General features: G+C 39.6%; 1 protein-coding gene across 2 annotated transcripts; it reads right to left on the bottom strand.

Annotated features, from left to right (window-relative positions):
* Positions 1-41378: 41378 nt before the first annotated feature.
* On the bottom strand, positions 41379-67873 carry CBX3 (chromobox 3). 2 transcript variants are annotated; one of them, XM_053714162.1, is made up of 6 exons: positions 67739-67873; positions 66952-67020; positions 60473-60612; positions 50008-50170; positions 47009-47103; positions 41379-42241 (listed from the first exon to the last, which is right to left on the bottom strand). In XM_053714162.1, the coding sequence occupies exons 2-6, from the start codon at positions 66973-66975 to the stop codon at positions 42115-42117; spliced, it is 549 nt and encodes a 182-aa protein (XP_053570137.1). In that variant the 5' UTR covers positions 66976-67020; positions 67739-67873; the 3' UTR covers positions 41379-42114. The 2 variants fall into 2 exon arrangements, with proteins under 2 accessions (XP_053570137.1, XP_053570138.1); XM_053714163.1 differs by lacking the exon at positions 66952-67020.
* Positions 67874-72089: the final 4216 nt, after the last annotated feature.

The following is a 72089-nucleotide window of genomic DNA, read 5'->3' as shown; positions in this document are numbered from 1 at the left end:
AAGGTACATTTCGAATCTGGTTTTGAAGATAGACAGTATCTTAGGCGAGATGAAATAGAACTTCATTTTATATTATATTATCAGCGTATGAGCTCCACTTTCTAATGATGTTTTACCTAAAACCAAAATATCAGCCTGTGGAGGGTTAGCATAAATATCAGCCACTTTTGGGCCAAGATATATAGGGGGGTGGGGGATATTCAGCGGGTAAGCACCGCTATACGCATAGGGAAAGGGGTGGGGGGACGGAGCCATATATAAATGTAAGCAGAATATGGCGTCTGGTGTGGACTCATAAGTGCCCAATCGTAGAAACCATAGGTCTGGTAGCTGGGCTACTAAGAAGCCAAATGGTATAAGTTTGGGTAGGTTAGTCAACTTAGGGGTAGAATGTGGGGTAGAGTAAGTTCTTCACGCAAAATGGAGTAACTAAATAGGGGTCTGCAGAGCCATTTAGGGAGACCTAAGCATTACCAGCATAGACTATAAAGAGATGCATACATGTTACAATAATGTCAACTCACATAAGCATTCGGGAATGATCCAAAGAACAACAAAATAGGTGATATATGAGCTTATCCGAACACTGCGTATCCAACTTGCCCACTAGTAGAGGTGGAGCATGATAGAAAACATATATTTCAATATAACATATGAGAAGATAATAAACAGTTTGGTAAAAATGAGGTACATTTGAACATTCAAGAAACTCATTATATATGTAGTACATAACATAACTTGCAAGTAGGTAAGGCAATTTATAGGATGTCTTTAACAGTAGTAGATAATAGTACTAAATGTAGCAAGATAGCACTATGCACAAACTACTCTGAGTTAGACCTTAATAGAATTGGTTGTAATCGCACAAAGTGAGTGATATGTTAGGTCTATTATTATGAGACTGGTGAGATTCACTCAGAAAAGTCAACTAGTTGAGAAAAAGGACTTGACACATATACAACAATGCTCTGCTACACTATTTTCTAAACAGTTCAAGGCCTCAAGCATAAAAGTGATATAATATCGTACCACTGAGACCAGTTAATTAAGCATAAATAAAATGAGATGTAATAAACAATTAAATGAGGTATATGTCTGCGTCTGAGTTGTTGTTATGGGCTATGAATACATCCAGATATGACAACATAAACATATCTCTGCCTTTAAATATGCGAAGAGCTATTATTTAGTTTCGCTATAGGAGACTTTATGCAAATGGAATGGGACAAGTGCATATCTAATCTGAACTAAATTAGCTAAGATGAGAGCATAACTTAGGACTCCTATGAAGTAGTGTAAGTAACCCTATTTATAATTTTAATCTGGATAGTGGACAAAGGTTAAGAATTTAATAGATTACAACAGGACATAGTGCCACTATTTACATGAGCTAGGTTACATTCCACATAGGTAAGCTTAAGACTAATAGGTCCATGTTGGTATTGATCATGATATGCTAATATAGGTGTAAGGTATGGCATGTAACCACTCCCTCTGCTGATGAGTGCACACTTATATACATAAACAAACCACAGGTATCACATGGACATCACAAACAAGGCATTTCTATACTAGGAGTGTAGACATGAGAGAACAACAAGCTAAATATATCCAAATATGACGATATAAACTTATCTCTGCCTTTAAATATGCTAAGAGCTAATAATTAGTTTCATTATAGGAGACTTTATGCAGATGGAATGGGACATGTGCATAGTGAATCTGGCACAAATTAACTAAAATGATAGCATAATTTAGGATTAGTAGTGCAAGCAACCCTATTTACAGTTTTAATCTGGGTAGTGGGCAAAGGTTAAGAATTCAACAAATTTCAACAGAACCTAGTGTCACTATTTACATGAGCTAGGTTACACTCTGCATAGGTGAGCTTCAGACTTATAGGTCCATGTAGATATTGATCATGATATGCTAAAATAAGTGTGAAGTATGGCATGGGACTATTCCCTCTGCTAATGAGTGAACATTTATATACAAATACAGACCACATGCAGCGCAGAGATATCACAGACAAGGCATTTCTATGCTAGGAGTTTAAACATGAGGAAAGGACAAGCTTAAAAGCTAAAATATACAACTTTTTTTTTGAATAAAGTCAAGTGCTATAAAGGGCTTAATAGCCAGTGTCATTTAGAAAATAATACCTAAAGCTGTACTATGAAGTATAAAACATATCAAGGTCTCAATATCCCAGAACACTTATTTACATTTAAGTCTATACATACTAGCTATCAGGAGGACCATTCCACTAAGTAATTGAACTTTATAAAGTAATAATCTAATGCGTGTAGGAAATGCTAACTGTCTTATAGTGGATTCAACAAAGTAAACAATGTGACAGGGGGGGTTCACTTGTTATCAATGTGTGATGGTTGTTGGGAGCATAGAATAAAGGCTTGGAGTAGAAAACTTTAAACACAAATCAGTCTTTAAGAGTCCTGTATATGAGGGAAACAGAACAATCAGATTTCCCAATTCATCCTATACCGCATTTATTGCAAAGGCCTTGTGACTTCGGCTTGCGGATTGTATTCCGCAGTTTTGCAAATGAGAAGTTATGGCAAGAAGTGCTAGATCCCAATACCAACAGTTTAGTGAAGGAGCTGTTGTAGTAAGAAAAGCACCATGTTCGTTTTGATAGTCTCTTCACTGGGTGCATGGCAGACTGTAACTCCAGCTCCTTGTTCAACTCATTAGCGTTATGTATCTCCAGACCCGTATATTTGCGCATGTTGTCTCCCGACCTCGGTATGACAGCACTGTGACCAGACTGGAGACTCACCGCATCTTCTAGCGTAGTTTTCATCTGCTGAGAATGTAGAGTCCCAGGAGCATGGCATTCAGCTTGGGGTCCATACTGGGGCCTCACGGCAGGATCTCCAGCAGGCAGTATGTCGGGACCATAAACAGAAAAGGTATGCACATATATTGCCACCGGAGAACCAACAGCTGCCCTCAAGGTCTCCACGAGGTCCTCATGCTGGGCATCAAGGCGGTTGCACAGATCTCTCAGCAAATAGGTAGCTGCCTTCATGTTTAGGATCTGGAACGTAAGGTGCCGTATTTACTTTATAACCCCAGCCCAACAGAGGTGTCTTGCTATAATCCGCCGATGCGGATCATTTCAATTATAGCTCCAGCCGTGCTAACAGTCAATCGGTCCTCACTGCGTTGTTCACAGAAATTTCTTATCTGCCATCAAAGATGGCGGCTGTTCGCGGGCTTATCTCCCGATCTTTCCCAGTCAGGCTGTCACAGTGGGATAGCTTAAGGTGTCTCTGGAGCACACTACTCACAACCGGAGGCTGTAGGGACAAATGTCAAGGTGATAAACTATGCACCTAGGTTCCAGAGTGCCCAAGAAGCTTCTCATGAATTTGCGTACGTGGTTGCAGTTCCTCCGGTGGATATCAGACCAGTAAAGTATTTGTAGCCTCACTAAATTAGGGCATTATTGGTAAAGGTACAGGTGAACAGGATACCTAAAGGCATACTTGAGAGAAAATAGGACGTTTCAATAAGTTATATGGCTCAAAAAAGGGCTGTTTAGCCTAATTGTTTTAGGAGCTAAATTTTCAGCGTCTGATCAGTTCCCTTGCTGGCTCCGCCCCCCTTGGTTTTTTTTTTAGTGACAAAGTTCTAGTGTTGGTACTCAGACATGCACAGTTCTAGCCTGCTTCAGGGTGGGACAAGGACAGTTAGCAGCAAATAGCTCATGGAGAGTAAGGGTCAGGTTGAAGGCATAAAAAACAAAAGATATGGGTAGTGGATGGATAAAGCACCAGTCAGCTTGGCAGCCTTTTTATCCTTTAGTGCTAAAAATAATATAAAGGTATCAGCAAGTGTCTTGTGTATCAGAAGATAATTAACTCTCTCAACCTATAAAACACATTATTTAGAGAGCCAGCTGTGGGGTATGAAAGATAAGCAAGAAGAGGGCACCCATCATAACTTGATAAACTATAACAATGGTAATCTCCAAACATATAACTGTTAAACTGAACATTTCCATAACGTAATTGTGATGGGACCCTATGGAACAGTTAATATAGGTATAATCCCAAAGCTTCCATGAATATTGTAGTTTAATATATGCATTGTTACATTGAGCAGACCTCCTAGTCAGTATGAGGATAAATGTTCAGACTAAATATATGTTCCACATACACTGCAGGCCAGGAGCCGCAAACAGGGTTATCGGGAGCTCCAGACTAGCCTATGCCACTTCTGAGGTCACCAGGAACATACCGCACTTGGAGCTCGCGGCACCGTGACACCCACCAACTCACAGTGTCCTGCTTAGCCTCGATCACTCCTGCTCCAACATCGCTGAGCAAGGGGAAAGCCCCACAGACATGGTCGCGGACTGCAGATTTCACATGTCCCGCCGCTGCGGGTAAGTTTAGGAGCGAGGTCAGAGTATTTCCAAAGTTTCGGATCTCGTCAGGCAGCTTAGGATCAAAGTGTATAGCGAGGTATTCACCATCCTCCGCCCTGGAAAATGTGCGTGCCTCTCGAGTAGCTTGGTCTCTAGAATGGTGGTTGAACAATTCACCATGTTGGGTTGGGTCAAGCAGGCAGCACAAGGTCCCATCAGTTAGTATACCACTGGCAGTGCTCTGATCTAAAATTGTGTTGGGGCTAGTTAGGCTGAGGGTATCATGCTCAGGAGCGTTAGTTATACTGCAACATTCGAGGAGCGTTGCTTCCATTCTGGTGAAGTGCTCAGATAGGAGCTGCGCCACATCCTCCACCCAGAAGTTCAGGGCCTCTATCCCGGCCATGTTATTATAGAGCTTCTGTCATCCAGTGATAGCCACTTGAGCACTTGCAGGGACTCGTAGGATTAGTAGAGATCAAGGGATTCTCTTGTGGTGTGAGAGAATTTGGTCCCAAGGGTAGATAAGTAAGATTTAAGTCTTATTAGAGCCGGGAGCTCCATTCATGGACGTCTGGCTCCCTTGGAAGTTGGCTCCGCCCCCCCTGTGAATATATTTCTGTACTTTGTATATTGGTAGAATGAAACATGTTCGTCTAATGAATTTGAACATTCCTTTGTTTAATATCTACCCTTAACAATGTTTATGCATATATTGGTAAATGCCTTCACTTTGAATATTCCTACTTGGAGTCTCTTGATGATCATAAATTTAAATGTTTTCCCATTTTAAAGATGGAGGACTGTGTACCGGATATCCGGTCTAAGAATTTTGAATGACTTAAATTAAGTTTCTGGACATGCGCACACCATCCTTGATAAAGCTTATTGCGAAACGTACGTTGGATTTATTGTTCTCTGGCGCCTTCCTAAATACCTGCACACCAATAAGAAGAGCAACAGCTACTGGACTTTCTGGGGGAGGTTGTGTGGTTCAGTTTCTACACTCCTTACCGCGGTTTCTAGTAACCTGTTAAACTCATATTGAGCAATTACTATATTGTATTGCCTAAAACTTATTACATGAGGTGATGCAAGCAGGTCTGGTGACGCTATTTTATATATTGTATTTTAATAAATTCATTAATCTGAACAACCGGTACAAGAATCTGTTTACCCAACAGTATAAAAGTGGGTGTGCGCTTTTACCTGAGCTTGGTTATAGCTCCACCGCATGTGAGTAACCATTTGCACAGACACAAGTTTTGTATTGCAACAAAGTTACAGAATTACGCTATGTGGCATATTTCTTCTTCTTTTTTATGAGGATCAAAAGAGACCACACAGAAGACTGAAGAGTGCCAGGAAGAGTATACATATCCTTATACGAACTTTACCTATATTTATTAATTTCACGGTTTTACATATATTAATGGCACCATATATATAACACATTTTCTTGGGTTTTTCTTATCTTATTACATTTATTTCATAATAATGTCTGTAGCCAGAAGTGACTCATTTAATTCTATACATAGCGATGAATATGGTCCCATTACCATACCTATTACTAAAGGTCAGGTCCTTAAGAAAGATATCTTAAGTTACATTAAAGGGAAGTTTAATATTGCGGGTGAATTAAATGATTTTATGGATATGCTTGAAAGAGCTAAAAATATTACCGTTAATAATAATATGTGGAATGAAGAGAATTAATTCTTCCAAGAATTATTAATGATTAATCAATGCAAAACTCCCAAAAAGCGAGAGGAACTAATACTAAAATCTTGGCCCCTTTTAACCCCTTAACGACGCATGTCGTACAGGGTACGTCACACACAAACTGGTCTTTAAAGACCAGCGACGTACCCTGTACGTCGTTAAGGGTTTCAAGCGGCTGGAAGCGATCATGATCGCTTCCAGCCGCTTTCAAGGTATTACAGTGATGCCTCGATATTGAGGCATCACTGCAATACCATTTTTGGCACACCGATGCAGAGAGAGCCACTCTGTGGCCCTCTCTGCATCGGCCAGCGATGGTGCCGATCGTTGGTGGGTGGAGCCATTTCAGGGAGGCAGGTGGGTGGCGCATCGCTGGGGAACTTCCTTCTGGCCAGCAGATATGTCGGGTGCACGCAGGAGCGCGTGCGGGAGGCGAAAGGCGCGCGTGCGTGCGCACCCGTGATCTAGCAGAGGACCATTTAAAATTTCAATGTGCTGGGCAGTGGGAGAGAGGGTGGTTTGTGGCACAGGAGGAGGGGGGTTACTTTCCAAAAGCGCTCTGGGAGGGGGAGGGGGGAGGGCATGGAGGGGAGCAGCTACACTACAGAAAAAGCAAGTGTTTTTTTATAAAACAAATGACATTTTATTGCAAAGTGGGTATTGGCAGATAGCTGCCAGTACCCAAAATGGTGGGGAATAGTTAGTGGGGGGAGGGTTAGAGAGCTCTTTAGTGGGGATCAGGGAGTTTGGGGGCTAAGGGGGATCCTACGCAACAGAATATGATTTTTTTAAAAAATAAAATTAAATTAAAAAAAACCTTTTATTTTAGTACTGGCAGACTTTCTGCCAGTACTTAAGATGGCGGGGACAATTGTGGGGTGGGGGAGGGAAGAGAGCTGTTTGGGAGGGATCAGGGGGTGGGATGTGTCAGGTGGGAGGCTGATCTCTACATTAAAGCTAAAATTAACCCTGCAAGCTCCCTACAAGCTACCTAATTAACCCCGTCACTGCTGGGCATAATACAAGTGTGGTGCGCAGCGGCATTTAGCGGCCTTCTAATTACCAAAAAGTAATACCAAAGCCATATATGTCTGCTATTTCTGAACAAAGGGGATCCCAGAGAAGCATTTACAACCATGTGTGCCATAATTGCACAAGCTGTTTGTAAATAATTTCAGTGAGAAACCCAAAGTTAGTGAAAAAGTGAACGATTTTTTTTATTTGATCGCATTTGGCGGTGAAATGGTGGCATGAAATATAGCAAAATGGGCCTAGATCAATACTTTGGATTGTCTACTACACTACCCTAAAGCTAAAATTAACCCTAGAAGTTCCCTACATGCTCCCTAATTAACCCCTTCACTGCTGGGCATAATACATGTGTGGTGCGCAGTGGCATTTAGCGGCCTTCTAATTACAAAAAATCAACACCAAAGCCATATATGTCTGCTATCTCTGAACAAAGGGGATCCCAGAGAAATATTTAAAACCATTTGTGCCATAATTGCACAAATTGTTTGTAAATAATTTCAGTGAGAAACCTAAAGTTTGTGAAATAATTTGTGAAAAAGTGAACAATATTTTTTATTTGATCGCATTTGGCGGTGAAATGGTGGCATGAAATATACCAAAATTGGCCTAGATCAATACTTTGGGATGTCTTCTAAAAATATATATACATGTCAAGGGATATTCAGGGATTCCTAAAAGATATCAGTGTCCCAATGTAACTAGCGCTGATTTAAAAAAAAAAAAGTGGTTTGGAAATAGCAAAGTGCTACTTATATTTATGGCCCTATAACTTGCAAAAAAAGCAAAGAACATGTAAACATTGGGTATTTCTAAACTCAGGACAAAATTTAGAAACTATTTAGCATGGGTGTTTTTTGGTGGTTGTAGATGTGTAACAGATTTTGGGGGTCAAAGTTAGAAAAAGTGTGTTTTTTTCCATTTTTTCCTAATATTTTATATTTTTTTTATAGTAAATTATAAGATATGATGAAAATAATGATATCTTTAGAAATTCCATTTAATGGCGAGAAAAACGGTATATAATATGTGTGGCTACAGTAAATGAGTAAGAGGAAAATTACAGCTAAACACAAACACCGCAGAAATGTAAAAATAGCCCTGGTCCTTAAGGGAAAGAAATTGAAAAATGGCCTCGTCCTTAAGGGGTTAATATGCATTATTGACGAAATGTCATTTTGTGTCATAGACAAATGATTGCAAATACAGGAGCTAGAAAATAGTATTCGTTCCTCACGCAGACGCGAAGAGGATTTAAAAATAGCCAAAAATAAAATGGATGAATTTGCCCAAAACCTAACTGCCTTAGATAAGCATAATATAGACTTACTCGCACAGATACAAGATTTAAATAAACAGCTTGCGCATAGCCAGAGAGAATTAAGCGATTTAAAAAGGTCATATCGCCATAATGAAAACCCTTATATTAACAGTGAGAATAATACAGATAATGCTAACTCCTTTAGCGAACGCGTCAGGGACGAGGTACAAAAATATATGGAACAGTATAGACAAATGACCCCTAATGGGTCAGAAATAGATTTCCCAAATAGGCAGTCACCTCATGATATAAATCCAAAGGACTGCTGTAACGCAGCTGGTGCGGGGGAGGGAAACTCTAACAGAGACTCCCAAAGTCTGATAAGGTATATGATTCCCATAAAATAATCACCTTCGTACAACGTGCAGTACCTATATTCTCCAATAAGGGAACAACATCTGTAATTGATCATTTAGAAGCTTTTGAAAATGCGTTAGCTATAATGAATGTTACAAGTGAGAAATTGAAAATTGAATTTCTGCCTTGGGTATTTGACAGTAAACATCACAAATTCTTTGCTTCACTAAAGGATATGAATATTCATTCCTGGAATGGGATAAAACGACAATGCAGAAAAGAATTCGGGCAATATCGCACTAATACTGCCGCGAAAATAACGGTATATGGTTTAAAGTGTCGTAGGAATCAGAGTCCAATCGAATTCCTTTCTGTATTGAAAAATGCGTACAGTATGGCTGAAGATAATCCCAGATTTGATGGCTCAGAATTTGTAAATTTATCACCTGAAAGGGAGAGGAGAGATATACAAAATGTAATAATAAATATCAATGATACTAATAATGTTCTCTCCCCACAGACCGGAAACGGACAATTTAGCTGTGATGACAGGCAACCTCATCCGGGAAAAAGTAACAAACCTCTTCCTTTGCAGCACTCTCTTAACCTTGTTTCCACAGATGCAGTACGAAAGAATCCAGCCGACCCTGTCATAGAGGAAACAGGTAGGTATGAAGTTTCCTCTGCATCGAATGACACGGCGAATTCAGGTAACACGTAGCGAAGCCCAAAGATGTATGATAACGCCAACTTTACGTGTGAAATGGTAGAAAATGCAGGAAGGTATTATGTATTAGTTGAGCTGCAAGATTCAGTCTCCAACCCTATCATGGGATTAGTCGATACTGGATCTAAGGCAGCTATTTTATCCCACAGGTACTACACACAGCTAAATGAGCTAACATCCCACAAACCTAAAATAAGAGAATTTGACGGTTCTCTAATAGGTGTTGGGGGTGACTCCCTAAAAGTTTACGGTACTGCCTGGTTAAAATTTAAATTGGGGAAAAGGGTCATAAGACACCCTGTCATTATAGTGGATCTGCCAACTGATCGTTTAATTATTGGTAGTGATCTCCTGAAGCGATTAAGCACCATAATTGATTGCATAAATAATGTAATTTGGTCACAAGTTAAACGGCCTATCAATTATGAAAAATCTTGTATATCTCGCACCCGACATAGCTGTCACGTGGTGGAAGAGAAACCAGATGCTGTGGAGATTCATTTCAGGAATAACCCTGTACCTGAAATCACTATTCTACAATAGATGATCAGACTCCTTTTAGTGGCTCTGATGGTAATACTTTTAAAATATCGCCTGGGGAAGATAGCGAATATTTCCCTAGATGCGATGTATTAACATATCACTCCACAAAGGGGATCATAAAATCCTTAAAGGGGGGAGGCCACGCTCAATACCTCACAGGGATTGAGAGAGTTAAAGAGAGAACTATTATCCCTATACAAATACATGAACCTCGTAAACCTAAGTATGTTAAAATAAACTTAAAACAGGAAGCTAGCTATATAAGCGAAGGTTTATTAGCGCAAATAGCTGAACCTAAAGTGATTAAATATCTTTCTCCCCAAGACCACTGTGTCAACGGCCTGGATGACAGGTCTGAAAGCTATAACATCACAGCTAAGTGCTTATATCTATCTCTATTGTAATAAGTCAGTGAAAGCACCTGTTTTTAATTTTAAATACTCCCCATAATCAATATATACATTGGCAATTGATATCTTACATAGATATGCCACTACAAATAGATTTGATTAACTCTTGCCTCTGGAGCAGGTTAAAGGGGGAGCCTGAAGTATTTCAGGATGAAAATGCAGCCCTGAAATCAACCAGCATTGCCCATATGCTATGAATTATGCAGGTATCTAGTGATGTTATAATTCCTGCTGGGGCTGATAAATTTCTTTTACCCTTACAGGTAAAGAGAAGTCAGAAATTAAAAAACTTCTGAAACACTGATTTGCCTCTCCCATAGAATACATAATCTGGGTGTCACAGTAACCTACACTCCTATGGTGAATATTGGTAACTATTCCAATACATATTATTGTACATAACATGACCCCACAGGATATAACATTATCCAAGGGAAACTACCATAGGATATGCACTGGAATCAAGTTATTACACTTTTGGATTTCAGAATAATGTAATTGGGCTAATACCTGAAGGATACTTAACTGAAGAACAATTAATAGAACAATCCTTTGCATCTATGCCAGAGGGTCTATTATTATATTCAGCTCAATTTATCCCTTCAGCTCAGAGGAAGGCATCTGTAAAATTGAAGAAGCCTCTCTAGTGTTTGATCAGCCAATCAAACAGCAAGATTACCCCAATACCCAGAGTCATGGGAGCAATGTAAATTATAATCAAGGGGATCTCACCTCTAGATTGGAAGAAGCCTATGAAATAGGACAGCCTGAAATCTTTCCAGGATTTCAGCAAATATTCGAAGAGCAAATATCCTTAGCTAATGGCTGTTCCAGCAATGATGAACGCCAACTGCTGAGAGAACTCCTGATGAAGTACAAGGATATTTTTGCTAAGGATTCTTATGACTGTGGTACTACAGACTTGCACATTGCAAGGATACAAACAGATCCCGATGCACCCACCTGTATTTGTCAATACAATACAGACTTCCCTTAGCCTCATATGATTCTCTTGCAGAGATCATAATGAATTTGGAAGAAAGAGGTATTATCAGACAGGTGCACAGCTCTTATAATAATCCCTATTCTAGTTGTCCTTAAGCCCAATGGACAATGGCGTTTGTGTGCTGACTTAAGACAGCTAAACAAACGAGTATACATGTCTGGGCTGGCCTGTACCATACATTGACCAGTGCCTAGCACAATTGCAGGGATCCAAAATAATTCACTGCCATTGATGCGCACAGGGATACTGGACCATAAAGGTACATGAAGAGGACCAATATAAGCTAACGTTCTCTTCCAAAAGGTCCAATATGCATTCCAGAGACTTCCATTTGGATACATAAATTCTAGACATGAATTTGCTGTATTCATGCATAAGGCTATGTCTGATGCACTGGAAAGGGGGGACCTTATCTTATGTTGATGATGTTTTATCAAAAGCACAGACTTTGAAAAAACACGTGGCAGAGCTTAAACACGTCCTCAGCCAACTTAAAAGGGGCAGGTGTCAAATTATCCTACAAAAAGCTCAATGGTGCCACACTCGTGTAAACTTCTTGGGACATGAAGTTACCTCTGGAAGGATTAAATCCCCAGAAGAAAAAGGTGGAAGCTATTAGTGAATTCTAAAAACCCAAACTACACTTAAAGGAATTGAGATAATTCCTGGGTATGACAAATTATTCTCGCAAATTCATTGATAATTATGCGGAATTAGCTAAACCACTACTACTTCTTCTAAAGAAAGATGTGAAATGGCACTGGAGTGAGTCTCAAGAGACAGCCATCAGAGAGCTGAAGAGAAAACTCACTCAAGCAACTCCTGCTTAGCGTACCCTGAAGGTGGTAAACCTTTCTTCTTAGAGACAGGTTACACAGATATAAGCATGAGTGCTGTTTTATACCAAAAGCATGATAATTTGAACAAAGCCATTGCTTATGCGAGCAAAATCTATCCCCAGTAGAAATAAAATTTAACGATTGCGAAAAAGCCATCTTATCTACTGTATGGGCTCTACAAAATTTCCGCAGCTATATACAGGGAGAGAAAATTATTGTAGAAACGGCCCACCAGCCTTTGCTATATTTGCAAAGTGAGAGAATAAGAGATGGGAATTGTCTAATAGCCGCATAACAGCATGGACTCTTTCCTTACAAGGCTGGCCCTTAGAAATTCGCTACAAGCAGAATAAAAAGAATCCAGTCGCACAAGGGCTTGCTGAGCTCCACGACTGTACTGCTAGAGATCCTGGGGAGGAATTATCAGAAGATGATTTTCTAGAGGAACAATTGCTTTCCCCATATAAAATGTACAATGAGGACCATTGTCAAACATTACCTTGGGTGTATGTTGATGGTTGTTCTTACCATGCCACTATTGATAATGAGCGCAGATTAGTCGCTGGCATTGGTATAACTGGGGCAAATGGATTCCCAAATATATCTATAGGTTTCAACATTGGACCAAAATCCAGTCAAGTTGCAGAACTAACTGCCGTTTTCAAAACCATTGAAATGGCTATTGAACATGGTATTCATGAATTTGTGATCATAACTGACTCAAATTATGTGCGTGACAGTTTTGTTGAATACCTGCTAGCTTGGAAAAGAAATGGCATGCAGAAAAGCAATAACAAACCAGTCAAGCATGGCAAGTTGTTCTGCGAGATTGATAATCTGGTCGTATCCAATGATTTAACCATACACTGGAAAAAGACCAAGGGTCATTCCAGAGTTCTAGGTCCTGATAAGGAAGGCAATGATCTTGCGGATTCATTAGCCAAACAAGGAGCCATAACTGGACAACTCCTTAATATTGACCACTTAATGGGTGCAATTCAGGTAGAAGCCATCACCAGAAACCAGGCAAAACAACAGAGTGAGCTTAATTTGGTACAATGGAGGTCAGGACTCTCCTAGTGAGGACTTGATCCACTAGTCAAAAAGAAGACCCCATTGTAGGCACCTTCTATAAACACATAGAAGATCCTGAAAGCAACCCCATCTCAAAAGATGATTGTATTGGCAAAGAAGAATCTTAGAATCTTAATGAAATCCCGGATCACAATTTAAGTTACAGGATGGTTTGTTAATTAGAACCTCCAAAACTGGCATCCAGCAGTGGGTAGTACCCACCAAGTTCAGAGGTCTAATGCTTCAACACGCCCATGATGCTCCCACATCTGGTCATCGTGGTGCCAAACTCACGTATGAAATATTACGTGATTACGCTTTTTGGCCACACATGTTGAAAGATGTTCAAACCTACTGTCAAGGGTGTTTAATCTTCCCACAGTTCCAACCCACTGCACCAACGCATAGAGCGCCATTGCAGAAAAGGGGGATGGTAATGCCATGGTCAGATATACAAATTGATTTTATTGGTCCAGTAACAAGATCATCAAGAGGTAACAAATACATGTTAATCGTACATGCCTGTTCACTAAATGGTAGAGTGCATTAGTGCACCTAACAATAGCGCTGAAACATGCGCAGCATTGCTCATCAACCATGTGTTTTCCAGATTTGGTTTGCCCCAAAGAATCGAATCAGATCGGGGAACCCACTTCACTAGCGAAGTGATGACCAAAATGTGGAAAATACTAGGGGTTAAAAGAAAGCTCCATATTGCTTATAGAGCTGCCTCAAGTGGTGGTGTAGAGCGTTACAACCAGTCCATTATTAAAATCCTCAAAAAGTTTGTGAGTGAAACGGGTAAAGACTGGGATGTAAAACTACCTCTAGTCTTAATGGCATTAAGAGCAACTCCAAGTAGTGCTACCAAGATGTCACCTTTTGAACTGATGACTGGTAGAAGAATGGTTCTACCTCAACATCTGCTGTACCGTACATCAGACCAAAACTTGATAAACGCTGCCAATACACATCAATATGTGGAGAACCTAAGAAAACACCTGCAATATGCCTTTGCATTTGCTCAAAGGAATTTAGAAAGAGCCGCAACTGCCACCAAAACCTATTATGATCTCAAAACGTCCAAAAAGGAATATGAAATAAATGATAAAGTTTATCTTTATAACTTTGGAAGAGATCAGGTTAGGGAGAAAGAAATTACTGTCAAAATATCTCCAGTGGGCCTATAAAATAAGGATCCCCAAAAATGAAAGTTTCATAGATAAATGGGTCCATATCAATCAATTGCGGGCATGTCATCCCAGATCCCAACTACAAGTCATAGAGGGAGAATGAAGTGTCATATCCCCAAATGAACTAAAGACATACCGCAGTTTGAAGATGACTGGCTCAAAAATAACGGACTTTCTACTTAAAGGACTGCCTATGATGTATACCGGTCAACGTCCTCACCAAATACCATTGACTTTAAGCCAATTTCAATACATGTGTCCTACATCTATTTAAAATTGGGAAGGGGGATTTATGTCAAGGTATATGTAAGGTTAATAAATATATATATTTTCATTATATATTTTTAAGGCTATGCAATACAATTATATTCTTTCAGATCTGGCTGGTCAGTAAAAAAAAAAAAGAAAAAAAAAAGTCATTTCTGTCAGACAAAATAACTTCAACCATGTTTGATTCTCCCCCACTTTTTCAATTACACAGGAAACTAATAAAGATTACTTTAAAAGAGAAATTCCTAGCTAAAGTGAGAACAATAGAACATTTGGTTTAATTAAAATGTAACCACAGTTTCAGAAACCATATGTGTGATTGCTTGGGAATGTGAGATAAAAATCTATTTACCTCTCCCAATGTACCTAAGAATCTAGCTCAGGTGACAAGTCGTGTGAGATTTTCAGCATTTGCACTTAGGTACAGGGGACCCCATGTGGTGAGTAAGAGACAAAAAGTCTGGAAGCTGAGCACTGAAAGGGCAGTGAAGACGTTAAGATAACATAGAGAAAACACATGACTTACATGTTTCCAACAACTGTATTTAGATTTCAAATAAAATATACTAGGAAAATAAATACAAGATACTGCCATAGAAGTGGATGTGTATGTGTATGTATATATATCTATATATGTATATATGTGTATTTGTATATATACATGCATATTTTGAAAGCATGAATATCTTAGCCTCTGTGTGTTTAAGAACATGAACAGATGTTTATGGACCTGAAGAGAAGTGATTATTAACATTTATTTTTATTTCAGATTTACATAGACAGGATTCATGTATTCAGGAAGAAATACACAGAAATGTAACATGCTATATCTGAATGAATGCAATATATCAGGAGTCTTAAATACTACCAATCTGGAAAAATTAGCAGTGTTAAATTGTTTTAATATAATACAATGTTAATAATAAAACATGATGTTTCATATCAAAATGATCAGGAAATTGATCTGATGCTGCTTCATCTATAATTAATATTGGGAGAGAATAATACAAAAAAATTATGGCATTAATTACATAGTTTAAAGAAATATTTCACTGTCTAAAAATGTTGGTTAAATAAATTTGTATGTATTGTCATGCTGCATTGTTTTGTCTGGATATCTGCTGCCACCTAAGGGCCAAATACTGGTAGGACAGTTAAGGGAATTTAACTGTCCATAACATACGTTGCCATGGTAAACATGTTTCAACTCTAAGGGGCGGACCAGGAGGACAAACACCAGGGCCAATCCGAAGCAAGATTTCCGTTTTGGGGTGTTTCCAATCTCACCAGTGAGGAGAAACCCATATAAAGTGATTGCAAACATAGAGAGAGAGAGAGAGAGAGAGAGAGAGAGAGAGAGAGAGAGAGAGATTTCTGCTAAGCTAAACTTGTGACTGGTTCCTGTTGGGCGCGAAATATCATTTACTCAAAGCTAAGCTGATCTATTCTTCTCATTGACTGCAAATTATACTTTTTGGTATTCTGAGGTGAAACAATTCCTATCAAGGAATATTGGATGTCGATTTGGTACTCTTTTTGGTAAACTATTAAAAGATTGCTATAACAAGTAGATTTAAAGAGCAGATTGTACTTTTAAAATGTGTGTCATTGTTTTGGATAGTTCTTAGCTGGCCTGTTTTGTATGCAAAAACAATTTATAACAAACATTTACTATTGCTGTATGTAGCAGAGTTAAATAAATAGTTTGGATTTCAAGTTAGCATTTCATAGCCTATGTATTGTTAAACTAATCCCAATCTTAAATTGTTTATCTATGCAAATATTATAATAATAATTCAGAAGTGTATATTGTATTTTAAATTGGTAGTCACAGCCTATATATTGTTTAAATCTGTATATGATTGGCTAAGTAACTCATCAGTGCAAGTTCTGATATCGTAAGTTAATTTTGTATTAGGATAAAGTGCAGTTAAATAGCAGAATATAAATATTACCCTATTGATTATAAGCACTGTAGGCTTGGATGTTATAGGCTATTTATAAATAAGGTTGGTTTTAAAGATACAGTTTTCTGGGCTTTGTAAGAAGGTAACATATCTTAAGAGTTGGTTTTAACGCATATAAATTTTGTGTCATATTCTAATATAGCAAATACATTTCAAAAATGTTCATGGATATTAACTAATAAATTAATTCAGATATTTATATTAATTGTATGGTTTCTAGTAGATGCATGTTGATTAAGGGTTTCTATTTTTAAGGAAAAATTATTATTTGTATTGTGTTATAACCCTGCCATAAGCTGATATATTATTTGGAGAGCACTACTAAGATTTTCAATAAATATACTGACACCCTCCCAACTCCTGCGGGTCGTCCGCAACAACACGGATGACTCCCATAAGGAGAGACAACTTGAAGAGATGTCCCAAAAATTTTTGGAGAGGGGTTATCCACCCACCCTGATAGATCAACAATGTTGTGCAGCAAGGAAATTGACACAAGACTTACTAACCACAAAAGGACTGCGGCTGAATATCATAACCACTATAACCCCGGGGTCTAAGTTGGTTCAGACTGTGATTAAGAAGAATTGGTTGATGCTCTCTAAGGACACTAGCCTTTCCTTTATTGATACTACTATACCACGGTTGGTATACAAACGAGCGAGTAACCTCAGGGATTTATTGGTGCTTACTGATCCTACACACTGCTATGAAAAGCAGATGTGGTAAACTAGAGGCAAACCTGGGTGTTACAAATGTGGCAATTGTGTCACATGTAATAATCTTACAACTGGAACCTCTTTCCAACACCCCCATAATAACAGGCACTATAAGATCAAACACAGACTTACGTGTACTTCAGAATTTGTGGTCTATGCTATCATTTGTCCATGTTCGAGATATTACATAGGCAAGACGGTAATGCCGTTCAAAGAACGCTTGGCAAATCATAAAACAGCCATCCGACAGGCCATCGACAAAGGACAATCGTAACATGCCAGTTGCACGACACTTTGCAGCCAGCAGGACACGGTGTCTCTTCCTTGCGAGTGATACTGATTGACCATGTGCCCCGCCATCGGCGGGGTGGCGACAGAGGTCTAGCTTTACTAAGGATGGAAGCCCGGTGGATCTTCACTTTGGGACACTTGTTGCCCCTCGGGGTCTTAATGCAAATATAGACTTTGGCTGTTGCTAGAAGTACAAATAAACTATGGCCATCTGGGAGTTATCCTGCTTTAGGTTTTCTACCTACTCCTCTACCCACATGATGTAATTTGAATAATTAAAATAATTTGTTACACAGTGGGGTTGTTTCCCCTTTGCTCTTTGCTACTGCCTATAATTATATATATATATATATATTATATATATATATTACTGATGTAATCTTTTTTTGGGCTTTCACTCACTCACTCACTCACTGCCCACGGTTTTGTTAATATTGAACCTGACAGCCACACACCTGGGATCGCGCCCCCTCAATTACCATTGAGCACTGATGTTTATGTGTACACTGTGTCTCTATGGTTACCCCGTAGCTCTAAGTGATTCATTGTGGTGCTGTGATCGTGATGACGTCACGCGCATCTACTTTGAAACAGGCTGTGACTTTGAAGCCTGGTTTGTTACTTTATGCTTGAGGGTGCGTACTCGGGTGTGTTTGCTGATTGGTGCTCACATGGGGATGGGTGGTGGGTATTTAAGGTAGAGGTCCCCACCCCTGAAGGCTGGCATCTGTTGTCACAATCGCCCAGGAAGTCCTGCAAAAGCAGGTTCCCTGGGAGAGATGATCCAGAGACAACCACCATAGAAGAGAATCCCTCGTCTCCTGCTCCAGTAGTATTTGAGGGGACAAATTGTTATAATCTCCGTTCCACTGCCTGAGCATGCATAACTGCAGAGGTCCTCCATGCACTGAGCCACTGATGGCCAAGGAGTGGACTGAAGTATTGATAATCTTTGATTTCCTGGCATCTGTCAGAAAGATCTTCATTGACAGAGAATCTATTACGGTTCCCAAGAAAGTTACCCTTGTACTTGGGATAAGAGAGCTCTTTTGTAAATTTACCTTCCACCCGTGAGAGCGAAGGATGGATAACACCATGCTTGTGTGGGATTCCACTAGATGGAAGGACTGTGCCTGGACAAGAATGTCATCCAGATAGGGCGCCACAGCAATGCCTTGAGAACAAAGTACTGCCAACAGAGATCCCAGAACTTTTGTGAAGACTCTGGGAGCAGTGGCAAGACCAAAAAGAGCCACTAAACTGAAAGTGTTTGTCCAGAAAGGCGAATCTTAGGAACTGGTGATGGTTCTTGTGAATAGGAACATGCAAGTATGCGTCCTTTAAGTCCACTGTTGTCATAAATTGACCCTCCTGGATCAAAGGAAGAATGGAACGTATAGTGTCTATCTTGAAGGACAGTACCCTGAGGAACTTGTTTAGACTCTAAAAATGGGCCTGAAGGTTCCCTCCTATTTTGGAACCACGAATAGGTTGGAGTAAAAACCCCTGACCCTGCTCCCGTAAGGAAACGGGAACTATCACTCCCATATCGGTGAGGTCTCTTAACAATGTAAGAACGCCTCTTTTTGTCTGGTCTGCAGACAATCTTGAAAGTAGGAACCTTCCTCTGGGAGGGAAAACTTTTGAAATCCAACCTGTATCCCTGGGACACAATTTCTAATGCCCCAGGGATCCTGAACATCTCGGATCCAAGCTTGAATGAAGAAGGAAAGTCTGTCCGTCCGGTGGCGGATCGGGGGGCATGACCTTCATGCTGACTTGGATCAACGGCAGGCTTCTTAGCCTGTTTTCCCTTATTCCAAGGCTGGCTGGATCTCCCCGCAGGCTTGGGTTGATCTTGTTTGGCAATGGAAGATGAGGAATTTCCCTTGAAATTACAAAAAGGTGAGGATATCCCTTGAAATTACAAAAAGGAACAAAAATTACGTTGGCGCCCTGTCTTATTTCTCTTATCCTGAGGGAGAAAATGTCACTAACACAGGCAAAGAGAATGACTGGGTTGGGAGTGAAGGGAGGTGATATTTATTAGCTCTGCTGTGGTGCTCTTTGTCGCCTCCTGCTGACCAGGAGGTGAATATCCCATTAGTAATTAAGATGATCCATGGACTCATCGTATCATTAAAAAGTAACAAACAAACTTAAAAGAAGCATTCTAGAAAGGTTTAGAAGTAATTTAAAAGAATTTTGTATAAGATTATATACAAATAAAATGTCTTGACACTATAACAATTAAAGGACCAGTTAACGGTAGATTTAATCAACAAGCAGGTGACTCAAAGGGTGTAAATATAAAAGAATGTGCACATTTTTTTTTAAATGGAAGTAAATTGAAAAGTTGTTTAAAAATTAAATGCTGTATCTGAATAATGAAAATTTAATTTGACCTGAGTGTCCCTTTAAGTACAGTGGATAGAAGGAAAAAGTAAGGATATGGAAATCTAAATATTTCTCTTTTTGAGAAAATGAAAAAGGGTCCTTTTAAAAAAAGGTGTATGCATGATTGTAGCTGGACATATAATGTACTCTATATATTATTTTTGGTAATATATCTCCACATTGTGTTTAGGGATGATGTATATTTGGTGTGAATTGCTGTTGAATTTTTGAATGCCAAGACAAAATGTTTTTAAAAATTTAATAAAAATAGTAGCAACTTGTGAGCATAATATTAGCGACAGTAGTAATCCACCTTAAATAGTTACAAGGAAGCGAGAGGTGGAGTTTACCTGTTAAAAGAACGACTAACAATGATTGACAGCCCTGATGAAGCCCTTGTCGCAAAAGATTATGGGTGAAACACATGGTGGCTGTTTTGCTTGAATGAAACACAACCAAATACGGTTTTTGGAGGAGTTGTATTAGCTCCGGACCGGAACGCAACCGTCTATGGTCACAGAGAAAAGAAGCAAGCAGTATAAAGCATCGTAAAAATTACCGTGAGTATTGTCAGGACAGATGCAGAGGATGGCTATGCACTGCAGTCTAATCTAATGATGTGCGGAGATCCAAGCATTTGGAAGCTTGGGAGGGGAATAAAGGCTATCAGGTAGGATGTGTATATCCTGTCGCCACTGAAGCTGTGGGGACCGAAGAAGTAAAGTTGCGGAAGGTAACGTTCCCTGCCATAAAGACTCTCTGCAAGTACTCTATGTATCTAGTTTTCCTTTGGGATCCCTTTACATTACTTTTTATTGAACATTGGTGACGTATTTTTAACATTTTAAATAAATGTTTCTTATCCGATCACGCTGTGGGATACTATTTGCCTATCATTATGAAGTAGGTGTGTGCATCATATAGAGCTTGTATGAGCGCCAACAAATGAGTAATCATTCTTCCCATATCTTGCCCAGTGGATTTACAGTGTTGCACTATTTTGTGTTTCCTCTCCTCTCATTTGAGGACCCATTGCAAATTCAAGACATTAGAAAGTTCTTTCAGGAACTGACATCCTTCCCCTTGAACTTTTATTTACCTTTGTTTCACATTTATTTTATTACCATCAAGCAGGAATTAATCTCCTCTGATTAGGTCACCCCCGTCACGCCGCAACTCCCTACAGTGCCTGGACATCAGTGAAAATCAACGGAGTTAAATTACAATTGCCCTACGCACGTTGCGTAGTACTGCCCAACTTGCTCAAAGGAAGTATGCTTCCATTCTAAAGCCAGCAGAGGTTGGTATAATCTTGGTTTGAAATAGTGGAAAGTATATATTAAAAAAAAAAAAAAAAAAAAAGTATCTGAAAGGGACAGTCAAGTTAAAAAAAAAACCCTCTCATGTTTCAAATAGGGCACGTCCTTTTAAACAACTTTCCATTTTACTTTTATCGGCCAATTTTCCTTTGTTCTCTTGGTATTCTTAGTTGAAATCTAAACCTAGGAGGTTCATATGCTAATTTCTTAGACCTTGAAGGCCACCTCTAATCTAAATGCATTTTGATAGTTTTTCACCACTAGAGGGCATTAGGTCACTTGTTTCATAAAGATAACATTGAGCTCATGCACGTGAATTTACCATGGAGACAGCTCTGATTGGCTAAAATGCAAGTCTGTGAAAAGAACTGAAATAAGGGGGCAGTCTGCTGAGGCTTAGATACAAGGTAATTACAGAGGTAAAAACGTGTAATTATAACTGTTGGTTATGAAAAATGGGGAATTGGTAATTAAGGGATTATCTATTTTAAAACAAAAAAGGAAATTTATGCTTACCTGATAAATGTACAGGTGGCCCTCGTTTTACAACGGTTCAATTTACACAGTTTCAGAATAACAACCTTTTTTTCCAGTCATGTGACTGCTATTGAAAAGCATTGAGAAGCAGTGCATTTATTAAAATAGCCAGTAGGTGGAGCTGTCCGCTTTTGTTGCAGCAAAGCCAAGCAAGCTGAAATTAATCAGTTTAACCAGACCTGAGCTATCGAGCAGATTTCAAAGGAACAAGATATTCCTGTCTATAAATCAGTCCAGATTGGAATGCATAGAAATAACTGTTTGCAGTAAAATGCAAGTAAAGTCTGTGTTGTGTGATTATTGTATTAGGTTTATAATGCTGTTTAACAAATGTTTTTGGTCATTTAACTTAGTTTAATTATATATTCTGTGTTGTGATTATTTTATTAGGTTTATAATGCTGTTTAGCATTTAAAGTCTTCATTTCAAAGCTTTAAATAAAATGTATTAGGTGTTACTTTTGACAATTTTGAGAGGGGCCTGGAACCTATCTCCCTCACTTCCCATTGACTTACATTATAAACTGGGTTTCAATTTACAACGGTTTCGATTTACAACCATTCCTTCTGGAACCTAACCCCGGCGTAAACTGAGGGCTACCTGTATTTCTTTTACGATATGACGAGTACACAGATTTCTTCCTTACTTATGGGATTACACCTCCTGGTCAGCAGGAGGAGGCAAAGAGCACCACAGCAGAGCTGTATATATATCTATATCTATCTATCTATCTATCTATCTATCTCTATCTATCTATATCTCCTCCATTCCCTCCCACTCCAGTTATTCGACCGAAGTTAGAAAGAGAAAGAAAAAGCCAAGGTGCAGAGGTGACTGAAGTTTAACAAAAATAAAGACCTGTCTTAGAAAATGATAGGGTGGGCCATGGACTCGTCATATCGTAAAAGAAATACATTTACGATGTAAGCATATATTTCCTTTTACAAGATATTGACGAGTCCACGGATTTCATCCTTACTTATGGATACAATACCAAAGCTATAGGACACAGATAAAAGGGAGAGACAAGAGAGGAACCTAACCGGAAGGCACCACTGCTTGAAGAACCTCTCTCCCAAAAACAGAATCGGACGAGGAAAAAGTATCAAATTTGTAAAAAGTGTGAAGAGACGACCAAGTTGCCAGCATTGCAAATCTGTTCAACGGACGCCTCATTTTTCTTTTAAAGGCCAAAATAAACTTTCATGATTCAGATAGAGCATGTAATTTTAAAACAATTTTCCAATTTACTTTTATCACCAATTTTGGTGTTAGTTAACGTATTTCATATAGATAACACTGTGCTCGTGTCCGAGAAGTTATCTGGGAGCAGGCACTGATTGGCTAGACTGCAAGTCTGTCAAAAGAACTGAAAAAAACAGAATTTATGCTTAACTGATAAATTACTTTCTCCAACGGTGTGTCCCGGTCCACGGCGTCATCCTTACTTGTGGGATATCTGTTCCCCAACAGGAAATGGCAAAGAGTCCCAGCAAAGCTGGCCATATAGTCCCCTCCTAGGCTCCGCCCCACCCCAGTCATTCGACCGACGGACAGGAGGAAATATATATAGGAGAAACATATGGTACCGTGGTGACTTTAGTTAGAGAAAATAATTCATCAGAACCTGATTAAAAAACCAGGGCGGGCCGTGGACCGGACACACCGTTGGAGAAAGTAATTTATCAGGTAAGCATAAATTCTGTTTTCCTCCAACATTGGTGTGTCCGGTCCACGGCGTCATCCTTACTTGTGGGAACCAATACCAAAGCTTTAGGACACGGATGAAGGGAGGGAGCAAATCAGGTTACCTAAACGGAAGGCACCACAGCTTGCAAAACCTTTCTCCCAAAAATAGCCTCCGAAGAAGCAAAAGTATCAAATTTGTAAAATTTGGCAAAAGTGTGCAGTGAAGACCAAGTCGCTGCCTTACATATCTGGTCAACAGAAGCCTCGTTCTTGAAGGCCCATGTGGAAGCCATAGCCCTAGTGGAGTGAGCTGTGATTCTTTCAGGAGGCTGCCGTCCGGCAGTCTCATAAGCCAATCGGATGATGCTTTTAAGCCAAAAGGAAAGAGGAGGTAGAAGTCGCTTTTTGACCTCTCCTTTTACCAGAATAAACAACAAAACAAGGAAGATGTTTGTCTGAAATATTTTGTAGCCTCTAAATAGAATTTTAGAGCACGGACTACGTCCAAATTGTGTAACAAACGTTCCTTCTTTGAAACTGGATTCGGACATAAAGAAGGTACAACTATCTCCTGGTTAATATTTTTGTTAGAAACAACCTTAGGAAGAAAACCAGGCTTAGTACGCAAAACCACCTTATCTGCATGGAACATCAGATAGGGCGGAGAACACTGCAGAGCAGATAACTCTGAAACTCTTCTAGCAGAAGAAATTGCAACCAAAAACAAAACTTTCCAAGATAGTAACTTAATATCTATGGAATGTAAAGGTTCAAACGGAACCCCTTGAAGAACTGAAAGAACTAGATTTAGACTCCAGGGAGGAGTCAGAGGTCTGTAAACAGGCTTGATCCTAACCAGAGCCTGAACAAATGCTTGAACATCTGGCACAGCTGCCAGTCTTTTGTGTAGTAAGACAGATAAAGCAGAGATCTGTCCCCTTTAGAGAACTTGCAGATAATCCTTTCTCCAAACCTTCTTGTAGAAAGGAGAGAATCTTAGGAATTTTTATCTTATTTCCATGGGAATCCTTTGGATTCACACCAACAGATATATCTTTTCCATATTTTATGGTAAATCTTTCTAGTTACCGGTTTTCTGGCCTGAACCAGAGTATCTATCACAGAATCTGAAAACCCACGCTTCGATAGAATCAAGCGATCAATCTCCAAGCCGTCAGCTGGAGGGAGACCAGATTTGGATGTTCGAATGGACCCCTGAACAAGAAGGTCCTGTCTCAAAGGTAGCTTCCATGGTGGAACCGATGACATATTCACCAGGTCTGCATACCAAGTCCTGCGTGGCCACGCAGGAGCTATCAAGATCACCGAGGCCCTCTCCTGATTGATCCTGGCTACCAGCCTGGGAATGAGAGGAAACGGTGGAAATACATAAGCTAGGTTGAAGGTCCAAGGTGCTACTAGCGCATCTACTAGAGTCGCCTTGGGATCCCTGGATCTGGACCCGTAGCAAGGAACCTTGAAGTTCTGACGAGACGCCATCAGATCCATGTCTGGAATGCCCCATAATTGAGTTATTTGGGCAAAGATCTCCGGGTGGAGTTCCCACTCCCCCGGATGGAATGTCTGACGACTCAGAAAATCCGCCTCCCAGTTTTCCACACCTGGGATGTGGATCGCAGACAGGTGGCAGGAGTGATCCTCCGCCCATTGAATTATTTTGGTCAATTCTTTCATCGCCAGGGAACTCCTTGTTCCCCCCTGATGATTGATATACGCAACGGTCGTCATGTTGTCTGATTGGAACCTTATGAATCTGGCCTTTGCTAGTTGAGGCCAAGCCCTGAGAGCATTGAATATCTCTCTCAGTTCCAGAATGTTTATCGGAAGAAGAGACTCTTCCCGAGACCATAGACCCTGAGCTTTCAGGGATTCCCAGACCGCGCCCCAGCCCACTAGACTGGCGTCGGTCGTGACAATGACCCACTCTGGTCTGCGGAAGCTCATTCCCTGGGACAGATGGTCCAGGGTCAGCCACCAACGGAGTGAATCTCTGGTCTTCTGATCTACTTGAATCATTGGAGACAAGTCTGTATAGTCCCCATTCCACTGTTTGAGCATGCACAGTTGTAATGGTCTTAGATGAATTCGTGCAAAAGGAACTATGTCCATTGCTGCAACCATCAACCCTACTACTTCCATGCACTGCACCTTAGGAACTGATGATGTTCTTTGTGGATAGGAATATGTAGGTACGCATCCTTTAGATCCACGGTAGTCATAAATTGACTTTCCTGGATAGTGGGTAGAATCGTTCGAATGGTTTTCCATCTTGAACGATGGTACCCTGAGAAATTTGTTTAGGATCTTCAAATCCAAAATTTGGTCTGAAAGTTCCCTCTTTTTTCGGAACTACGAACAGATTGGAATAAAATCCCATTCCTTGTTCCTTTATTGGAACTGGGTGTATCACTCCCATCTTTAACAGGTCTTCTACACAATGTAAGAATGCCTGTCTCTTTATTTGGTTTGAGGATAAGTGAGACATGTGGAACCTTCCCCTTGGGGGTAGTTCCTTGAATTCCAGGAGATAACCTTGAGAAACTATTTCTAGCGCCCAGGGATCCTGAACATCTCTTGCCCAAGCCTGAGCAAAGAGAGAGAGTCTGCCCCCCACTAGATCCGGTCCCAGATCGGGGGCTACTCCTTCATGCTGTTTTGTTAGCAGCGGCAGGCTTCTTGGCCTGCTTACCCTTGTTCCAGCCTTGCATCGGTTTCCAGGCTGGTTTGGGTTGAGAGGCATTACCCTCTTGCTTAGAGGATGCAGAATTAGAGGACGGTCCGTTCCTGAAATTGCGAAAGGAACGAAAATTAGACTTATTTTTGGCCTGGAAAGGCCTATCTTGTGGAAGGGCGTGGCCCTTTCCCCCAGTGATGTCTGAAATAATCTCTTTCAATTCTGGTCCAAATAGAGTTTTACCTTTGAAAGGGATGTTAAGCAATTTTGTCTTGGATGACACATCCGCTGACCAAGACTTTAGCCAAAGCGCTCTGCGCGCACACGATAGCAAACCCTGAATTTTTCGCCGCTAATCTAGCTAATTGCAAAGCGGCATCTAAAATAAAAGAGTTAGCCAATTTAAGTGCGTAAACTCTGTCCATAACCTCCTCATATGGAGTCTCTCTACTGAGCGACTTTTCTAGTTCCTCGAACCAGAACCACGCTGCTGTAGTGACAGGAACAATGCACGAAATGGGTTGTAGAAGGTAACCTTGCTGTACAAAAATCTTTTTAAGCAAACCTTCCAATTTTTTATCCATAGGATCTTTGAAAGCACAACTATCTTCGATAGGAATAGTAGTGCGTTTGTTTAGAGTAGAAACTGCCCCCTCGACCTTAGGGACTGTCTGCCATAAGTCCTTTCTGGGGTCGACCATAGGAAATAATTTCTTAAATATAGGGGGGGGAACAAAAGGTATGCCGGGCTTTTCCCACTCCTTATTTACTATGTCCGCCACCCGCTTGGGTATAGGAAAAGCGTCGGGGTGCACCGGAACCTCTAGGAACTTGTCCATCTTGCATAATTTCTCTGGAATGACCAAGTTGTCACAATCATCCAGAGTAGATAACACCTCCTTAAGCAGTGCGCGGAGATGTTCTAATTTAAATTTAAATGTCACAACATCAGGTTCAGCTTGTTGAGAAATGTTTTTCTGAATCTGAAATTTCTCCATCTGACAAAACCTCCCTCATGGCCCCTTCAGATTGGTGTGAGGGTATGACAGAACAATTATCATCAGCGCCCTCCTGCTCTTCAGTGTTTAAAACAGAGCAATCGCGCTTTCTCTGATAAGTAGGCATTTTGGATAAAATATTTGCTATGGAGTTATCCATTACAGCCGTTAATTGTTGCATGGTAATAAGCATTGGCGCACTAGATATACTAGGGGCATCCTGCGTGGGCAAAACTGGTGTAGACACAGTAGGAGATGATGTAGTATCATGTTTACTCCCCCTCATCTGAGGAATCATCTTGGGCAATTTCATAATCTGTGGCAGTACTGTCCTTACTTTGTTTGGACGTTATGGCACAATTATCACATAAATTTAAATGGGGAGACACATTGGCTTTCATACATATAGAACATAGCTTATCTGAAGGTACAGACATGTTAAACAGGCTTAAACTTGTCAACAAAGCACAAAAAACGTTTTAAAACAAAACCGTTACTGTCAATTTAAATTTTAAACAGAAAACACTTTATTACTGAATATGTGAAAAAGTATGAAGGAATTGTACAAAAATTACCAAAATTTCACCACAGTGTCTTAAAGCATTAATAGTATTGCACACCAAATTTCAGAGCTTTAACCCTTAAAATAACGGAACCGGAGCCGTTTACAAATTTAACCCCTATACAGTCCCAGCTATAGCCTTTGCTGAGACCCAACCAAGCCCAGAGGGGAATACGATACCAATTGATGCCTTCTAGAAGCTTTTCCAGCAAATTTCAGATCCTCACACATGCATCTGCATGCCCTGCTCTCAAAAAACAACTGCGCAGTAATGGCGCGAAAATGAGGCTCAGTCTACAACTAGGAAGGCCCCCTGACTGGAAAAGGTGTCTAACATAGTGCCTGCCGTTTAATAAACGTTCCCCAAGTTTATAAATGCAAATTGTCAGCATAAATATGAATAAAATGCCCAAATAAAGCAATCGATTTAGCCCATAAAAATGTCTACCAGTTTTTTAGCCCATATTAAGCCCTTTATTCTGTTTGTTTGACTAAGAAAATGGCTTACCGGTCCCCATGAGGGGAAATGACAGCCTTCCAGCATTACATCGTCTTGTTAGAAATATGGCTAGTCATACCTTAAAAACAATCAAAGAAGAAAGGTAGGATCCAGCTTTATGCAAATAAAATCCATCTTTATTGGCAAGGTTAAAACGCCAAATGTGGCTCAGTGAACAGCATACAGTGATAGCAAGCAAAACAGGTGTGTGAGCGTGACACCACGGCTTACATGTTTCGGCACTCAGCCGTAATCATAGCCATAGGTGTCATGCAGGTGAATGCAAGTTTAAAAAGTCTGTGTTACAGTTGTGATTGGATAAGAACAATGAATACAAAACACGCCCACACACCAGGTAATGAGTAATTTTAACCCTTAATACCCTAGTCACGCTACAGCAGGAGTACACACATTATGGTTTATATATAGACAATCTATAAATATATATGGAGATGTATCCTTATAAACATAAACATTATATTTCTAGAATAGAAAACACATATAGATAATGCGATAACAATAGAGGAAGAATGGCCAGAAGTAAACTGGACCAAAACTGGATGTAAAATATTTTACTATGATCACCATAGTTCTATCTACGATAAATCTTTATGAGTTCTATAATTAGCAAGCACTAAAGCAAGATGTATATAGTTTACGAAATTCGAAAGTGGCATAATTTAAAATGAAATATTAATAATGCTGGTCAGCTGGAATATATTCCCATTACAGAGTAATGTCTCAAAGGTGTATACCACTTAGAAAAGTAAGCACATACACATATACACAAATATACACATACTGATGTATGCATGTACATGTATACTCACACATTACAAGGCAGTCTAGTGTGTAACCAACCATCAATGCGTATTAAAGTGTAATTAAAGTTAAAAGTACGGGACATATCTTAGAGTGTCAGAATGGGGAGGGGGGTATAGCAAAGTGGACAATACCCACAAAAGAATTTGATATATAGAGATGTTTGAATGATAAGTATTTGTACCCTCAAATCATTCCCAGAAATTGATCAAATCGTATCTTGAGTTTAAACCCAATGGTAGTCTGGTTTTGAGGGTGTATATCCAATACACTTCCCTTTTGGCAAGTATGTTTTCAAGATTACCACCTCTCTTGGGCACCTTGGCTTGTTCTATTGCCGCCCATTTAAATGAGTTCAGACTACTGTGATGTTTTGTGGAAAAATGTTGAACAAGTGGTGTGCTAGATGTACCTTTGTAATAGTCGAAAAATGTTCTCTAATGCGGGAATTTATATCCCTAGAGGTTAACCCTATGTATTGAATGTTACATAAGGTGCATGTAATGATATATATGACATTCGTGCTTTGGCAGTTTAAACAGGTTTTGATTGGATATTTCTGTCCCGTTATTGCTGAGGTGAATTCGTTAGTAACCCATGCAAAGTCGCAGGGTTTACATTTCTTATGGCCACATTTAAACATGCCCAGATGTTGTAACCATGAGCTAGTGTGACAAGAAGTCTGTTTTAATTCTGTGGGAGACAGAATAGAAACCAAAGTGGGGCTTTTCTTGTAGGAACACCTAACACCTTGTTTTACAGTTTCAACCAACTTCTCGTCGGCTGCCAGTAATGGGAAATGTTTCCTGACTATGTCACAGATTTGGGGGTATTGTGTGCTGAAGGTTGTCACAAAATGTACACCTAGGAAATCTCTGTGTGTGTTAGCAGGTTTGTCCACCAAAAGTTGGTCCCTGTCCAGTTGGTCAACAGCTAATCTAGCCTGTCTAATATGTCCACGTGTGTATTTCCTCTCTTTTAGTCTCTTCTCAAGACAACCTGCCTCCTGCACGTAGTCCTCCATATTGCTACAATTCCTTTTAAGCCTAGTGAACTGGCCTTTTGCAACAGCATATGATGTATTTTTTGGGTGGCAGCTGGAGGCGTGCAGGAGGGTGTTGCCCGAGATAGGTTTTCGGTACACTTTTGATACAATGTTGCCCCTTCTCTCTCCTGTAAGGCATAAGTCTAGGTAATTAATGGAGTTTCTGTCAGTGGTGTATGTGAAGCTCAAGTTTAAATTATTTTTGTTGATCATGTCAATGAAATTCTTAATGTCTGCAGGAGGACCTGACCAGATAAGAAGGAGGTCGTCAATATATAACGTTTAAAGAAACAAATGTGAGATCTAAATGGGTTGCTATGGTCAAAGATGTTTTCTAGCTCCCATTTGCCAAGAAATAAATTTGCATATGAAGGGGCATATTTCGCCCCCATGGCAGTACCACATCTTTGCACATAGTATTTGCCTTCAAAAGTAAAGAAATTGTGAGTCAATAGGAACTCGAGAATTCTTAGAATGTAGTTTTGGAAATCTGATGTATATTCTGTGTGTGTTGTCAAATAATATCTTACAGCTTCAATACCCTTGTTGTGTGGGATCCTAGAATATAGTGAGACCACATCAACCGAAAGCCAATGGTAGTTGGTTTGCCATTTTGTATTGGTTAGGAGATTTAGTATATGTTTTGAATCCCTCGTATATGAAGGTAATTGGTTAACCAATGGCTGCAAAATGGCATCCAACCACTGGGACAATCTTTCAAAAATAGAATCAATACCGCTAACTATTGGGCGGCCTTGTACGTTGGTAAGGGACTTATGAACCTTAGGGAACATATGGAAGACTGGGGTTCTTGGGTATTTAACATAGAGATAATCTGCTGTATTTTCATCTAAGAAACCGTGTTCAACACCATCATCTAAAATATCAAATAGGAGCTTCTTATACTCATTTGTTGGATTTCTAGGTAGGATCGAATAATCTGTGGGAATATTTAATTGTCTGTGTGCCTCTGATATGTAATCCTGCCTATCAAGTACTACTACAGTACCTCCCTTATCTGATGGGCGGATTACTAGGTCAGATCTTTGTTGTAATGACCTAAGTGCTTCTGTCTGTCTTTTAGTCAGATTTTTAGTTGTTCGTTCAGTGGTCTCCTTTAGTTTATGCAAATCAGATTCTACTCGTGCATGGAATGTCTCGATTATTGGCCCTCTGTTTTGTATCGGGTAAAAAGTAGATTTATTTCTAAATGAGTATGCCCTATTGAGTGTTCCTGATACTGTGTTGCTCTCAATTGCCAAATTTTGAAGGGATATGAGGTCACATGTTTCTGAAAAGGTATTTATGCCTGTAATAGATGTAGTGTGGAGACTATCTGGTTCTAAAGTCGTTGTCTCCTGTGGGGTATCTGCAAAATATTTCTTTAATGTAATATTCCTGACGAATTTGTTGATATCTATGAGTGTCTGAAAGATATCAAAGTTTGTGGTGGGTGCAAAACCCAAACCTAAGGAGAGTACATCTATTTGGTCTTTAGTAAGTGTAGCTGAAGATAAATTTACTACACTATTCATTTGTATTTGGTCTGTGTGCGGTTTCCCCGTACTGGATATCTCTCTTGGTTGTTGGCCTGCATCCCCCCTATACCCTGTGTTGGAGGGTCCATGGGAAAAACCTGATTCAGTAATGACATTTCATGTGTTCCTTTGTTTGCTGCATATGTACTCATTTGTTCATCTGGTCTGTTAGTAGAGGTGTATTTGGAGGCAATGTTTTTATCTTTAGATTTCACTACTATAGGTGCTGAACTTGTACCTATAGTATTAGGTACAGTGGGAGTATTAGAGATGTTAGAAATGTTAGAGGCAATGGGGCCTTTAGAATACCTTGTTGTGAGTTAGAAATAGTGTTAATCTGGGTTGCTATGTCCATTTCACCACCTGATGTATATTCATCAGACGATCTGTCTGTATCGCTATCAGAAAAACTGACCTGTTTTTGATTACCCCTTCTATGTCTACGGTTACCCCTGTGTTTTTGTTCTGTGGCAAGCTTCTTCTATAGTTGGAACGTTGTTTTTTGTTCCAAATATATACTGAATTTTTCTGATAATCGGTTTTATCCCGAATAAACTTGATATGTTTATTTTCCATTATAACTTGCTTGCCACGGGCCAAAGACTCTTGTAATATTTTATCAAATTTGGCAAAATCTGGGTCAACACTACGGTTATTTAACTCTATCTGGATGGTATCTATCTCTTGCTTAATTTCATTAAGTTGCTGGGTTCTATATTGTATTAATAACAGCATTAATTGACATGAACATTCAGATAGTACTGCATTCCATTTGTCAACAAACTCAATGTCCGTTGTATCAACATCGAAAGTAGGAAATTTAAAAATCCTTAATCCTCTTGGGATCATTTGGGCTTTGAGATATGATTGAAATGTCCAAATGTCCCACTGTGCTTTAGTCTCCTTAAATAACAAAGTCTCCACTGTATCAAATAAAGTGCTAAGTGAAAGTGTCCCCTTATCTTCTGAAAATATTTTTTCACATTCTGTGGAAAAGTTACTACGTGCCGTAGCGGGTCTCAGGGAAAAATATTGTTGTTGTGCTGTTTCTTCCATTGTAATAATGGTTAAATGTTCGTTGCCAAAATGGATACTCAATATAGAGAGGAATAGTCATACCTTAAGCAGAAAAGTCTGCTAACTGCTTCCCCCAACTGAAGTTACTTCATCTCAACAGTCCTATGTGGAAACAGCAATCGATTTAGTTACTGTCTGCTAAAATCATCTTCCTCTCACAAACAGAAATCTTCATCCTTTTCTGTTTCAGAGTAAATAGTACATACCAGCACTATTTTAAAATAACAAACACGATAGAAGAATAAAAAACTACATTTAAACACCAAAAAACTCTTAACCATCTCCGTGGAGATGTTGCCTGTGCAACGGCAAAGAGAATGACTGGGGTGGGCGGAGCCTAGGAGGGACTATATGGCCAGCTTTGCTGGGACTCTTTGCCATTTCCTGTTGGGGAAGAGATATCCCACAAGTAAGGATGACGCCGTGGACCGGACACACCAATGTTGGAGAAAGGGGCAGTTTGCAGAGGCTTAGATACAAGATAATCAGAGGTTAAAAGTATTTTATTATAACTGTTGGTTATGCAAAACTGGGAAATGGGTAATAAAGGGATTATCTATCTTTTAAAACAATAAAAATTCTGGTGTAGAGTGTCCCTTTAAATGTCCATGAGGAAGCCACAGCCCTAGTAGAATGAGCTGTAATACGTTCTGGAGGCTGCTGTCCAGCAGTCTCATATGCAACACTGATGATACTCTTCAGCCAAAAAGAAAGAGGTAGCCGTAGCTTTCTGGCCCCTACGTTTTCCAGAAAAAAAAAAACCCAAATAATGAAGGTGATTGACGAAAATCTTTAGTCGTCTGCAAGTAAAACTTCAGGGCACGTTGGCTGATGGCTTTTACAATATTGGCTGTGGGAATCTCATCTTAACATTTTGCCTGTGGGTTAGTGGGGAGCCCCGGGTGAAACACTTACATAAGCGTATGTGAAACTGATGCCATTGCAGTCATATTTCAACCGTAATGAGCATGGGTCTAATGATACTGATAAACCATTTATGTGTCTGTCCAGTCCGGGGGTTTGAGGGGGCCCTCAACCAGGACGAGTATATATTGTCATAACATACTATTTATGTATCATTATTTGTGGTTTTTCCTTCTGGACCAGTGGCCAGGGTCTGCGGGAAGTTCACATAAATGATGGTTAACCCATGAACACGCCAACTTATGATAAACTCTTATATACAGCAAGAAGAAGGACTATGTAGGGAAATGGCTCTTACTAACATGGGAAATCTATTTTGTGGTCGAATTACATACTATTTATGAAACACCATTTTCCCCCACATGATAGCTGTAAGATTAAACTACTTAGTCTAGCAAAGTTTTATGGCAAGATCCCTTTACATGGAAGGTGGACTCTCGGTTATACGAGTTGTCCAGCGTTATGTAACCTACAATATCTTAGGGCACGTTATCTCTTAAGGAAAGTTAAAGCATTAATTTTATGTATAGAGCAAATAACACTCATTTCTAATTCTTATACTGTGTTTTACCTAACCATCTATATATTTTCAATGTTGGATATTTTATACTAGTTCCCCCCCCACCTCCCCACCATTTACAGAGCCCTCACCAGGGTTTAAATTAGGCGGACTATTTCCGTCACAACTCCTCCCATTTCATGGGAATATAAACTCCCCCTTGGCTAGAATTTACTTACTTATCTCTAGAGTGGGGAATTATGACTCTATATATGGATATTCTTGTATGTACTAAATGTATGCTTATTTATCTTAGACACGTTTGTTTGATTTTCATGTTTACTATGTCTAGTGGAGCAGGGGTCCTGCGGATCCCCAAATGTTATCTTCATCCTTTAAACCAAATAAAATCTATTATAAAAAAAACTTCAGGGCACGAACCACGTCCAGGTTATGTAACAGACGCTCCTTCTTAGAAGGATTAGGACACAAGGAAGGAACAACAATTTCTTGATTAATATTCTTATTAGAAACAACCTTAGGAAGGAAACCAGGTTTGGTACGTAAGATCACCATATCAGAATGGAAAATAAGATAAGGGGAATCACATTGTAAAGCTAAAAGCTCAAACTCTGCGAGCAGAAGAAATAGCAACCAAAAATAAAAAAAACTTTCCAAGATAACTTAATATCTATGGAATTCATAGGTTCAAACAGAACCCCTTGAAGAACATTAAGAACTAAATTCAAACTCCAAGGAGGAGAAATTGGTCTAAAAAAACAGGCCTGACTCTAGTCAGAGCCTTACAAAAAGATTGAATGCCTGGAACATCTGACAGACATTTGTGTAACAGAATAGACAAAGCAGAAATCTGTCCCTTTAAAAGGAACTTGCCGACAACCCTTTCTCCAATCCTTCTTGGAGAAAAGAAAATCCTGGGAATCCTAATCCTACTCCATGAGTAGCCCTTGGATTCACACCAATAAAGATATTTACACCATATCATATGGCAAATCTTTCTAGCAACAGGCTTACATGCCTGGATCAAGGTATCAATGACCAAATCAGAGAACCCTCTCTTAAATAAAATCAAGCGTTCAATCTCCAAGCAGTTAGCTGCAGAGAAACTAGATTTGGGTGGACGGGTCCCTTAATGAGAAGGTCCTGCCTCAATGGAAGTTTCCAGTGGCAGAGAGGACATGTCCACCAGATCTGATCCGTTTAATCACCCGAGGAAGGAGAGCAAATGGTGGAAACATAAGCTAGGTTGGACGAAGGCACTGCCAAGGCATCTATCAGTTCGGCCTGAGGATCCCTTGATCTGGATCAGTATCTTGGAAGCTTGGCATTCTAACGAGACGCCATCAGATCCAATTCCGGATTGCCCCACCTGAGAATAAGGGCGGCAAAGACATCCGGATGGAGTTCCCATTCCCCCGGATGAAACGTCTGTCTGCTCAAAAAGTCCGCTTCCCAGTTGTCCACTCCTGGGATGTAGATTGCTGACAGATAAGAGTGAGCCTCCGCCCACCGAATTATCTTGGATACTTACGGAATCGCCAAGGAACTCCTTGTTCCTACCTGATCATTGATGTAGCCAGTCGTGATGTTGTCCGACTGAAACCGGATGAATTTGGCCGAAGCCAACTGAGGCCAAGCCTGAAGCGCATTGCATATCGCTCTCAATTCCAGTATATTGATTTAAAGTAGAGACTTCGACCGAGTCCATATGCCCTGAGCTCTCAGGGAATTCCAGACTGCACCCCAACCTAGGAGGCTGGCATCTGTTGTCACTATCACCCACAAGGGCCTGCGGAAACATGTCCCCTGGGACAGATGATCCTGTGACAACCAAAGAATAGAGAGTCTCTTGATCCAGATCTGAGCATGCTCAATTGTAGAGGTATGAGATGAAAACGAGCAAACGGAATGATGTCCGTTGCTGCCACCATCAATCCAATTACCTCATGCACTGAGCCACTGAAGACAGAGGATTGGACTGAAGGGCTCGGCTTGTATTCAGAATCTAACTTTCTGACCTCCGTCAAGAAGATTTTCATGTATACGGAATCTATTAGAGTTCCCAGGAAAGGAACCCTTGTCTGTGGAATTAGTAAACTCTTTTTTCGAGATTCACCTTCCACCTGATAGTCCTTAAAAAGGGCAGAACCATGTCGGTATGAGACTTTGTCAGTTGATAAGACACCTGGATCAGAATATCATCCAGATAAGGCGCCACTGCAATGCCCCACAGTCGGAGAACCGCCAGCAGAGACCCTAGAACCTTCGTGAAGATCCTGGGTGCTGTGGCCAGCCCGAAGAGTAGAGCCACAAACTGAAAATGTTTGTCCAGAAAGGCAAATCTTAGGAATTGGTGATCTTTGTGGATAGGAATGTGAGGGTATGCATCCTTTAAATCCACGGTAGTCATATATTGACCCTCCTGGATCAATAGAAGAATTGTCCGAATAGTCTCCATCTTGAAGGAGGGGACTGAGAAACTTGTTTAGACTCTTGAGAACTAAAATGGGTTGGAATGTTCCCTCTTTTTGGAACCACAAAAAGATTTGAATAAAACCCCTGCCCCTGTATGGTGACGGGACAAATTACTCCCATAGTGGAGAGGTCTATTACACAATGTAAGAACGCCTCTTTATCTGGTCTACAGAATCGTGAAAGAAACAACCTTCCCCTTGGGAAGGAATTTTTGAACTCCAGCTGATATCCCCGAGACACGATTTCCAGTGTCCAGGGATCTTGAACGTCTCTCATCCAAGCCTTGACGAAGAGAAAGTCTGCCCCCTACTAGATCCGGTCCCGCCACTTCATGCTGTCTTGGGAGCAGCAGCGGGCTTCTTGGGTTATTTACCCTTGTTCCAAGCTTGGTTAGGTCTCCAGATGGCCTTGGCTTGAGAAAAGTTCCCTTCCTGCTTAGTGGCAGAGGAAGGGGGGACTCCCTTGAAATTACAAAAGGAACAAAAATGACTGTCGTCCCCTTTGTTTAGAAGTTTTGTCTTAAGGGAGTAGATGACCCTTCCCTCCCGTAATGTCAGAAATTATTTCTTTCAAATCAGGACCGAAGAGGGTCTGTCCCTTAAAGGGAAGTCAAAAGCTTGGATTTAAGGACACATCCGCACACCAAGATTTTAACCATAAGGCTCTACGAGCTAAAATGGAAAATCCGGCATTCTTAGCCACCAATTTGGCGATCTGAAAAGCGGCATCTGTGACAAAGGAATTAGCCAGCTTGAGGGCCTTAATTCTGTCCATTATCTCCTCTAAAGAAGTCTGTCTTAAGAAACTCCTCTAAAGCGTCAAACCAAAAGGCGGCTGCAGTTCTGATTGGTACAATGCAGGCCGTCTGTTGCAATAAATATCCCTGGTTAACAAAAAGCTTCTTAAGAAGAACCTCCAACTTTTTATCCATAGGGTCTTTGAATGCACAACTGTCCTCAATAAAGATAGTCATACGTTTAGCAGGGTAGAAATAGCTCCCTCCACCTTAGGGATAGTTTGCCAAGAGTCCCGAACGGTGTCAGCTATAGGGTACATCTTTTTAAAAATAGGGGAAGGTGAGAAAGGAATACCCGGTCTTTCCCATTCCCATGTAACAATTTCCATCATTCTTTTAGGAACTGGAAAAACAGAGTAGGAAGGAATTTCTAAGTATTTGTCCATCTTACACAATTACTCTGGAGGTACCACAATAGAATCAGTCGTCCAGTCATCAAAACCTCCCGCAGTAACAGGCGGAGAGGTTCAAGTTTAAATCTTAAGGACGTGACATCCAAATCTGTCTGGGGTAATGCACTCGCAGAAAGGGTCTCCCTACCCCCCAATTCAGATCCCTGGGAGGGTATATAGGAGATAGCCATCAAGGCATCAGAAGTCGCAGGAACCATATGGGTGGGTTTCTGTCCTGCTGCGTTTGCCCTGTAATATTGGCAACTTAGATAACACTTCTGTGAGAGTAGATGACATAACTGCAGCCATATCCTGCAAGGTGAAAGAAGCAGATGCCGATGAAGAACATGGCGTCGCTTGAGCGAGCGTTAAAGGCTGTGGCGCTTGGGGAGAAAGTTGCGGCATACCCTGAATCTCATCAGTCTGAGCACCTTCCTTAGACCCATCTTTATTAAAACATTTTTTCTTTACATTGTAAGGCTCTCTCAAGACAAGTGTCAAAGTGTAACAGGGGGGTTCCACAATGGCATCTAAACACATGGGACATGTATTTTGCTCAATGTCCTCCATAGTAGCAGATGCAAAGTACAAGCTTGGTCAAGTCCCTTGTAACAATCAGAACTATTAGTGCAGCAGATAATAGTGTACTGTGCCCTTAATTAGTAAACGTTTTATTAAGCCCCAAAAAGGATTAACAGCAGTTAGGTGCGGATCAATTATACGTACACCTCACATGGGCCCCGTTTGTAAAAAAAAACGCACCAGTCCCAGAGAATCAGTCACCCTGCCACAGCTCCTACCTGCCTCCATGTGACAACCGATCAGTCCCACCCATCGTGGGCGGAAACACAGGAGCCGGGGAAAAAGTAAAGTCATTTTAACTCAGTTTTGCCCACCATGTACCGCAATGTCTAATAGCACCAGCGTCAGCAAAAAACACTTTTTGCAAATCTGTTTCTATGTAACAAACAGAAATATGCCCGCTATTGTACTCTACAACTAAGCAGCATATTACATCGCCAGCGCTTCTGGCTAAAGTGTGCCATTTAAAATAAAAGGATTCTTGATTGAAGAATCTAAACACACACCTCACTTTACCTCTTCCTATCACTAACACAGGCAAAGAATGACTGGGAGGGAAGGGAGGAGCTATATACACAGCTCTGCTGTGGTGCTCTTTGCCTCCTCCTGCTGACCAGGAGGCGTAATCCCATAAGGATGAAATCTGTTGACTCGTCATATCTTGTAAAAGAAATTCTGGTGTTGACTGTCCCTTTAAATAAAATTTCTCTTAAATTTCATTTATTTTCTTCTCTTTACCTGTCTTTGTAGTAGTTTTCCTAATTCCTTCAGATGGACTTCACTGTTTGTCTTCGTTCCCTTCATCATTTTCAATTCTAATTTTCCCACGCACTAAGCCATTCCACCAGAATTCCAGTAATTGCCATCCAGCAGATCAGCCATATTTCACCAGTATTATAGCAATTGCCAGTAAAATCAGTCATGGTTAGCTCACATCCATATTGGGAGCTTTCCGATATAAACTTAATTTATTACTCCAATATCTGTCCATGATCTTAAATAGTTTTGAATAATTCCTAACTGGGGAGGTAACTTGGAAGTCTTATGGTGCTTTTTTAAAAAAAAAAAAAGTTGGCACTCACCCTTCATATGTCATTTGGAAGTATTCTCAGTTCTATTCAGTTAATTCCATAAAGTAATTCTTAAAAATATGTTTAAATATATACATAATGTAAACTTAGCTATGGTTACAGTAGACACACAGGCTTAAAAAAAAAAAACAAAAAAAAAAAAAAACACGTTAATGGTCCACAGGATTCAAAATTCTGAGTTCAGTGGTCCCTGAGGTCCGAAAAGGTTGGCAACCCCCTGGGCTAATGCACTAATCTATTTTCCTGCTTACGCGACATGCGTGTTAAAGAAACTATATACCCGAGTTATTTGGAATATAACGACATTTTGCTCCACATACTAACAGAAACCGTTTCCCTATCAAAGTCACTGGACGTTTTCAAAAACTGCATGTTTATTTGGCTTTGCTTTAGTGTACCAGCGCTGGCCACTATAAGTCTAAAATACGAACTGCCTAAATATTTTCTGTGTGCACAAAAGGGTTTAGTGGACCAACTTTAATCATTATAGGAGATATGTGCATGTAAAGGATATGACTGCATTTGGGCTTTTTTGAACGGTTTTTGGATTCCAATACAGGAAATTACTCATAACTAACTTTTCACAACGTATATACAAATCTCACAAATACCACTCACAAGGAATTTGACCTTAAGACTTTAAAGGTGTACACCTATTTTGATAGTTTTATTTTTGTCTTTTCCACTCTTTTTTATAAAGAATAGACACATTTTTGGAGCAATTGCACCCAGCATAATTTTTTTATATTGTGTATTATTGAGTATTTTTGAATTTCACATTCTTTCATTTTTCACGAGCACACTTTTAAATATAAAATTGTTGTCAAATAAATATGTACATTTTTAAAGTATAATTCCTACAAATCCTCTTTGACTCTACTTAGCAGAGACTCCTATTTGAGGTTTCCTCAGCGCTCCTTCTAGCTTTAATTGTTTGTTCATTTAGAAGATCTGGTCAAGAGATCTTGCCTATAGGAGCTAAAGTAGTATTACTCATTGGCGCTGGAGACATACATTCATGTAAAGGATATGACTGCATTTGGGCTTTTTTGAACGGTGTATGTATGAGAAGTATCTTTTCCACACCTGTTTACGCTTTGTCTTCAGTTCAGGAATCTGAAACTGTATTATTAAAAAGTGTTTGATATATATAAAAAAATAAAAATTACAAGAGTGCTGTGTTACCTGTCTTTTAAAAAGATCCTCTATTTTGAGGCCCTTTGTTCTGATAGTTCACATTAGATACTTGTGGTTACCACCAGTTTAAAAGCAGCAATCGGAACTAAGTCAAACTTGGAAAATGAGAATGTACTTGTAATGATGTAATTTTACTAAATGTAGAAAACTACCACTGTTGTAGACAGTTGCTACAACTAACCATGCTTCAAACTCAGTGGATGTCCATGATATGCAAGCTTTATGTCTACAAAGTATAGTTCCTGCATTACAGTAAAATCATAGAAAGCACTAACACAGAACATTAAATAAAAAGCTCAACAGCAAAAACTAGATGAAAACATGTCAGTACAGGATGACGATACTTGAGATAACTTACCCTCAGTATTAACTACAGTTTCAAACTATTTTCACCAATATTATAGCAAATAATGTAACACTTGAGAATATAAAACTATTTATTGAACACTGCTCACCAGTATTTACAATGAAGTAAACAATATACAGTCAGGTAACATTCCATGTACTACAAAAGTTATTTCCAGGCAGCTTCCAGTGAAGCACAGACTGGCACTAATGAAAAATAGGGCAAAGACAGGGACTATTAAAGTATTAACATGCACATCAACAGAAGGCTACTAAAACACTTGCAAGTTTGCAATATAGATGCAGATTTCAGTAGACAAGGTTTATAAAGAGCCTTGGAAAAGAAACGTTTAAAGGGACATGTGACAAAACATTAAATAATCCTTCTATTCCTGTATTGCCATTGTAAAGCTGTATATGGTTTGCGTTTATGCATGTTCTGTTCCTGCATAGAGGAAATATATATAAATAGACCCGTCTTACTACTGCATGATCCACCCCAGACTTTGTATTTAAGAGTGAAAGAAGCAGTAAAACAGCAACATTTATAGTTGAATTAAAAACCTAAACATGCATAAAAAAACAAAAATAAAAAATGACAACATAGAAATTAAAGTGATTAATTAATGTTAGCATATCCCTTCCATGTATTCAAGGCTCTTTATATAGTATAAGTCGCCGGGCCAGTTTTAGCAAAGTTACTGGCGCCGTTTTATCCAAACAACTTAAACAAATCCTTAAGTACAGATTCTTCAAAAGTCTGATAACTCCTTTAAAAAAAAAAAAAAAAATTTTTTTTTTATAGTACTCTTATTGTGCTTCATCTTCTGGACATGAATGCCAAGTTAGTCTCTCTTCATAAAATGCAATTACAACCTGAGGACATTTCATATTGGCTTCTTTTGCAGGAACCAAATCTGCTTCATCTGAATCCTTCCTGTAAGAGTAAAGAAAAGAGGGGGGATTGATATGTGGTTTTGTTTTAAGCTGAAATTTGTTTAATTATATGCAAATAAATACAATTAATTAACCATCAGCAATGCATTACTTAAAGTGACATGAAACCCAAAAAATCTTTTATGATTCAGATAGAGAATACATTTTTAAACAACTTTCTATTTTACTTCTATTATCTAATCTGTTTTATTCTCTTGGTATCATTTGTTGAAGGAACAGCAATGCACTACTGGTTTCTAACTGAACACATGGGTGAGCCAATGACAGTTTATATATGCAGTGACCTATCAACAGCTAGAACCTAGGTTCTCTGCTGCACATGAACTTGTCTAGATAAATATTTCAGCAAAGGATAACAAGAGAAAGAAGCAAATTAAATAGAAGTAGATTGGAAAGCTGTTTGAAATTGTATTCTCTATCTGAATCATGAAAGAAAAATTTTGGGTTTCATGTCCCTTTAAGGCTAACTGAACACCGCTGGTAAAAAAAAAAAAAAAGCCAAAGACAAGAGGAATGTGTTTAGCCACCATCCCCAATTTGCAGAGCTAAAATTACAAGAGAGGCAAAATAAATTATATTGCAAAGTTGTTTCATTAGATATTTATTTAAAATAAAAAGGTGTTTAGTGCTCCTTATAATAAAAAAAACAAAAAGACACCAAAAATGTAGAACCCATGGGCCAGCAAATAATTTTTTTTTCGTGATTCAGATAGAGCATGCAATTTAAAACAACTTTCTAATTGACTCCTATTATCAAATTGTCTTCATTCTCTTCGTATCTTTATTTCAAATGCAAGAATGTAAGTTTAGATGCTGGCCCATTTTTGGTGAACAAACTGGGTTCTTGCCGATTGGTGGATAAATTCACCGACCAATAAACAAGTGCTTTCTATGGTTGACCAAAAAAAAATAAAAAAATAGATTAGATGCCCTTTTTCAAATAAAGCAAAAGAACAAAGACAAATGAATAGGTGTAAATTAGAAAGTTGCATGCTCTATCAGAATCACGAAAGAAAAAAAAAATTGTGTTCAGTGTCCCTTTAAGGTGCCAGGGGTAAAATTCTAAGATTCAGTGGCTCATTGGCACCTGGGTTTGTTGAGCCCTGGTCTAAACAAGTTATTTGACTTGCAACATCTGCTGGTTACATAATTTGCTTTTGTGCGTCATTAGTGAGGGTAAGCACAAGCAAGGTCGTTTTATTCGTTTTATAACAAAGAAAATGTATGCTTACCTGAAATTTATTTCCTCTTGGACATGACTAGTCCACGGATCATCTCATTACTTATGGGATATTCACCACCTGGTCAGCAGGAGGAGGCAAAGAGCACCACAGCAGAGCTGTTAAATAGCTCCTCCCTTCCCTCCCACTCCAGTCATTCGACCGAAGTTAGGAAGAGAAAGGAAAAGCCAAGGTGCATAGGTGTCTGAAGTTTACAGTAACCCACAACCTGTCTAAAAGAACAGGGCGGGCTGTGGACTTATGTCAAAACAGAAAATAAAATTTATCAGGTAATCATAAATTTTCTTTTTTAAAGACACGATGAGTCCACGGATCATCATAATTACTAATGGGATTCAATACCCAAGATAGAGTACACAGATACGGGAGGGACAAGACAGGTAACCTAAACGGAAGGCACTACTGCTTGAAGAACCTCTCTCACAAAATGCGGCCTCAGCTGAAATAAAAGTATCAAATTTAAAGAACTTTGAAAAAAGTGCGAAGAGAGGACAAAGTTGCAGCCTTGCAAATCTGTTCCACAGAAGCTTCCTTTGTGAATGCCCATGAGGAAGCAACAGCCCTCATGGAATGAGCCGTAACTCTAGAGGCTGCGGTCCAGCAGTCTCATATGTAATAGTACTCATTTTATCGACCTTGGAATGATGAAGGGCTGAGTCGGCCCAGCCGGGACCTTTGGACAGGCTTTTTTTTTTTAATCAGGGCATTTTACCAACTGAGCTACCTCACTGAATATACTCTTCAGTCAAATAGAAAGTAGCCGTAGCTTTGTGTCCCTTACGTTTTCCTGAGAAAACCACTAAGAAAAGACTGACGAAAATCCTTAAAAAGCATGCAGGAGAAAACTTTAAAAAAATAGACCACGTCCAGATTCGTTCCTTCTGAGGAGGATCAGGACGCAAGGAAGAAACAACAATCTCCTGATTAATGTCCAGATCAGAAGTAACAGTAGGAAGAAATCCTAATGTAGTACATAAAACTACCTTATCTCAATGGAAAATAAGGTAAGGAGACTCATACTGCAATGCCGAGAACTGACACTCTACAAGCATAGGAAAAAGCAACAAGAAATAAAAAAACTTTCCAAGATAACAACTTAATAACTAAGGAACTAGTCGATATGCCTTTCTCCAAACCTTCTTGGAGAAGAGACAAAACCCTAGGAATTCTAACTACTCCATGAGTCAGAAAAACCCCGCTTAGACAAAATTAAGCGTTCAATCTCCAAACAGTCAGCCTCAGAGAAACTAGAGTGAAATTCCCTTAGAATTAGAAGGTCCTTCAACGAAGTCTTCAAGGTGGCAGTAATGACATGTCCACCAAATCTACATACCAAATCTTGCGACGCCAAGCCGGAGCAAAGATCAGAAACCCTCTCCTGTTTGATTCGAGCAATGACCCAAGGAAGAGGCGCAAACTGAGGGGGTAAAAAATAAAAAAAAATGGTATGCTAGACTAAAAGGTCCAAGGAACCGCCAGAGCATCTATCAGTTCCGCCTCGGAGTCCCTGGACCTCGACACTTATCTTGTGAGCTTGGCATTCTGTCGAGACGTCATGAGATCTAACTCTGGCTGACCCCATTGGAGAATCAGGCTGGAGAACACACTTCCGGATGGAGTTCACACTCCCCCAGATGAAAGGTCTGCCTGCTCAGAAAGTCCGCCTCCCAGACCCCTAGGATGCGGATCGCCGACAGATAGCAATAATAGGCCTCCGCCCAATGAAATATCTTGGCTACCTCGGTCATCGTTAAGGAACGCCTTGTTCCTCCCTGACTGATGTAAGCCTGACATAGAATCCTCAGGGGCGGATGGCTCAGCGCACTCTAAATTTTTTGAGTCCGGGGAAGAGTACTCTAGAACGGCAATCGGAACATAACTGATGGGCATGGATAACCCATACTCCTACTCTTCTTAAGATGTATACTTCGAATCGGAGATATCCGTCTCCAAAAAAAAATAATCTGAATCCTTCATAACTTGGAGATTGCAATTATGGTCAAACACTAACGGCACCTTATACCTCCTGTGAACCAGACAGTAAACAAACAGATTCTCTCTGTCACAGTGCGGAAATTGAATACAGCAACGTGTAAGCCAAAAAAAAAAAAAGCATGCCAGCCCCTTGGACCACGCAAACTGATGAAATAAGCCGTTATGTCTGAATAGCCACGAGCCCAAGTAACACTACACAATAGCAGAAAAAAAAAAAAAAAATCATAGCAAACATGATTAAAAGTCCCCCCTGTTCAATAACCCCCTCAGGAGATATTAACCCTTGATTCCATAAGATAAAGGAGTCCCACTGGGACCCTGACTTTCATTTAAAATTTACATTCAAGTATTGAAATAAAATGAAACAATCTTACCGGAATCTATGCTGTGGAACAGGGACACAGCCCTTCAAGTGTGACAGATAGTAGCCTCGCTTCTGACATGGACTTAAGTGAATAAAGGCAGGCAGCAAAACTAGTCAATGCGGATTGCCAAGGAGCTGTTAATATATGAGTCGGGATGGTTTTGCAGAAACTCTGCATCTCCGAACTTTCACCCATGCTCTAACTGAGAGGCTGTCAGGCTTACGTTAAACTCCAGCCCCATTTCGAAGAAAACTACCCTTCATGAGAGCCTTTCAATCTTCTGACACTTCTCTGCCAACCTCCTGAGACAAAAGGATGACTGGGGGATGAGGGAAATGGGGTAGGTATTTAAAGGGACAGTCTAAGGAAGCTATTTGTTTATTATTTCAAGAAGCTTAAAATGTGTATATATAATTCCCTAATATGTAAATTTGTGTTGTATTTCTGCTCTGATTGCTCCTTCCCTTCTTCCTTTTTTTTTTTTTATTTATGTACCCTTTTTGGATTACTAATAAAAATATAAAAAAATAAATAAAAAGGGACAGTCTACCATAGACTTGTATTTGTTTTAAAAGATAGATAATCCATTTTACACGTTCCCCAGTTTTGCATAACAGTTATATTAATATACTTTTTACCTCTGCGATTACCTTGTATCTAGGAACCTTCTTCCAGCCCCCTGATCACATGACTGACTGTTTATTATCTATTGTCTTGCAGTTTGCATTGTGTTGGGCTAAATCTTAAATAACTGTGCCTATTTGGCCCACGTGTACTTTTAGTCTGTGTTGAAAAGGAATTTAAAAAGCCTGTGATTAGAGGCAGCCCTCAAGAGTTTAGAAATTAGCATATGAGTCTGCCTAGGTTTAGTTTCAACTAAGAATACAAAGAGAAAAAAGCAAATTTGATAAAAGTAAATTGGAAAGTTGATTCAAATTACATGTCCTATCTGAATAATTAAAGTTTAATTTTGACTAGACTGTCCCTTTAAGCCTTTGAATGGGGTGTGTCTGCCTCCTCGTTGTCAGGTTCTGAATTTCCAAAAATAATGAAGGCAGCTGTGGACTCTTCCCATTTAAGAAGAAAATTTAAATTACTACAACGTAAGGAACGGCGCTAGTAAATATTTGTGCAGCATTTACTTACCATTTCATAAGGAACATAAGTTCACCACTGCTGTCTGTTGCTCCAATTATTCTTTCTGGATCAAGACCTCTAGAAAACCCTCTTGGTTTGTCAACCTAGAAAACAAACATTTGCTTCTAAGTTAAATTACAAAAAGGGTTAAAGGGACATGAAACTCAGCTTTTCTATCAGGACTAAACACAATATTTAACAACTTTCTATTTTACTTCTATTACATTAGTTTTGTTCTTTTGATATCCTGCGTTTGAAAATGATGCCTAGATAGGCTTAGGAGCTGCCGACTGGTGGCTGCACATATGCCTGAAGTTATTGGCTCATCTAATGCATTTAGCTAGCCCCCAGTAGTGTATTGTTGCTTTGGCAACAAAGTATAACAAGCAAATTAAAATACTAATAAATTGTAAAGTTGTTTCAAATTATTTTCTATATCTATATTATAGATTTTGAGTTTCATGTCCCTTTAAGCCTGGGGAGAAAACATGCAAAGCTAAAAAAGGTATTCAAATAGTCACAAAAAGACCACTTAAAACAAATGTTCTGTCTAGTGAACATGGGCATTCTTCAATTTGGTAGTTGTAGTCAAATATTTTTCAAATCTTCAGATTGTTATACAGGTATATCCCGCTCATACAGCGGGTTAGGGACCGGAGCCCCGCTGTAAAGTGAAAACCGCCTTAAAGTGAAACAAGGCAGTGTTTGCTTTCTTTTCACTTGCCAGTGTGTTTAAAAACATGAAAACAAGTTTGTACTAACATATTAGGGGTGCAATAGTGCTACGTTTAGTTTAACACTAGCACAGCGCAGTATTCAATAAATTCTGTACCTGTATAATAGTGACAATTACAGTAGTAAAATTTGCCAGACTATAACACTGAGACACAGATTGCACTGTAATGATGTAAACAGAGTGAACTAAGCATAACAAAATGGTGCCAGTCTGTTTCAAAATCCTTGGAGGTTGAACTTCAGCTCCACAAAGCGCTGTATTAGCGAAGCGCTGTAAAGTGAGGTATACCTGTACTGGCTTAAAGGGGATATTTAACAGTATGATATTGTAATATAAAATCTTAAATTGTGTAGTAATTTTATTTTTTTAATATACTTTATTTGGTCCCCTTTCTCCTATAATTTAAAGTAAATCCTAGATTTACTATTGAATCAAATAAAGGGCACTTTCATTCATGAATTATAAGATACTTCACATAGAAAGCTCCTTTGATTCAATCGATCGCTGCTCTTAGCTCATACAGCAGAGCACGGCTAAAAAATGATTTGGCTAAGAGGTGACGTTTTCACCTCTTGGCCAATAGCAGGGCGGTAAATCCGGCTCCCACGGGCTCCAAGCCGGATTTACCGCACAGCTATTGGCTAAGGTGAAAAAGTCACATCTTAGGCAAAAAAATTTTTTAGCCATGGGCTGCTGTTGCAGCTAAAAATGGCGATCGATTGAATCAAATAAAGGAGCTTTCTACGTCTTAAAACGCTAGGATTTAGTTTCACTTTAAGGGGACATTATGCACTATTTTTCTTTGCATAAATGTTTTGTAGATTTTTATATAACCTTTAGGTTTTTTTAAAAAAAAAAAAAGTTTAGCTTATTTTTTAATTAACACTGCTAAGCAAGCCCTAAAGTTTGAGAATACAGACGTAGTATACCTACTACAGCTTGCTCCTGTTTGTGTAAAGAGTCTTTTCATATGCAGAGGAAGGGGGAGTGTGAATATTTCACAATTTCAGTGGGTGTCCCAGGGTAATCCTTTAAACAGAGCTAAACTGGGAGCTTCTAAGTTTTAAACTGTTACTGGATTTTTATCCGTATCTGTGCATATTCTGCTTTTTAGTAATGTATTACATGCAGTTAAATGAAAATTGGTGTATACTGTCCATTTAACTCTGAAATTTGTTCCACTATGTCAGAGTTTAAAACCAACTGTCCTACTTCAAACAATCACAGATACAAACTGACTAACAAACAAGGTTGAGTGGGATTCCACAAAGCCTTGTTTACACAAACTACTGCAGTGTGTGCGTTTTCACCACAGAAGACAGATAAATAGAAAACTATTTCAAACATGGCAGCGCCCATTACTTTAGCTAAACTTTTACACTTACATTAATATTTAAACAATACAATTGAAAAAAAAAAGATACATATTCTAAGGCTAATATTTGCTGTAAATATATCATGTGTAGCATCTATTTACGGTTTAATATTTCTTTAAAGGAATACAAAACCCAATTTTCTCTCATTTAACTAAATGTAAACACCAATTAAGCAAACACTGAACCAAAAAAACGGGCCAGTTCCTAACCTTGCATTCCTGCTTTAGAAATAAACATACCAAGAAAAATAGGAGTAAAATAAAAAGTTGCATGCTCAACCATGAAAGAAAGAATTTGGGTTTCATATACCCTTAAAGGGAAACTGTACCCAAAAATTTTCTTTCGTGATTCAGATTGATCATGAAATTTTAAGCAACTTTCTAATTTACTCTTATTATCAAATTTTCTTCATTCTCTTGGTATCTTTATTTGAAATGCAAGAATGTAAGTTTAGATGCCGGCCCATTTTTGGTGAACAACCTGGGTTGTCCTTGCTGATTGGTGGATAAATTCATCCACCAATAAAAAAGTGCTGTCCAGAGTACTGAACCCCCCCCAAAAAAAAAGCTTAGATGCCTTCTTTTTCAAATAATGATAGCAAGAGAACGAAGAAAAATTGATAATTTGAGTAAATTAGAAAGTTGCTTAAAATTGCATGCTCTTTCTGAATTACAAAACAAAACATTTGGGTACAGTGTCCCTTTAAAGAAAATCTTACAGGAAAAAATCCATATGGTCCGGCACAGAACTTATTTTTAGGTTTATTTTTGTGTGTTTTACATCAAAATTATCTGCATATAGAGCAAAATATTTCTCTGAAGCCTGAAACATTTCACTGTTAAACAGTAACATACCCTGCCCTACAATACAATTCTCCTTATAAAATTAGAGCTTACAGATTCACGTTTTTTCTTTGATTTGTTTTCTTCAGACTCGCTATCAGATATAGATTTCCTTTTGCCATCTGGTTTCTCTTTGCCAGCTTTCTGAGAATTGAGGAAAGCTTCAATTAACTCTGGACAGTCCAAGTTTTCCTCTGGCTCCCATGTGTTGTCTGCACTGGAGGAAAATAAATATATTTGACACATAGTACTTCTATAAAAAAAAGGTACAACAACATTAAACTTAAAAGGACACTTAACATTCCCTCTAATCACAGGTGCTGCAATTATGGAACCTAATATATACTGCATGTATCTGAAAGTTGATGCACATGTGCACACAGGTCAGCACTGGCACAAAGAGGGAGGCAAGGAATAACCTCTGTTATGCTTATAAAGTGTTTTTAGCATTTAACGTCCTTTTAAATCTGCAAAATTGTTAAAATGAAAGTAAATCCTAGCGTTTTACAAACGCTAGGATTTACTATTGAAACAAATAAAAGGGCACTTTCATTCATGAAGTATAAGATACTTCATGTAGAAATCTCCTTTGATTCAATTGATCGCCGCTCTTAGCTCCTACAGTAGCCCATGGCTTAAAAAAAATTTGGCTAAGAGGTGATCTCTTAGCCAATAGCTGTGCGGTAAATCCGGTTTAGCACCCATGGGAGCCGGTTTTACCGCACGGCTATTGGCTAAGAGGTAAAACTTCACCTCTTAGCCAATTTTTTTTTAGCAGTGGGCTGCTGTAGGAGCTAAGAGCGGTGATCGGTAGAAACAAATAAAGGAGCTTTCTACATGAAGTATCTTATACTTCATGAATGAAAATGCCCATTGTTTCAATAGTAAATCCTAGCGTTTGTAAAAAGCTAGGATTTACTTTCACTTTAAGTATTCACAGTAAAAATTTAATGTACTTTCACATAATTTTGCCTTTTTTTGTTGGTAAAAGTGTTTTATTCACTGTCCCTAGAGGCTAGAGTGGATTCTAAACACTGCAGGAAACTAAAAGGGACATGAAACCCAAATTCTTTTATGATTCAAACAGAGCATGAAATTCTTAACTTCCCAATATACCTTTTATGATCCAAATTTGTTTTGTACTTTTGGTGTCCTTTGTTGAAAAGGATAACTAGGATTGACTAAGGAGTGCTGATTGGTTGCTGCACATATATGCCTCAAGTTATTGGCTCACTAATGTGCATTGCTGTTTCTTCAACAAAAGGTAACGAGAGAATGAAGCAAATTAGATAAGTAAATTGGAAAGTTGTTTTATTACTCTCTGAATCAAGAAGGAATTTTTTTGGGTATCATGTCCCTTTAAAGCCAAAACAAACAAACTCATTCAGATAGAGTAAACATGCATCAGCAATAACACCACCAGAACCCAAGTTTTTACTCATCCTTGAATCCAGCTCCTTAAGGGTAGCGACCATCCTCTTCCTCTGGATGTGTCTTCATGCTGTCCCCACAGCACACTGAGCTTTAATGCCAGTTTCCCCCTTTTATAGGGGTGTCCTGGAAGTTCTATGGACAGTTTTTAAACCAACCAATAGAAGCTTTTATTTAAAATCAGCCAACAGGAAAAAAAGCCAAATCTAATTGCTGGCTTGAAAAATTAATGAAAAAAAAAATTAAAATTAAAAAACCCCACTAAACCTGCTAGTACAGCTTCAATATAGGAGAAACAGGTATTCAAAGCTCAGGTGTGCTGCAGAGACAGTACGAAGATACATAGAGGAAGAAGAAGACAGCCACCCTTGAGCCGCATTTAAAGGGATAGTAAACCAAATTTTTTCTCTCTCATGATTCAGATAGCAGTAAATTAGATGTTTAAAATTGCAAGCTCTATCAATTTTTCTTTGCTCTCTTGCTATCATTAAGAAAGCAGGAATTTAAAGCTTAGGAGCCAGCACATTTTAGGTTCAGCACCCTGGATAGTGCTTGCTTATGGGTGGCTACATTTAGCAAACCAATAAGCAAGCATAACCCAGGTACTCAGCCAAAAATGGGACAGATCTTAAGCTTTACATTCCTGCTATTTAAATAAAGCTAGCAAGAGAACAAAGAAAAATTAATAGGAGTAAATTAGAAAGTTGCATGCATTCTGAATAAAAAAAAATAAAAAAAAAAGGAAATTTATTCTTACCTGATAAATTTCTTTCTTTTTTGATTCGATGAGTCCACGGATTTCATCCTTACTAGTGGAATATCGCCTCCTGGTCAGAAGGAGGAAGCAAAGAGCACCACAGCAGAGCTGTATAAATAGCTCCTCCCTTCCCTCCCAACCCAGTCATTCGACCGAAGTTAGGAAGAGAAAGGAAAAGCCAAGGTGCAGAGGTGTCTGAAGTTTAACAAAAATTGAATAACCCGTCTCAGAACAGGGCGGGCCGTGGACTCATCGTATCGAAAAAGAAATAAATTTCAGGTAAGCATAAATTTGCTTTTCTTTTTCAAGATATGATGTCCATGGATTTCATCCTTACTTGTGGGATACAATACCAAAGCTATAGTACACGGATGAAAGGGTAGGGACAAGACAGGGAACGTAAACAGAAGGCACCACTACTTGAAGAACTTTCCTCCCAAAAACAGCCTCAGCAGAGGCAAAAGTATCAAATTTGGAAAAAGTGTGGAGAGGACCAAGTTGCAGCCTTGCAAATCTGTTCAACAGAAGCATCATTTTTGAATGCCCACGAGGAAGCCACAGCCCTAGTGGAATGAGCCGTAACCCTCTGAGGAGGGTGCTGCCCAGCAGTCTCATATGCAAGACGTATGATACTCTTCATCCACAAAGAGAGAGAAGAAGCCATAGCTTTCTGACCCTTATGTCTGCCAGAAAACACTACAAACAAACAAAGTAGAGGACTGACCAAAGTCCTTAGTCGCCTGAAGCTAAAACCTCAGGGCCCGAACCACATCTAAATTGTGAAGAAGTCTCTCCTGGGAAGAAGGATTAGAACACAAGGAAGGAACAACAATTTCTTGGTTAATGTTCCTATCCGAAAAGACTTTAGAACAAAATTAGGTTTTCTTCCTAAACACTACCATCTCTGAGTGGAAAATAAGGTATGGAGATTCGACTCGTAGCGCAGAGAGTTCTGGGACTCGTAGCGCAGAGAGTTCTGGGACTCGTAGCGCAGAGAGTTCTGGGACTCGTAGCGCAGAGAGTTCTGGGACTCGTAGCGCAGAGAGTTCTGGGACTCGTAGCGCAGAGAGTTCTGGGACTCGTAGCGCAGAGAGTTCTGGGACTCGTAGCGCAGAGAGTTCTGGGACTCGTAGCGCAGAGAGTTCTGGGACTCGTAGCGCAGAGAGTTCTGGGACTCGTAGCGCAGAGAGTTCTGGGACTCGTAGCGCAGAGAGTTCTGGGACTCGTAGCGCAGAGAGTTCTGGGACTCGTAGCGCAGAGAGTTCTGGGACTCGTAGCGCAGAGAGTTCTGGGACTCGTAGCGCAGAGAGTTCTGGGACTCGTAGCGCAGAGAGTTCTGGGACTCGTAGCGCAGAGAGTTCTGGGACTCGTAGCGCAGAGAGTTCTGGGACTCGTAGCGCAGAGAGTTCTGGGACTCGTAGCGCAGAGAGTTCTGGGACTCGTAGCGCAGAGAGTTCTGGGACTCGTAGCGCAGAGAGTTCTGGGACTCGTAGCGCAGAGAGTTCTGGGACTCGTAGCGCAGAGAGTTCTGGGACTCGTAGCGCAGAGAGTTCTGGGACTCGTAGCGCAGAGAGTTCTGGGACTCGTAGCGCAGAGAGTTCTGGGACTCGTAGCGCAGAGAGTTCTGGGACTCGTAGCGCAGAGAGTTCTGGGACTCGTAGCGCAGAGAGTTCTGGGACTCGTAGCGCAGAGGAAATAGCAACCAGAAAAATAACTTTCCAAGATAGCAACTTGATATCTAAGAAATGCATAGGCTCAAACTGAGCCCCTTGAAGAACTTTGAGAACTAGATTAAGACTCCATGGAAGAGTAACTGGTTTGAACACAGGCCTGATTCTTACCAAGGCCTGACAAAAACCATTGAACATCTGGTATACCTGCTAGACGTTTGTGAAACAAAAATGGATAGAGCAAAAATTTGACCCTTTAGGGAACTAGCAGATAAACCCTTCTCCAGACCTTCCTGGAGAAAAGACAAAACTCTAGGAATCCTATCTACTCCAAGAATAGCCCTTGGATTCACACCAATAAAAGTATCTATGCCAAATCTTATGGTAGATTTTTCTAGTTACAGGCTTACGAGCCTGAATCAAGGTCTCTATGACCAGATCAGAGAACCCACGCTTGGATAAATTTAAGCGTTCAATCTCCACACAGACTGCTTCAGAGAAGCTAGATTTGGATGAAGGAAGGGACCCTGAATGAGAAGGTCCTTCCTCAACAGCAGTCTCCAAGGTGGTAGAGATGCCATCTCTATCAGGTCCTTATATCAAATTCTTTGAGGCCATGCCAGTGCTATGAGTATCACCGACGCCCTCTCCTGTTTGAGCCGGGCAATTACCCAAGGAAGTGCAAATGGAGGAAACAGGTATGCTAGATTGAAGTTCCAAGGAACCCGCCAGAGCGTCTATCAATTCCACCTGGGGGTCCCTGGATCTCGACCCGTATCTCGTAAGTTTGGCATTCCTTTGAGACGCCATCAGATCCAACTCCGGCTGTCCACACTTGAGGATCAGTTTGGAAAACACCTCCGGATGGAGTTCCCACTCCCCCAGATAGAACGTCTGTCTGCTCAAGAAATCTGCCTCCCAATTGTCTACTCCCAAGATGTGGATCGCTGACCGGCAACAAGAATGGGTCTCCGCCCATTGAATTATGTTGGATAATTCTGTCATCGCTAGGGAACTTCTTGTTCCCCCCTGATGATTGATGTAAGCCACGGAAGTTATATTGTCCGACTGGTACCCGATAAATTTGGCCGCGGCTAACCGAGGCATGGCAGAAGTGCATTGAGAATCGCTTTCAGTTCTAGAATGTTTATAGGGAGAACTGACTGGCTCCGAAGTCCATGAGCCTTCAGGGAGTTCCAGTCAGCTCCCCACCCCAGAAGGCTGGTGTCTGTTGTCACAATTTCCCAAGCCGGCCTGCGAAAGCAGGTTCCCTGGGATAGACGATCCAGAGACAACCACCACTGAAGAGAATCCCTTGTCTCCTGATCTAGAGTTAACAGAGGAGACAAGTCTGTATAATCCCCGTTCCATTGCCTCAGCATGCTTAGCTGTAGAGGTCTGATATCCATTGTCGCCACCATCAGCCCAATAACCTCCATACATTGAGTCACCGAAGGCCGGAGAGTGGACTGAAAGGCACGACAGGTATGCAACAACTTTGTTTTCCTGACCTCTGTCAGAAAAAGTTTCATCCACAGGGTATATATTGTGGTCCCTAGAAAGGTTACCCTTGTACTTTGAAACAAGGAGCCTTTTTTCCAGATTTATCTTCCACCCATGAGTTAACAGGAAGGATAATACCAGGTTGGTATGGGATCTGGTTTGTTGAAATGATGGTGGTTGAATTAGAATGTCGTCCAGATACGGCGTCACTCCAATGCCCTGCGGTCGAAGAACCGCCAGAAGAGATCTCAGCCGATAAGGGGAACATTTTTTAATTCCAATTTGTACCCCTGGGACACTATTTCTAAAGCCCAGGGATCCTGAACATCCCGCACCCAAGCCTGAACAAAAAGGGATAGTCTGCCCCCTATCAGATCCGGCCTCTGATTGGGGGCATGCCCTTCATGCTGACTTAGTTCCAATTTCAGGCTTCTTGGTTTGCTTGGGCTTCCAAGAAGGGTTGGGCCTCCATGCAGGCTTAGGTTGTTCCTGCTTGGTGGAGGAAGAGGAAGCAATTCCTTAGTTATTCCGAAAGGAACAAAAATTAGTCTGTCGTCCTTCAAGTTTAATCTTATCCTGCGGGAGCAGGTCCAAACAAGGTCTTACCCTTGTAAGGAACAGTAAGGAGCTTAGTCTTAGAAGACATCCGCGGACCAAGGCTTTAGCCATAAGGCCCTGCGGGCTAGGACCGAAAAAGGGAGTTTCGGACTGAAGCGACTCATTTAGATTGTCTATCCAGTATGCCACCGCACCCGGGACGGTAATACAGGCAGTAGGTTGCATCAGAAGTCCCTGATGTACATAAAGTTTTTTAAGTATACCCCATAATCTTTTATCCATAGGGTCTTTTAACGAACAGCTATCTTCTATGGGAATAGTGGTTCTCTTAGCCAGGTTGGAGATAGGGCCCTCCACCTTAGGAATAGCCTGCCACATTTCTTTAAAAGTATCTTCTACTGGGAACATATTCTTAAACATAGGTGAGGGAGAGAAAGGAATACCAGGCCTCTCCCATTCCTTAGCGAGTATTTCCGAAGTCAGCTGGGGAACTGGAAAAACCTCTGAAAAGGCAGGAATATCAACATTATTGTCCAACTTGTTGGTACCTGTAGGAGCCATCACTAGCATGGGACTACAGTATCTAGTGTAAGTAAAACCTCCCTTAATAGCATACGGAGGTGTTCCAGCCTAATCTAAAATTCACCACCTCTGAATCTACTTGAGGTATTGAATTCCCTGCATCTGAAATTTCCCCTTCAGATAAACCCTTATTGCCTTCCTCCTCAGGTTGGGAAGGTATATCGGTAGCCTCTGCACCCTCACTTAGATTGTCTAACCTTCCTTACGACTACCCTCTTGTAGGGGGGGAAAAGGCCGACAACGTATCATTGATAGTAGATGACATAAGGGAAGCTATGTCTTTTAGAGTGATTGTGGGCGCTAAAGCAGTAGTACAGGACACTGATTGAGCGGGCGCAATAGACTGAGACGTATGGGGAGAAAGCTCTTTTGAGAAGTATCTATAGTAGAAAGGCTTTGCTCAGTAAAAAGCAATTCTCTGCCGTTTTCAGCCCTCAATGCATGAGGGACAAAAAGGGATTGGTGGTTCCACATTAGCATCAAGACATAAGGAGCAATTAGAGCTCTGCGAGTCTCCTGGGTCCATATTGAAGCACAACAAACAATGCAATAATATGAAAACAAAAAAATGTCACTTTAAAACGTAACTTTTTTTACTGCAATAAGAAATAAACGTTCAAAACAATGTTTCTGATACTCCAAATGAAAAATACACCCCTACACCTCAGCAGTATTGCTGAGGCGCCGACCTGACCCTCTGACCGTTGTTATGCACACTGTCCCTCTGGATCTATAGGGGTTAAGAATGATGCAGCAGAAAAACGGATCACTGTCCTAAAAACCCGCTTGTGTATTTTAGTGAAGCAGGGATCCTGAGGAACTCTGTTGAAACCTTGTACTGCTAGGCCAAAGCAAAAATCGCCAATAACTAGGCCCCATCCCTTTGTGGGCGTGTCTAACCGCCTGTTTCACATAGAAAAAAAAAGTTAGCCATGTGGGAACCACCATTAAAGCCTGTCTGCCAGCCCCAGTGCCTGCAACATGCTGTCTCATCCTCTGAGAGAATAATGTCCCAAGTGCTTATAATATAATGCTATAAGCTTACTGTGTAAATTCTTAATGAAGTGTAATTAAAGGGACAGTAAACCTAAAAAATAATGTTATACAATTCTGCACATAGTGCAGAATTATATAACATTAGTGCTATCATTATAAAAGCTTATATTCCCTTTTAATTTTTTTAAAAATTGTCAGTTTTTCAGACCCCCTCTCTGCGCTCTTCTGAGCGGGTCTGTTTTTATTACACAGAGCATCGGGCCAGCTGTATGGTCACAGCCCGGCCCGACCGCGCCATAACACTAAGTGCAGCTTGCTCCTGCTGTCAGAGGAGCGTTATAAACTTTTATAACGATAACACTAATATAATTCTGCACTATGTGCAGAATTATATAACATTTTTAATGTTTACTGACAGTTTAAGTGCTCCATTTTCCTCTAACAGATTAGGAAAAAAATAAGCACTTACCTCATGTTGCTGCCTGACAGCCAAGGCAATTCAGCCGGTTTGAGGAGTCCCATCTCTCTATATGGACCTCTGAAATGAATAAAATTCCTGATACAAGCCCCTCAGGATTTCCAGGGTTAGGGCAGCAATACTGTATAGGAGGCGCAGTGAGTTTAAGTATGTCTCACAAGTTCCCATTGCTATAAAGCCACCAAAGCTCTTTCAACAGACTCAGACTGAAAAGGAACACAGCTATACCCCAGGACAAAGCAGTATTAACATACTGCAAAATAAAAATAATAAACTCTTGACTGAAGAATCTTTTCTTTTCTAACACCTCACTTTTCCATCTCCTATCTTACTAACACAGGCAAAGAGAATGACTGGGTTGGGAGGGAAGGGAGGAGCTATTTATACAGCTCTGCTGTGGTGCTCTTTGCCTCCTCCTGCTGACCAGGAGGCGATATCCCACAAGGATGAAATCCGTGGATTCATCGTATCTTGAAAAAGAAATTGGGTTTAGTGTCCATTTAAGGTTCTAGATTTTTTTTTCAGGAGGGGGGGGGGGTAGTTTTAGGCTTAGTACACTTTTTTTTTTTTTAATGTGTTTTTTATTCTAGGTTCTCTTTAGTATACAAGGCTTTAAAGGGACATTAAAATGCTGGGCACAACTACCCTAGAATGGTTACTACTCACTATGCTATTGCTTTTCCACCCGTTGCTGCAGAGTCCGATGGTGAAGCTCAACCTTTGGAGGGTGGGTATGCTAGACTAGCTGTTATCCAAGATGGCAGCCCCTAGTACAATCATAGGCTGTATGCAAATTCCTATGTCAAATGAACATTAGAAATTTGCCTGCACAAATACTCTAATTCTTGCTTAAAGGGACACTGTACCCAAAATATTTCTTTCGTGAGCATGAAATTTTAACCAACTTTCTAATTTACTCCTATTATCAAATTTTCTTCGTTCTCTTGCTATCATTATTTGAAAAAGGTATCTAAGCTTTTTTTTGGTTTCAGTACTCTGGACAGCACTTTTTTTTTATTGGTGGATGAATTTATCCACCAATCAGCAAGGACAACCCAGGTTGTTCACCAAAAATGGGCCGGCATTTAAACTTACATTCTTGCATTTCAAATAAAGATACCAAGAGAATGAAGACAATTTGATAATAGGAGTAAATTAGAAAGTTGCTTAAAATTTCATGCTCAATCTGAATCATGAAAGAAAAATTTTGGGTACAGTGTCCCTTTAATGAAAATGCTTCACCTTTTAATGTTCCTGTGTGTAATAAACGTCAGAGCTTCGACTGCAGACATGCTCTCTGGAAGATTGATGAAACTGGGACAGGCTGTAGAAAGATGGCGCAGGACAAGGAGAAATCACTTCAACTAAACTTCTCACAGCCTGCTTGAAACCTGAAGCACCAAGACTTGTAAGCATAATGAGAATTGCATACTTGCAACAAAACCAAAATCATTCAACCTGAAATTTTTACCTCTATTTGTGCAGACAGCGTATATTTCTGCTGTGAGAATCTGTTTTGTTGCAAGTATGTATTCTGATATGCTTACTACATGCTGTGAGAAGTTTAGCTGAAGTGAATTCTCTGCTTGTCTCGCCATATCTTTCTACAGCCTGTCCCAGTCTCATCAAAATTAGAGATGTCTGCAGTCAAAGCTCTGACATTACATAGGAATTTTTAAAAGTGAATTTTTCTTGTTTAGCGGGCAATAAAGGCGCAGCCATGGCATCTAAGCAAGTACAACTATACAATGTATTAAAATATTTTGTGCGCCCAGGTCATCAGGCAGCTTGTTGCAATAGCTTTAGGAGAGGACAGCACATGCACAAACTGGCCATACAGTCAGAAAATATTCTAAGGGGTTTAGGCAACGTAATTTGTAAACAGACAAAAAACAAAACAAAAACTTTCTAAATAGAGCATGATTAAAACAATGTTCAGCACCACTATACTTCATTTCTGCCATTGTGTTTACAAATGTAACAATTTTTGGGTACATTGTCCTGTTAAAGGGACAGGAAACCCACATTTTTTCCCCTCATGATTCAGATAGAGCAAGTGATTTTAAACAACTTTCCAATTTGCTTCTATTATGTAATTAGTTTTTTTTCGCTTTATATTCTTTGTTGAATAGGATACCTAGCTAGATTTAGGAGCTGCTGATCTGTTGCCACGCATATATGGCTATGTAATTGGTTGACCAATGCATTTTAGATAGCTCCCAGTAATGCACTGCTGCTTCTTCAGCCAACAATACCAATAGAATGGAGCAAATTATATAGTAAGTAAATTGGAAAGTGGTTTAAAATTGTATTCTCTTATCTGAATTATGAAAAACTGTTTCATGTCCATTTAACTACTCAAGAACCGAGTAGAATGAAGCACACAACTTCAATTTATCCATAAACAGGACTACGATGAGTTTGGAGCCAGCTAAATATTTTTTAGGCTAAATTCAAGTGCTGTTACCTTCTTAATTATTATAAAGGTAGAAGCATGCAACATTGTATCCTGAATTAAACCACTTTTTTTTTTTTTTTACTTACTCTGTAAACCCCTTCCATTTTAAGTAATATTCAACCTTTCCATTGACTACACGTCTGTCTAAAACTTTCTCTACAACAAATTCTTCAGGTTCTGCCTCTTCCACCTTTTTTCCTTTTCCATTCTGTTTCTTCCCCATTTTCTGCAGAAAAATAAAATAAATATATCAATGACAATAAAACTTATGTATTGCGTCTAGACTGTCACTTTAACACTTTGCTAACATGCTGTTTAGGAGCACAACAGGAGTGTATTGTAATGACAAGGTGTCTTTCCCTTTGACGTTAGTTTACTGCCTTCATCGGAGAGCAATATCAGATTTCTGTGCGTTTGTTGGACTTTATTTTTATAACATACAATTGTGACCCTGCATGAGTGTTTGTTTACTTAGCTTTACTTGCATTTTAATAGAGAAGGAAAAAAAAATTGTGGATTATCCCCTTAAGAGCAGGGCATAGCCAGCATGTTACGTGTCAAAGGTCTTAAAAGGGTTTTAACAGAGTGGGTCATGAAGACAGCTGTGAGACCAACATTATTTAAGTCCCAAGAGCAATACACTGATATATTTTAAATGAAACATACATAGCAACATATTTTCAGCACTATAAACAAGGAAATAAACCATTAGCATTGTAATATTGTTAAAAAAATAAATAAAATAAAATTAAAACACCCCTATGAGTGTGCTATCATTTAATCTACCCGTAAATGTGTTCCTTACCCAGAATTGTACGTATTTTGATTTAAAGTGAATGTAAATTGAGACTAAAGTGCCCGGTTTTTAAAAATTCGATTAAAAACAGGGGCACTTTAAGGCATGAAAATTTAAAATTCACTCATGTTGGGGAAAAAAAAAACCACACCTTTTAATCTTGACAGCTGCTCAGGCTTACACGGCCAGTCGCAAAGCCTCTTCCAGGGTCTAAAATGAGGAATCCGGCTTCTTCCAATCACGGCGTTGAATCAGACATTGACACGGGGGGGGTCCCCGTGATTGGAGGATGACCAATCCATCATTTCTGACGTCAGAAATGGCTTGCAACGACCGGGGAAGCTGGAGCAGCTGTCAAGTTTAAAAAGGTAAGTATTTTTTCACAACACGAGTGAAATGTAAATTTTGATGACTTAGTGCCCCTGCTTTTTATCGAATTTTTAAAAACCGGGCACTTCAGACTCAAAATTAACATTCACTTTAAAACTGGAGTTGAGTCAGTTACACAGAAAGCTATGTCATGGGTAAATAGGTTTGCTACTGCCCTCACCCAGATGGCACAATTTTCAGAGGAGAATGCTGGGTGTCTATTGCATGCTGCCTCGTACTTTACCCTTTACTAGCTAGGTACCTGGAAACTAAAGATCCCTGCAGCCAGTGCTTCAATAAGAGGGCAAGTGTGCTGAGCAACAAGGAGAAAGCAGAATGCATTATTGCAAGGAAGTGTAAGGTGCAGACCGTGGAAGAAAACAGCATCCACTGAGAACTGTGGCGCTGCAGAGCAGTTGCATGTTGGCATGTAAGGCCGAACATTGAGTTGATAACACTGGCTGTATTAAAACTAGAATTTCAAGACCTGCAAAATTTAATTCACCCCCGCCGTAATATAAAATCTGTAGTCTTTCCCTTCCCCAAATATCAAGGGATGCAGACTCCTTAAAGCTTCTTGGCATTATTGTGAAGTGCAAAAGAGTTGGGACCCTGAAGTCACTTTTCTGAAGTGCTTCAGTTTGAGGGGGAACCCCCCCCAAAAAAACACACACAAATACTGAAACAGCTTTGATGTGCGATAGCCTCTGCCGATTGGCTTGCTGCACAGACTTACAGCGTTTTTTTGGCAGTTGCAACCCTCAAACAAATTAGGAGCTTTTCAATTGTTGCAATATAATGACCCTATAAAATAAAATTACTATTGTTCGTATTTTAAAAGAATGGGGAGAAACCAGGACAAAGATTTAACTCAGGACAGCTCGTATTTTGACAGGCTGTTGTGTGATAGTGGTAATTTCATTCTGATGGTTTTCTATTTCTCAGAGAATTTTGTGGATATTAACAGGAAAATTGCAATGTTGGGTAAACATTTAAAAGGACACTGTACTGTAAATGTTAGTCTGCAGTTACTCGTTAAACAAGCTGCAGATAATTAAAATACAAGGGAAACTGTTCATGGTTTTAATTTTGCATTTGAAGTAGCTGGTGTTGGTTGTTGAAACCCCCATCCATGCACATAGCCATTCAAAAGAGCCTCTCTAATTATAGATATAAATACACAGTGCTCAGGAACAGAAGTTCTCATTATAGGTGGTGGTTCTAAAGAGCCAAAACTGCTTGTTTAGGTTAATTTTTGCACTTTAAATAGTAGTTTCCAATACTATAGAACTGCTATAGCAAACCACTGGAACAAATTAACCCCTTCATGCGTTGGGCAAGTGTTTAACATCGGAACAACGTTCCAATGAAAACACTTGCTTGGAAAACAAAATCACGCAATTGTCTATGTAATCACATGATTTCAAGGCCGGGATTGAATCGTGGGGCAGAATATATAACTAGTTGCCCCTTAAAAAAAAAAAAAAAAGTTAATCATACCGTGTCACATAAAAATATTTAAATTATACATAAATATAAACAAATTACAGATACAGCCTATTCAGGTACATCTAAGAAAATAAGTACCGGCACTAATAGCTCAGTCCAGAGTTCAAATAAGGTTCCATAAGCTCTTCCCCTTAGAGAGGGCAAAATCCTATCCTCAAAATACAGAGCAGAGGACATTCCATACCGTCCTAAGGGCGTTAAAGCCCAGTGCTGTTAGGACAGCATAGAACGTCCTACGGGTATTAAAGGGACACTGAACCAAAATAATTTTTCTTACGTGATTCAGATAGAGCATGCAATTTTAAGCTACTTTCTAATTTACTCCAATTATCAATTTCTTCGTTCTCTTGCTATCTGTATTTGAAAAAGGCATCAGCTTTTTTGGTTCAGAACTCTGGACAGCAATCAGCACGAACAACCCAGGCTGTTCACCAAAAATGGTCCGGCAACTAAACTAACATTTCATTTCAAATAAAGATACCAAGAGAATAAAGAAAATTTGATAATTGGAGTAAATTAGAAAGTTGCTTAAAGTGAAGGTCAATTTTGACGAATTAGTGCAGTTTTTAATAATCTTATTAAAAACAAGTGCACTGTAATTCGTCAAAATTGACTTTAAGCGTTTTCTTCAAAAACTTACCTTTTAATCCTGAGAGCCGCTGCAGCGCTCTCTCCGCCCGTCGCAAGCCCTCGAGGGTCCAAAATAACGAATCTGGCTTAATCAAATTACGCCGTTTCCTCAGGCTATGATCCCCCCCGGGGGAGGGAACGCCGTGATTGGAGGAAGCCGGATTTGTTATTTCTGATGTAAGCAGAGGCTTCCGACGGCCGGGGGAATCGATGGAGCAGCTTTCAGGATTAAAAGGCAAGTTTTTGAAGAAATGTCAATTTTGATTTATTAAAGTGCCCTTGTTTTTAATAGGATTATTAAAAACCTGACATGAAAATTTGACATATTCTGCTATAGTTAAAAGGGACTAAAGAAAACTAATTACACAATAAATAAATCACTGAATTGCAGAAGATCGGCATAGACACAAAAATGTTCTAAAAGCTTTTTAAACAGTAATTGTGTTAGCAAAATATGCATTTTTTACAGTCCTGTGACAGCCCTTGAACGTTGTTCCTCTCTTCCTTTGCTGTTGAGATAGATATATGCGCATTTCTGGAGTGTGCGGAAACGCTGCAATTAAGTTAAAGGACCAAAATAATAAAAAGCATTACAAGTTCTGTTTCAATGAAACATTAAGCAGCATGAGATGTGTTTAACGTATTAGTAAACCCAAGCATTAAAAAAAAATAAAAATAATAAAAGCTAGGATTTACCATCATTAAAAATAAGCAGTACTTAGTCAGCTTTTGGGGGGAGGGGGCTAAACGTATCCTCTGTGCTGTGGCCTCCTCTCTAAACTCCACAGCTCCAGCCAACCCAGGACACAGCACTCTTAATGAGGTGACTTTTCCACCTCTAAACCAATAGCCGTGTTAGCATACACAAACACTGTAAAAGTGGAAATATCATTGGAGAAAAAAAACAAAAAAAAAAACTGGGTGCTGTGGGTGACCGGAGCCGCTGAGTATAGCAAGAAGGTCGCTGCGCAGAAAGGGTACTTTTGTTTAGTGATGGTAAATCCTAGCTTTTTTTTAACTCACAGATTTACCATCACTTTTATAACCATATTTTGGGGGGTGGCTGTACTTTAAACAAAAACTATACATCATATGTACAAACTGGCTCCTACATGTTTGAACAATTTGACAAGGATGTGCTAAAGTGAATGTAACATTGAATGAATGAGTGCCCGGTGTTTAAAAATACTATTAAAAACAGGGGCTCTTTCATTCATTAAACTTAAAAAAAATAAAAAAAAATAATGCTGCAATGTAAATACTTACCTTTTTCTTTAGGAAACCCAGACTGGCGAAACCCCGCCTGCAGCTCCTCTGTACTTCAGCAATGACGAAACTGGCTTCCACCAATCATGGTGTGCACCTGGAGTGTCCCATCTCGTGAGGCCACACAACGATTGGAGGAAGCCGGTTTCATCATTCATGAGGTAAGTACAGTGGAGCTGCGGGCAGAGGATCGCCGGTCTGGGTTTCCTAAAGAAAAAGTTAAGGAACACTACACCCAAACTGTTTCTTTCATGATTCAGAGAGAGAATACAAATTTTGAACAACTTTCCAATTTACTTTTATTTAATTTGCTTCCTTCTATTCTTTGCTGAAAGATTTATCTTGGTAAGCTCAGGAGCAGCAAAGAACCTAGGTTCTAGATACTAAAAATGGTGGCTGCAGAAATAGAACGATTGTCATTGGCTCATCCATGTATTCAGTTAGAAAACAGTAGTGCACTGCTGCTCTATCAACAAATGAGACCAATAGAATGAAACAGATTAGATAATAGAAGTAAATTAGGAAGTTGTTTAAAATGGTATTCTCTATCTGAATAACGGCAGAACATTTTTGGGTTTCATGTCCCTTTAAGTATTTGGAAAAAAACAAACTGCAAAGTAAAGTTTAATGAAAGGGACACTAAACCCATTTTTTTTCTTTCGTGATTCAGATAGTGCATGCAATTTTAAGCAACTTCTTAATTTACTCCTATTAATTTTTCTTCGTTCTCTTGCTATATTTATTTGAAAAAGAAGGCATCTAACTTTATTGTTCAGAACTCTGGCCAGAATTGTTCACCAAAAACGGTCCGGCATCTAAACTTACATTTCAAATAAAGATACCAAGAGAATGAAAAAAATGTAATAGGAGTAAATTAGAAAGTTGCTTAAAATGTCATGTTCTCTCTGAATCACAAAAGAAAAAATTGGAGTTCAGTGTCCCTTGAATGAAAGTGTCCCTGTTTTTAATAGTATTTTTAAAAACCGGGCGCTCATTAAAATATACATTCTTAATGGTTTTGAGGCACGGTTTTTAAAACATTAGAAATAGCCCATAGCAACATGTAATTTGCACAGCAAATATGCACTATGACCAATACAACATATGTTACTAAAATAAGCTGCCAGGCAGATAATGTCAAAGCACAAAACCATGGCGTGATTGATATATATATATATATATATATATATATATATATATATATATATATATATATATATATATATATATATATATATATATATATATATATATAATATACACACACCTTAATTTGAAGAATATTTAGCGTTGACCAAAGTGTGCATTTCTTTCCATAGCATGTTTAATATCTGTTCGCAGGCACTAAGAATTCATGTACCCCCAACCATTTCAAATTTGAATGGCATATCCACCCCAGAGCAATATACTGACTAGTGAAAACAAGCTTTGATAGAGCAGCACCTATATCGCAGCGTGCGTTGGTAGAAAGAACTTAACAGTACACCAAGGATACTCGGTATCTATTTTAATGCGTTACTGATGTTACTAGCAGCAATCACTTAGGGTAAAGTTGGTTTCCCTCTGATAAACTCATTTATCCAAACTATATCCGTTATGTATATTTCCAGGGTTTGTGAATGAGGATAACAGAAACCTGCGCATGCGCCCTTAAACGTATTGTGTACACGCATCAGCCACTCACAGGTAATGCAGCCTGTTAAACTAAGCGATGCGCGCCATCTCTTACTTTTTATCTCTCAGCATGGCTCGTTCAGATGAGGGCAGCTAAAGACACAAAACAAGCGCGCATTATAAACTAGCGTGTAACAGCAAATCTGCAGCGGCCTAGCTGTTTGCAATGCGCAGGCTCCTAAACAGGGAGAAATGCAGCGTGAGCTCAGTAGTTATACATGCAGGACAAACGCATGGTCGCCATTAGTCCTCCAGATCAGGTACCTTGAATGGTGTAAACTTAAATAACTTTATGAACAACGATATAAATATAGTTACTACCTTTGACTCCAGACTGTCCTGCATCTAAAAAATTACGGTCACCTTATCGCTCTGCAGAACTATGTAGGCCTGTGTGTAAAATGTATAAAGCTTTAGTAAATACGCAGGTATAACATCATACACATACAATCTTAACCCGTTGCTGCCATCGAGGTCTGCAATGACCTGCAGCCCTCTCTGGCTACTTAGTGATTAAATGCACCATATAGAAAGTTATGGAAAACAAACAGAACTCTAGCAATAGCAAACACCCCACTTTATATATTATCCATTCAGTATAGCACTTATAGAAATGTGTAGTATAGTTCACTTAGCATTACCGCTGTTACTAAAAAAAAAAAATCATCACATATTTACGTTCTATGGAGAATTGTGCGAGTCTGTAGACCAGCATATGAATGGATCGGTGGGTTATAATTACGAACATACTAAAGGACTTTGTTATAATAGGGTCCAATAAGGGGAGTATATGAACGAATTGTAGCACTCAATAGGCCCCGCTTGCTACCATTTCATAGTTTTCCCGCCTGCTCAGACTACATTGTTATCAGTGGTAAAGAGAAAGGACAGAAATAATTCAGATAAAGAAACCAGCCACCAAATTGTCAGTTTTCATTAACCGCTATTCAGCCCTCTACGTTTTCCGTCCACTAATGTTAAACCTACTTCCCGAAGCTACATCAGACAATGCGCTCTATTGTACAATTATTTGTAGAACAGCCACCGCCCCCTCCGTCCTAAACCCACTAAAACATTGCTCTCCTAATACCCCAAATAAATAGAATACCTTTCTAACTGGCGTTTGTCTTTGCCCGGTGGTGATGGTGTAACTGCTAAGCGCCTTCTCACCGAAAACCGCCCCAATCCGCCGCTCACGACGTCAACCTGCGCAAGGATGGGAGGGCCACAACGACGTGCAGACACAATAGGCCGCACAATCTTCTGGCGGGGATTTTACTGGCGCCAACCTTAACCCTTTAAACGCTCACTCCTTCCAGGCAGCTACCGTGTTTTATGTTGATGCTGATGGTGTGAATCCCGTTAGAGATGTATAAATGACATCAGTAGAAAAAGAGAGAATGTATAACTTGAAATTTACATAAAACATTTAAATATAGATATATTAAAAAAAAAAAAATACAAATCTTGCTCCTCCTCTAAGTAAAGAGGTGGGAAAAGACAGAATACACTTGAAATCTTGATATTTATGTATAATATAGAAAAGTGATAATCATTAATGCATTGTTCAAGAAACGCATTATTAAAAGACAAACAACATAAAGCGATAAATAACAATCATGTAAAAATAACCGGCCTTTACGTGGGGATGGCCCCTCAAGATTGCGGCTGGTATGTGTCCTCATATAATTAAAAATGCATACAAAGTATTTTATTGCAGCAACTCTCTTACCCTTTGAGATGTAAGCCTGGCAGGTTATTACATTTAGCCCCTCCAAGAACAATACATAGGAGGGCACAATCAATCTAAGGGGGGGGGCAATAATATGGTATTTTTACAATGGGGGGGGGGGGGCACAGAGAAGCCAGTCAATATGCAGGGTCTTATTTCCCTGTTGGAAAGTGTTTTTCAAACCTTACTACTAAGCAGGTGGTACATCCAAAAACCATAATACCCACTCCACACACAAAGTGAACTCACACTGCTCTGAATTCAGGGCTATGGAATCTACACTATAGCCTGAAATGCAGAATAGCAAGAGTGCATTACTTAGGTTTGAATTATTATCATTTATTTGTATAGCGCCGCCAAATTCCGTAGCGCTGGGTAAAGCTCCAAATAAGTGGACTGGCACCAGACGTAGGGCTAAACTGAGCCTTTGTTCTGTCAAAAACTCCAAGAACTCCAAGATGACGTCACTTCCGGTGACTTCTATTTTCACTATCTGTTTTTGCCTCTGTCTAGGGGGCGCATCGCTGATCCTCTGGTATCCACCCCAAGTAAACCTTGGGGAAATGAGGTTTACAAGGAGGGGCTTTGCCACCTTGAACCCCCCAGGACGAGGCAAAATAGATAATGAAGATAGGCGATTACAGTCCCATCTGATTGGCCCGTGTGTCTCCGTGAGGGACAGGATGCACAACCAATCAGATGTATGGATTCACTACAAGTGATGTAATCTTGAAGTTTTCGATGTCTTGGAGTTTTCGATATAACACCTTGGCTGATGGTTTCACATGCCATGCTGCATCACTGGTGGTGATTGCAGGTGGACCTGTTCACTACTTGACAACATGTCCTCCTAAAACGAAAATAACAACGTGCAATGAAACCCCCTGCTCCTGCGCAACTAATTGCTCAAGAGCAGGGCATGTCAATCACCCTGAACAAGCGATTGTAGGGGTGATTGATCTTGTCATTTCTGCTTCTTAAATACGTGGCTGCAGGCTCACTCGTGCTTATGGCTAGAAGCTGTGTCCATCCCCGGCATTGGGGCTAGCAGGCAGCAATATGCTGCCCACATTTATAATTGTAAAGCTGACGCAGGGGCTGTCAATCCGGTAGGGCAAGTCCTGGAGGAGAGTTGGTGTATAGGTTAGGAATCAGTTGCTGCTTCTTAAAGGAACATGAAACCCAATTTTTTTCTTTCATAGGATACAATTTTAAACAACTTTCTATTTTACTTTTATTATCTAATTTGTTTCATTCTTTTGGTATCATTTGTTGAGGGAGCAGCAATGCACTAATGGTTTCTAACTGAACTAATGGATGAGCAAATCACAATCAATATATATATGCAGCTACCAATCAACAGCTAGAACCTAGGTTCTCTGTTGCTCTTGAGCTTGCCTAGATAAGCCTTTCAGCAAAGGATAAAAAGTGAGGAAGCAAATTAAATAATAGAAGTAAATTGGAAAGTTGTTTAAAATTGTATTTTCTATCTGAATCATGAAAGAAAATGTTTGGGTTTCATGTCCCTTTAAAGGGACATTCTGGTCAAAATTTAAATGCACATAGATATATTACATCTTTGAATAGAAACATATTTACAATATGCATGTATTGGCAAAAACATTTCTAGTAAAAGCATTTTTCTCTAAAATGCATGTGAAGCATAGCTAGATATTCTCAGTGCACCAGCATTTTAAATACTGCAGCTGCTTAGAGTGCCAGTGGGGCTTGTATCACTTCAGCAATTAAACATATTGAGTCATTACCAGATCATACAAGCACCTTAGGCTCTTTGAGCAAGTGTTGTGTTTAAAATGCTGGTGCACGGGGCATACTTAAATATACTTTTAAAACAGCTATTGCTTTTATTAGAAGCATTTTTGCTAATAGATGTTTAGTACAAAAATGATTCTATTAAATACTGAAATTCATCCATGTAAAATTTCAATTTTGGCTGGAATGTCCCTTTAACCCCTTAAAGGGCCAGTAAACCCACCAAATAATGTTCTATAATTCTGCACATAGTGTAGAATTATATAACATTAGGTTAGCACCAGCTTTCTTAATCAGAGTATGTCACAGATATTTTCCTACAAAAATTTATTTTACAGATCGCCGCTCCTGGCTCTACTGAGCGGGTCTGTTTTTTTTCTAAGCACATCGGGCACGTTGTCTAGTCACAGACGGCCCGATTGCGCCATTAAAATGAATGTAGCTCGCTCCCGCTACCAGAGCGGGAGCAAGCTACATTCATTTTAATGGCACAATCGGGCTGTAAAATACATTTTTGTAGGAAAATATCTGGGACATACTTTGATTTAGAAAGCTGGCGCTAACCTAATGTTATATAATTCTGCACTATGACATATGAGTGAGGTGGGTGGGGTATTTATAGGCTTTGAGGTTTGGAAAACTTTGCCTCCTCCTGGTTGGAATGTATATCCCATATGTAACAAATCGTGGACTCTCGCCACCATGAAATAAATTCATTTATTAGGTAAGTTCTTACATAAATTATGTTTTTTTTTAGTAGACAACCCAAAATATTGATCTAGGCTCATTTTGGTATATTTCATGCCACCATTTCACCGCCAAATGCGATCAAATTAAAAAAATCATTAACTTTATCACAATTTTAGGTTTCTCACTGAAATTATTTACAAACAGCTTGTGCAATCATGACTTAAATGGTTGTGACTTGTAAATGCTTCTCTGGGATTCCCTTTGTTCAGAAATAGCAGACATATATGGCTTTGGCATTGCTTTTTGGTAATTAGAAGGCTGCTAAATGACGCTGCGCACCACACTTGTATTATGCCCAGCAGTGAAGGGGTTAATTAGGTAGCTTGTAGGGATAATTTTAGCTTTAGTGTAGAGATCAGCCTCCCACCTGACACATCCCACCCCTTATCCCTCCCTGACCCCTCTCAAACAGCTATCTTTCCTCCCCATGCCCCTTAGGGTCACCCCCATCTTAAAGGGACACAACCCAATTTTTTTCTTTCGTAGAGCATGCAATTTTAAGCAACTTTCTAATTTACTCCTATTATCAATTTTTCTTTGTTTTCTTGCTATCAGTCGGCTAGATTACGAGTTTTGCATACTAATTACTTTTACGTTATTTCCATTGCGTATCTTTCTATAACGTAGGTATTGTGAGTCTGAAAACAACCTCGTAATGCGTCACAGTAACACGACTACCGCGTTTATTTAATAAGCATACTTACGGGTGCGTTAAACATTCTCCCATAGAGATCAATGATAAATGAACTAAGCACAGATTTTTCAGCTAACACTCAATCTCGCGAGAAATCCACACTGCTCTGTCATATTATGTATACCATATAATGCACAACAAAAACACACATCAAATGTACAAACAACAATCGCTCACGCAACATAGCACATACGCATTACACATTCACAATTGGAAACAAAATATAATGCACAACATTTACACTATACAAGGAATCCATAAATACGTTCCGATCTTGCAACACTGAACAAAACAACATGAAAAAAGAATGCACACTGATACACAAACAAAACATTTGCATTAAAGATTACGGAACATTAGTACAAATAAACATTTACACCACTTGACAAATACGAGACCATCACAAGTCACCATTTACATTTACAGATACTACTTTTGGACAATGTTATGCAAAACGATCACTATGACATCATCGCATTATACACATTACACAAATACTAAAGCAATATG

Source organism: Bombina bombina, chromosome 5 (assembly GCF_027579735.1).
Source record: "Bombina bombina isolate aBomBom1 chromosome 5, aBomBom1.pri, whole genome shotgun sequence".
In the NCBI taxonomy this organism is placed as follows: Eukaryota; Metazoa; Chordata; class Amphibia; order Anura; family Bombinatoridae; genus Bombina; species Bombina bombina.
This window is presented reverse-complemented; position numbering and strand designations above follow the sequence as displayed.

Coding starts and splice junctions, on each gene's coding strand:
- CBX3 (XM_053714162.1), bottom strand. CDS start 66,975: ATGCAGGACAGTCTGGAGTCAAAG. Junction 60,613..66,951: donor AGGACAGTCTGGAGTCAAAG/GTAGTAACTATA, acceptor ATTTTTCTGCAG/AAAATGGGGAAGAAACAGAA. Junction 50,171..60,472: donor AAATGGAAGGGGTTTACAGA/GTAAGTAAAAAA, acceptor ATTTTCCTCCAG/TGCAGACAACACATGGGAGC.